A 66568-nucleotide genomic window follows, 5' to 3' on the forward strand; every position below is an offset into this window, starting at 1 on the left:
ATGGATAAACAAACGGATGGACAGATGGTTGGCTGGATGATGGATTACTGAGTTAATATTTCAGAATACTCTGCTTTTAATTCATTCATTTTTCCAACATGAAAAACAGCCCAGTGAGGACGTTACACTGAACCATTTAATGCCATCGAAACATGTCTCTGTATTATCTTTTAAAAATACCTTTTTAATCCATTTGCAATTTCATTGACCTCAAAAACAAACAGATTATAAAAATATCCGCCGCTGAGAAACAAACACATATTTGAACGACACAACTTCTCGCTCCGTCGTTGTCAATGTTTCCACGATGAAGTCGTGATGAAGCTGTTGAACGACAGGAAAGAAAAAAAAAAAAACCTCTGAGAGTGAGAAGCGATGATTCCACGAGACTCATCATAGGATGGTGTTCTCACGTCGAGCCTCATTGTCATTCCCTCGGCCTTCGATCTCCGCACACATCCGTCAGACAGTACGAGGATCACATGACCTTCATCCCCACCTGTGGTGAAGTTGCAAAGAGAAAAGTCTTTCTTCACCTCCGGACGACGGCGTCCGTATTAGCAATTCCATCGCCGGTGATCGAGCGGCTCGAGATTAAAGGCCCGTCCATGTCGCTCTCCCGCTTCATTTTTCTCAATCCAGGTGTCGTTCTGCTGCTCTTACGCCCTTCCTGCGCCGCGAGCCTCGCTCGCCACGTGACCAATCGGCCGTCAGATCTCTCTCCGGAGGAAGGAAGTCGTCTCCGCCCGGTCGTGTCCGCCATCATCAGGATCACGGCGACGCTCCGAGGACTTTGATGGAGGGAATTGAGACAGATGGAGGGACTTTTTTTTTTCCGAGGATTTGATCCAGCGGATGAGCAAATGTTGTTAAAAGTTTAATAGACGAGCCGAATTCTTGCACCGGCGGGATTTCGATTAAAAAAAACTCAAGGTCGTTTCTTTGTGAGAGGCTCGGGCGGTTTGTTTCATACCTGAGAAGTTGTGATATTCGTTTTCTTTCTCAGTCTAATTGAACATTTTTTTCGGTTGGTAAAAAGATTCTCTTTTTTCAAGTTCAAAGGAAGTGTGTGGGTGAATATCTGAGGGTTGACGCAAGATTTTCTTTCTCCATGACATTTTTTTATTAAACCATTTCTTCTGAACCAGTTTGTCTTAACAAGAAGGATCTGTCTCGCCTGCAGTTGATACAAAACTCTGCAGCGAGAATTCTGACCCGCTCTAGTAGAAGAACTCACATTTCTCCGATCCTTAAAACTCTTCACTGGCTTCCAGTTTCTTTCAGGATCCATTTTAAAATTCTGGTTCTTACTTTCAGATCTATTGATGGTCAGACTCCTCCTTACATCAGTGATCTGATCCAGCCTTACACCCCAGCTCGGGCTCTGAGGTCTGTGGATCAGAATCTACTGATGGTTCCTGAACACGCTTCAGGACCAGAGGAGAGAAATCCTTCCAGGCTGTTGCTCCTAAGCTTTGGAACGATCTTCCTCTCCCTCTGTGTTTGATGGATCAACTGACTCCTTCAAGAAACATCTGAAGACATTTTTATTCATGCAGACTTTTCCTGAATTTCTGGAACTCCTGTGTCTATGTTGTCTTGGCCTTTTAAAGTATATATTTTAACAGTGTATTGTTTTTTATTGTTAAAGCGCTTTGTGACCCTGGTCTAGAAAGGCGCTTTACAAATAACATTTACTTTACTTTACTTACTTCTTAGACACTGGCAGCATTTTTAAAAGAACACGCTACATGCTATATAGCATTCTAATTCTAACATGCTCTTTTATGTTAATAAATAATTGATTAATAAACTTTCTTTTTCAATTGTTAATAAATGCTAAGATAATACGTACAAATACTAAGGTGGCCGCGTTTATTTTAAACTTGTTTTTAATGTTTGTTTCTTCTATTTTGAAACATTTTTTTTACATCGTCAAACAAAAGTTTAAAAAAAAATGTATTTCGACAGATGTAGGCTTAGAATATTGCAGCTTGAATTGTCAATGATCATTGAAACATCGTTAAAATAAAATATTATTTGATAAAAAATGAAACTACTAAAGAAGGAAAACTACTTGGCAAGCCAATTAAAATTAAAAATAAAAAGTTTAAGAATCATATTTATTTGATATGTTGAATTTTGGGTGCTCATTTCTCTGTTGTTTATAAGTAAGTAACTCAGTAATATTTGTAGAGCGCTTTTTTAGACCAGGTTCACAAAGCACTTTAACAATTAAAACAATAAGCTCCAGATCGTGTTGTGAGAAACATTTTCCTAAATTTAGAGATTTTTCCCAGTTGAAAGAAACCGTTTCTGGTCAGCTTTTTGCAGTGTTGAACTAGAGACATGTCTTTATCAAATACAACAACAAGATTTCTAAGAGAAGAGATTTAAGGATCATGGAAATGTGAGTTCTTCTACTAGAGCAGGTCAGAATTCTTGCTGCAGAGTTTTGTATTAACTGCAGGCGAGACACATCCTTCTTGTTTAGACGCGAAAATAAACTGTTACAATAGTTTAAACAAGAAGACACAAACGCATGGATTACAAGTTTCTTATCAGTTTTATTTGGAGGTAATTAGCATTAACAATCTTTTATTCTAAAAAAAAAACTTAAAGGTACACTACTATAAAAGTTCATTTTAGAAAAAACTATAATATATATATATATATATATATATATATATATATATATTATATAGAGAATAAATCAACTGTCTTGTCCAATACATGTATTCATTTGTATTTTTAATGTTTGTTTTCAAGTAGAAAAAGAGAAAATTGGTTCATTCAATCGCTCACATTAGCATCTCTATGAAGTCATTGTCATAACATCTGATTTGTAAAGCGAATGAAAGAAAACTTCACCTGAGGAGCTTGTCGTCCCATCAGTCATCCTGATGGACTGTCACAGCTGATAACCTTGATTCTTCTTTATCTGTCAGAGGACGACGGAGCAACGGAGAAAAAAAGTTGCTCTTCAAGCAGCAACATCTGCTGAATCTATTTCATGGACCATAAGGCAACGGAGACATAAACGGGTTCACGACCAGAGGGACGTCCTCGAAGATTCTCCCGTCGATCTGCATCACCTTTAAGAACAAAAAAAATACATTCACTCATTGAATGAGCATTAAAATGATACTTTTTTAGGTTAGTTGTACACCAACTCAAACCGCCCGCAGATATTGAAGTACGATTGGATGTGGTCCAAGACAGGGATGTATGTTTCTTCATCAGTGTACCCTCGCTCTCTAAGGATGAAGCTGGTTTCATCCTCCGCTCTGGCTCTGGAACAACACAATACAAGAGTTGACAGTAGGTAGTTAGTCAGGGTGAAAAAAACATTTTTGCAGGATCATTAAAATCGTTTTATTTGTGTATTGAGTGTCGTAAAGGAATAATCTGGCCATCTTGAGGTCAAGATGAAACTCTGGTATTTTACAGGTTTTAAAGTTTCTTTTTTCACCCTTTGAATGCATTTATTTATATGTAAATACATTTAATCAATTATGTCTTTTATGACTATGTTCTTTTTCTAATTCTCATACTCAGTTAACAACTCTTAATGCTTAAGGGAGCACACTTTAAGATTAAATATCTTAATTAAAAATTAAGGATCACTTGATGAAAGCAAAAAAAAAAAAAAAACGTTTTCTCTCTTCATGGTTTCATGTCTGTAAGCATGTTTGAGAATTTTTAATTCACAGTAAATGTTTCTTGTCTTGTTTTTTTTTGTTCTTGCTATGGATTATATTTTTTAGCTATTTTTTTTATAGCAATATTGCTGTCATTTGTCTACAATTAAATTTATTTGAAATAACTTCTAGAATAAACCTTTTTTTTTTAATCCATTCTTTGTTTATTATCCCAGATATTTAATTACTAAATACTACTTACTAACAACTATTTTATTTTTTTACATTTTCTTCTTTTATTTGTTTTTGGGAGTTTTTGTTGGTGGTCTTTATTTTAAGACTAAAATGTATCCTTTCCTTCATATTTATATGCATTTCTATAGCCACAAAAAGCATTTTGCAATTACTCTTTACATGATTTATTTGAGTAATATTGTAAGTAAGTAAGTAAGTAATATTTATTTATATAGCGCTTTTCGAGACCAGGGTCACAAAGCGCTTAGACAGTCAAAACAATACTCAAAAAAGTACATACTTTAAAGATCAAGATAATACTGAGAACAACACAGGAGTTCGAGAAATTCAAGGAAAAGCCTGAACAAATAGAAACGTCTTAAGATGTTTCTTAAAGGAGTCAGTAGACTTCATCAAGCGCAAAGAGAGAGGAAGATCGTTCCAAAGCTTAGGAGCAACAGCCTGAAAAAATTTCTCTCCTCTGGTCCTGAGCCGTGTGCGTGGAACCATAAGTAGATTCTGATCCACAGACCTCAGAGCCCGAGCTGGGGTGTAAGGCTGGATCAGATCAGTGATGTAAGGAGGAGCCTGACCATGAATAGATTTGAAAGTAAGAACCAGAATTTTAAAGTTGATCCTGAAAGAAACTGGAAGCCAGTGAAGAGTTTTAAGGATCGGAGAAATGTGAGTTCTTCTACTAGAGTGGGTCAGAATTCTCGCTGTAGAGTTCTGAATCAACTGCAGGCGAGACAGCTCCTTCTTGTTAAGACATGAAAACAAACTGTTACAATAGTCCAGACGAGAAGAATATTGGTGTTTGTTTGTTTTTTCCAAAAAGGTTTCATTTTTTTTATTTTGTGCAACACATCATTTCTCAAAAACATTTTTCTTTGTCACAGATTTTAACCCTTGTGTTCTCTCAAGAACAACAACTTCCCTGTCTTCGATAAATACAAATACAGTGGTGGAGACAACACAAGGGATACCACAAACATATTTGTTTTCAGGCTTCGGGTCACCTTGACCCTGAGATTACACAAGGGTTAAGTACTTGGTGGTTACTATGGTTGTTTGTTGTTTTCTTCTGTGTTTTAATACAAGAATTTCTCTTATTTTCTGTAATTTTACAAGTATTTCTATACCAGCTAAATACATTTTGAAAATACACTTTTTTTCACCAGTTACTTTGTTTGACGGCCCCTTACAACAGTCACATAAATAACATGACTGTAGTAAATGTTGTAGCAACCAACCTACTTTTTAACATGTTTTTTAGCAATATTGGACTTTATATTTTCAAAATTAAATGAATGATAAAAATCCTACACCTATTTAAAAAAATATATATATTTTGTTTGGTCCCAGATATAAGGTTTTTAATAACTGCCACTAATGACAAAATGTTTAAGTCAGTGCTAGTTATTTATGTTTTTATGTGCAGGGGTTTGTTAGTTTTTCTTCTTCTGTGTTTGACGACATTTGTGTAATTTCCCATAGTTTTACAAGTATTTCTATGCCCACAAAATACAGTTTTGAGATAAAATTCTTTCTCAATTGTTACTTTGTTTTACGGCTCCTCACAACAGTTTACGGGTTTTTTTTCCAAATAAGATAAAGTATGGTTTCTAACCTTCTGTACATCTTCTTTAAAATACATTATTTTGTTTTTGTCCCAGTTATGAAGTATTTAAAGACTACTTCTAATGACAACATGTTTGAGTCAGTACAGTTTTTTTGTTGTCATTTGTTTTTAAATATATATATATATATATATATATATATATATATATATATATATATATATAAAATCTTTTTTTTTGGAAGGGGTGGGAAGTTTTTTGTTATATATTTAATTGAATATTGTTTTGATTGTTTAAGCGCTTTGTGACCCTGGTCTGGAAAAGCGCTATACAAATAAAAATTACTTACTTACTTACGTACTTACTTATTTTCTATTTCTATAGCCACAAAATACATGTTGAAATGATGCTCTTTTCCTTCGGTACTTTGTTTGCATGCTTCAGCCGTCACATAAATAACTGTTGAAGCATGCTCACACATAACTGACTTCCTTTCCTTTTTTTCTTTTTCTTTACACACACAGTGGTTTGACAGTCCATTACAACAGGCCTTGAACGGTAGGTTTCCATTTGTAACTCTACTGTTGAAATGTTGGGAAGTGAATGAAATGTCTCAGAGAAACACCAGCAGCACAATACATGAATAGATTTCCCAGCAACACGCATTCATCATGACTCACATACGTTCCCTCATATTATTCTGCCCTTACTCTCTGCTGTGACTTCCTGTTGATCATCGATTCATTATCGGGTTTAATGAGAGTGTTGAGTCATGGCGGCGAATTCACTCCGAGTCACCTTCAGTGAAGTTTAGATTAGCTTAATGATGCTCGAGCTCCCTGTGTATCTCAGGTACATTAAAGCCTTCTATCTCTGGTTTATACATATTTCTTATTTTCCACCTGTGGGCTGAAGGCTAGCTTCATTAATCCACCACGTGTCAAAACAAGAATGAGGGATGATTAAAAGAAAAAAAAAAAGATATTTTAAAAGGTCAACAGATCACTTAAGCGTGGGCGTTTTAATAAGAAATAGCTCACGCCTCTGATCTAAAGAGATCCCAGATACCATTATGAGCCTCCTTATTACTTCTTTCATCACTTCATCCAGCGTCCCATTATTTCTGCCAGTATTAAATCGGCCGTATTAGCTTTGCTAATGTCCGCCGCCTGATGCGCTGGAAGGGGGGAAAAAATTGAATTTACTCTGTTATTAATGGTCAGGGAAGAAGACAAAGGATTGTGAGTTGGAACTTGTGCAGTGAGGAAAGTAGGATGAGGGGGTTTTTTCGGGCAGCTCCTCGCAGCGTTAGATCAGCCTCAGGACAGCTTAGAAGAATCGCCAAACACTAGACATGCTTTAATAGTTGCTCCGTTTCTCGTCCTCTTTAATTCAAAATTCCCCGACTATGACTCGTAACAAACACCTGCTGATCCTGGTACATTTCCAGATTAAAGTGATCAAAGTAGTTGAAGAAGAGAGTGCAGACAGGGTGGAGTCAACTGAGAAACTTTATAGAAACAGACAGAAGAGTAAAAGATGAAGACGATGATTGCTACAGGTTTTAGCTGAAAAGAAAAGAAAGCAATATTTCTACATTATCTTTAGGACGATGGTCTGATGAAGCTTCATGAAACAGTGTTGTTTAGAGGTCAGTAGGTGGCGCCATCAGTTTGAAAATGATGTGATGTTTCATTAGAACAGTTGTTCAAAAGAAAAAAAAAAGTGCAGAGACTGCCACCTAGTGGACTCTGAAGATAATGACACTGTTTCATGAAGCTTCATCAGACCATCACTACTACTAAAGCAGTTTTTCTCTAAGATGATGCAAAACTACTCTGTCATATCAAGCCATCGTTTCAAGGACTGGTGATTCGTCAAAATGTTTCCAATTGCATTTTACAAAATTCCATTCAGGAAAATTATACCAAAAACCTGCAAAACCAAAGCATTACAGTCGACTTACTTATGTCAGAACTGGTGCCATATTGGTCCCAATATCAATACCTCACTCACTCACCAATACAGTTGTTGCTCTTAACCACCTATTCAAATGTTATAATTCAGTTGAGAAAGTTTTTTATCTATAATTTAATTCAGTTATTCAACTGGCTGGAAAGGTCACATATCTTTGTTCTCTTTGGTATTGTCTGGTACAATTATACTTCTTAGCTCAAATTTTATATTTAATTTAAAAGGCTGCGAATAAAAATATATTTGGTTTGGAAAATTAACTTTTGAATATTTGTAATTAGAACATTTAACTATATATGTAAAACAATAATCATTTATTCAAATGTATATGTTTATTTTACGGATGAAGCTTCATCAAGCAGTGTCATTATTTTCAGTGTCCACTAGATGGCAGTCTCTGCGCTATTTGCCTTTGTTTTGAACAACTGTTCTAATGAAACATTATTTTTTTAAACTGATGGCGCCACCTACTGACCTCTAAACAACATAAAACTGTTTCATGAAGCTCCATTAAACCATCATTTTTTTATTTATTTAATTATTGCATACGAAATGTTAAAGGCAATCTTCCAATATCGCAATCGCATTAATATACTATAATAATAATAATAATAATAATAATAATAATAATAATAGTAAAAAATGTTCTCAAATGAATCTATTTTTTCACTGATATCTTGAAAATGGTTTTACAATCATTGCTCAATGTTTCCTACATTCCTTGTTTTGACTATTGCAAAAAAAACAAGAAAATCTGATTATTTCTGTATCGTCACGTGTGTAGTTTCTACCTGGTTTTCCTTCCGCCGTCTTAAAACACAAGGAGGTTAATTGACGACTGTAAACTGTCTGCTCGGCCTACATCCTGTGATGGATTGGCGTCCTGACGAGTTAACAACGTCAAGCAGTGCCATTTTTAAGCACCGTCCTCCCGCGGCGTGCTCCATCATCTTCGTGTTTGTCCTCCCGATACCTCACATTTCCCGACCGAACCTCGACGTAGAAAAGGTTTGAGAAATGGATCGACGAGGTATTTTAAGACTAAACTAAAAACCCGCGGAATCCATCTTCACGTTCCGGTCGACACTTGCTCAACCTGCTGACGCTACATCAGGAATAAAAACGCTACTTCGACCGTCATAGTGGTGACCCTCCTGACCCTCGGAGAGTGTTACCCGCCATTAGTGACACGTAACATCCGTCCGCGGCGTATTTAAGTGATTCTTAATTAAACGGGATAAGTGCGGAGCGCGTCTTCATAAGTGTCTTGATAGTCCATAAGTGCTCTCCTGAGTAAAGCGCCAGCGAACATGCATGTGGAGGGGGATTACGATTAGCTTCTGGCGCCCTTGTTCCTCCTCAGCGGTCTGTCTTCGGCAGGATGAGACACTCCAGTGGGTCGAGGGATCATGAATTAATACCACCAATGTGGTCGGCGGAGGCTCTCCGGAGGTTCCGTCTCACCGGCGTTGCAGAAACTGACATTTTAAGCCGCTCTCCAATTAAGTGGCTCAACTTTGAATCCCTGTAAGAGGACGCTCGCGAGACTCACCGGAGGAGTGCTAGTGATTTACAAAAGGCATGAACTGTGCGTGTGTTTTATTACTGCCGTAGCAGATGGTTAATGACCTTCAGCGGTGATGAAATACTTCATAATGACCAGACTACAGAGATCTGGACGGAGAGGGAGGCGAATAATTCATCAGCCCCCGTCTGAACGCAGCCCAAAAACATTCTAAATATATCCGCTGGACAGAATGTGAATCTCGGGGGAAAAAAATGAAGGGAATATGAAGAATAATTAATGATCTGGACATTTTTATTTGAATTATTACAACACAAAGTTATGCAACAATTGTAATTATTTATTCTATATTTTTGTTTTATTAAATATTGTTTCTTTTTTTAACTTACATGTAGTAATACTGTTTTAAACACATGAATATCTTCTTCTTCTTTTTTTAAAGGAAAAGGAAGGAAATAATAGATTTTGAAATTATACATAAATGACACATAAATTATGCACAAATGTATGACTCAAAAATTAGAATTCATGTATTTAAGTTATATTTAACAATTGTTTATACAATGATTTAACATTTTCTAAATATATAAGAATAATTAATGATATGAACATTTTTATTTGAGTTATTACAACACAATAAGTTGTACAACAAAGTTATGCAACAATTGTATTTATTTATTCTCTGTTTTTGTTTTATTAAATATTGTTTCTTTATTTAACTTATATGTAGTAAAACTGTTTTAAAAACATGAATATCTTAAAAAAAAAGGAAGGAAATAATAGATTTTAAAACACATAACTTATGCACAAAAGTATGACTTAAAAATATATAATTCATGTATTTAAGTTATATTTAACACACTTTTATACAATAATTTAACATTTTCTAAACATATAAGAATAATTAATGATATGAACATTTTTATTTGAGTTATTACAACACAACAAGTTGTACAACAAAGTTATGCAACAATTGTAATTGTTTATTCTCTGCTTTGTCTTATTAAATATTGTTTCTTTTTTTAACTTATATGTAGTAAAACTATGTGTAAAAAAAAAGGAAAAGGAAGAAAACTATAGATTTTAAAATACATAAATTATGCACAAAAGTATGACTTAAAAATAAATAATTCATGTATTTAAGTTATATTTAACACATTTTTATACAATAATTTAACATTTTCTAAATATATAAGAATAATTAATGATATGAACATTTTTATTTGAGTTATTACAACACAATAAGTTGTACAACAAAGTTATGCAACAATTGTAATTATTTATTCTCTGTTTTGTTTGATTTAATATTGTTTCTTTTTTAACTCATATGTAGTAAAACTGTTTTAAAAACATGAATATCTTTTTAAAAAAAAAAAAAAAAAGGAAGAAAATTATAGATTTTACAACACATGAACTGTATGTAATTATGTACAAAAGTATGACTTAAAAACATATAATTCATGTATTCAAGTTATATTTTATAAAATGTGTATACAATAATTTAACATTTTCTAAATATATCTTTAAAATAAAATTGTTTTAAAAGATAAAAAGGTGAAAAGAGGAAGATAAGACATAATTTAAAAGTATTTTAAATAAATGAAAACATAAAAACATGAAAATAATAAGTTTAATTACAATGTATTATTAATATATATATATATGCATTGTAGGAAACATCATTAATAATATTGTTAAATAAATAAAGATAAAGAGAGAGATGATCATTAACCATTTATAAATATATATAGAGAACATTTAATTTAAAATAAATAAAAAGTGAAAACATAAAACAGGTCCTTATAATAGGATTAGAAGTTGGATTGAAATATATCTAAAATGTTTTAAATATCAACAAAAACATAATTTTAAATATAATAACAAAATGAAAACAATTCTAAATTGAATGCCATTAAAGGCCCCATTTGTAGAGAATAGTAAATGTGTTTCTGGCTCCCCCTAGTGTAGGAAATAGTGCAGTTACAATGTTGGGAATTCACAACCAATTTTCTGTGAGTTTGAGTTTTTAGTTTGTCAGTTTCTCATTTAATTTTCCCGGTAAGTTCTTAAAAATAATGGATGGTTTGATTTGGAACAAACCCAATGATTACATACAATTAAAAGAAAGAAATGATGGTAAAATGTAACAAGTCGCTGCTTTAACAGCAGGACTGATAAAATCTGACAAAAATAACTGTCGCTCAAACAGAAGTTTCTTTTCCATCAACTTGACTTTAGAAAAAAAGGCTTTTATCCCAATTATGGAAACTGCACTTTAATCATAAGTGTTCTTCTTTCATCCTCTTTTTTGACTTCTTTCCATTGAGTGCAGCTGATTCATCGTCGCTTTTTTTCTCTTGTTATTATTTAAAAAAAAATCAAAAACTTTAAAATATAAAATGTTTTGTAACCACTCTTATGCGTCTCTGTATTAAAATAATTACAATGTGCGAATTTTCTTCCTACCATACATTTAGAGGAAGCAAAAGCTTTCGTAAAAAATCTGGTTTACATCAGATTATTGTTGAGGACGAACCTTGAATTTGGAGGTGAGGATCCTCATCCCTGCTTCACATTCCACAGCAAACTAATGCAGTAGGAGCTGAATATGGTCGAGCAATCTAAGCATTTTCTTTCTCTTCCATCTCCGACTATCACTCTATTCACTCGCCGTCTTTTCATCTCCTTTCAAAGCTCCAACTTCCAATCCCAGCTTCATTTCCTTTTTTTTTTTTTACATTTTTTTTATTCACCGCCTGATCTTAAAGAAGGCTCAGTCAGTTGTGAGCTCGTGACAGGAGACGCGGCGTCGACTGGAATTCTTAAATATTGTTTAATATCGGCCGTGTCTCAAAGTCTTGTCCACGTCATATTCTCTGTGTCTCAGCGAAACTTTTCCTCTGAATAATTGCTTTTTTAAATATTCATGTGTTCCTGATAACAACACTTGATGGCGATGTTGACGCCACTTTAATATGACACATTAGCATGAAAACGGAATCGTTTTTAGTCGTTCGTCGGTGAAGGTCCGTCATACAAATGTGTTTTATTTCGATCTCTCTTGTGTAGGAATTGAATAATAAACTCAACCAACCTACATGCGTCAATGGAAGAATAATCTGATTAGATTGATTATTAATTCATAAAGATGTCTCTGTGTCCTTGAGTAGCATCCAGACTAGCAATGAAGTCCACGGAGGGATAACATCCTGAGGTCAACTCAGGTCTGCATTTCATCACGATCAGCCTCAGGTCACATGCTTGCCTGACGTTCCAGAAGCTACAATTGCTTTTTTTGTTGCTCCCTTAAGCCTTTCTAAGCCTAAAGCTCACTGTCTGAAGGTTAAAGTTTGCACTACTGCCTACTGGAAGCGCTCGAGGTATTTACCAGGAGTACTTCCTGTTTGTGAAGCATAATATTGTTTAAACTTCTGCTTCAAACAAGCTTAAAATGTAGATTTGTTAAACTTTTTCCAGAACAATTCATTTTGTTCAGTACAGACGTTACAGACGAGCAGTATGGGGGTCTTTTAATGTTTTTAAGTGTCTTTTGGGACGAAGATGAAGACAACTGAGCTCCAGTCGCTACATTAAAATGAACAAAACAATTTGACTATAACTCTAAAAAGGAACAGATTATTGTGAAAATATTCCCAACGCTAAATCGACATTAGGATCAGTAGAAAATGAGTGAAGTTTGAATCAATTTCAGCTTCTTCGTCGAAATGAGCATCAAATGTTTTTCTTAAAAAAAAAAAGTCAAAATGTTTTTAAACGTAAAACTAGTTAAACTCTTAAACTTTCATTTGAACTATGCTGTTGTCTATGCAACTTTGCCTGGACACGTGACCACCAAACTTTTGTAGCCAAAAGGAGGTTTGCACATGTAGTATTTGGCAGTGGCGCATTGAAGATTTTTCAATTGTCTGACACGGGGTCGCCAAAAAAAAACGAAATTTTAAATGTTACCTATAGTCCCTTTCATTTATTGAGTCATATCCTAAAATAAACTAACTTGAAAATAAAGCTGCAATATTGAATCAATTTTATTGACTGTCTGACATCCATCAGTCACTGGTAAAAGTTCTTGTCCTGAGAAACTTTCTGATACTCGAGCAAACTTAGTCACAGCAATAAGGTCGCAGGTTCAAATCCAGCTATCGGTTCCCTCTAGGCACCCCCGCAGTGAACACCAAGCTAAGGATAATAAATGATTCTATTCTATTTATTTTTGCGAAATGTCAGATTCTATGCATGCCCTGTGACGGACCCTGTACAGGGTGTGTCCGCAAGTCTCACCCTGAGTAGCTGGGATAGGCTCTAGGCGAAGAAACATGCATAATATAATCAATAAATTAACATTACTGGCACATATAGGGGAGAATACACACAATCAAACACGATCAGAAATACTTGAGATAAGAGTTATCTATCACGCTTAGATTTCAAAGTTTTTATGGTCATCTGGAGAGTAATGGGTACATTAGAAAAAAAAATGATGAATGTCCAGGATGTTAGTTTGTGCTCATTAGACGTTTAATTTAATGTGTTGATTCATCTTGAAAACGACGTTCGGTCCTTTTGTCACAAATAAGGTCGTACTGGTGGATATCATTGCCCGGAGCCACAAAATAAATGATCTTACAATCCTGCTGACTCTTCCTGTATAACCTTGTGTAGCGAAGCTTTTGTTTGCGCCATCTATATCCCGAAGTGCCATCCGGGTGTCAGACGTAACCGCGAAACAAGAGATACTGTTTGTTTGTTTATCTATTGAACAGCCTGCAAGAATCTCTAATTCGTCCTTGTGGTTGTTCGTGCCAGATACCTTTCCAGGAAGTCCCCTGCCTTTCGCGTTTGAGTAGCTTCGATAGCTTCCAGCCACAGAATGGCCCTAATAAAGGAAGTAGAACAGATAAATGAAGATGCTGCATTGCATTGTGGGAAGGGTTATTGAACTTGCTGGTGGTGCAGAAGTGTTAAAGGTCAGACTTTAAAGTTAAGTTGCTTCATTAGAGTGGAAAATGCTTTAAAAGGTTCTCGTGACACGCTGATATTTTCTTAAAGCCAGCAGGATCGGCCGCTCTGACCTGGTGGTGAACTCCGGCTCCGAAAACCTCGCTGAAAAACTGGGAAGATTCTCAAATGGCGTTGGTCTTCATTACACCTCTTCCCCCTGTGGCGAGCGCAACTCTCTCACACATCACTCAGCCTGTCATCCTTCATCGCCTCCATCCGTTTTATCACTTTCTCATGCACTCGTGTGTCTGCGTCGCACTGGATCGTACATGTTTGATGCGTCTCCCCGATGAGTCGCCTCGCATCCCACGTCATTTCAAGTGGGAGGAAGTCAATCGTCGCTTCCCGTCACCGAAGCCTTTGTGACGGCCACATCGAGAATCCTGAGCTGGGATAAGGTTCAACTTAGCATTGTGTTGACATGACAAAGAAACACAAAAGCATGATACAACGACTGAGATACTATACACTCATCCTACGGCCCAGCAGGGGGCACTAGATAAGACTTCAAATCCTTCTGTGTTATGTCTTAGAAAGGTCTTTTGTGATTCACATTGTACACTTTTGACTTGTGGATGTTTATTAATTCAATTTTAACGTTTATTTACTTCAGTAATATGGTGTATTACAAGACTCCCAGATCGCAACATGACTGACACAGAACATACCTCTGCCAAGGGCTAATTTCTCATGATTTTAAAAACAAAGCGGACAAATCGAACAAGCAACTTAATTCAAGAATAGATTTGAATAGTTTTGGCTAGAAAACAAGCTAACGAGGTTTGTAGCATTAAATAAATCTTATCAAAACAACAAACTGTATTGACATTTTGTTTGTTTTTCTTGGCTAGTTTTGAGTGTAGATTGAAGTAAATGAGGTTTTACTTCAAAACCTACCTGAGTCAAAAAGGAACTGGCGAAAACTAGTGATGGTTTGATGAAGCTTCATGAAACAAGTCATGTTGTTTAGAGGTCAGTAGGTGGCGCCATCACTTGAAAAATCAAATCAAAAATTATATCATGTGACATTAGAACAACAAAAAAAAGGGGGGAAAGCATGTACTGCCATCTAGTGGCCCTGAAAATATTAACACCGTTTCATGAAGCTTCATCAAACCATCACTAGTGAAAACCATAGAAAAGTATGTTACTTTTACCACCGTTTATTGAAATGTGAGCTTCTGTTGTTGAGTTATTTTGCAACACGGAGAAAAGTATTTGGGTATAAACTCAATCTCCTCCCAATTATTTCTTTCGATCACACTGTTTTTTTTGCTAAACCTTTTTGTCCGTGCAAAGTACTGGTCATGGTAGAAAGCTTCTCAAATACAGCAATTAAGAGACAATACTTTTAAGAAGAACAAACACAAAATGAATCATGTATTTTTTTTTTTTCGTCCAGCAGAGACTTACGGTAATTATAAGTTTTACTCTTTGGCAGGACTATGCGGCGTAGAGAACGAAGAAAAGAAAAGCATTTAACTCAACATGAGTTCCTGCACTACACATAAATCACCAAAGAAGAAGTGGAGTGTTTTTATTGTACAAAAAAAAAGCCATTGTGTTGTCATAACCTTTGTGAATATGTGGAGCTTTTTTCTTTTTTTTTTTTCCTCGACCGCCTCGGATTCCCAATCATCGGTAATGGCCGGGGCCAGGATAATGTGATTTGGAGAGATTTATATCAATCAAACAGTGGACCGACCGAGGGAAGATTGAGCCATTTCACAGGCCGGAGAAGCGACGTTAGCTATTGCCTTAACAGCGGCTCCATTTCCACTTCTGGTCGCGAGAGAGAATACTGATTTAAGCAATCGTCCTCAGACAGGTGCTCTTAGAGGCATCATCCATTCCCATTAGGCTTCAATCACACCCACTGATCCCAGAAGAGGGAACAGGTCCAGATAAATTCCGGATAAATTTCTCGGAAGGGGAAAAAAGGTGATGAAGCTAGCTCATTAAAACGTACTTACAAGATACTCGAATTAATAAACATAGCGACTGACCGTCTGTGATTAACAGTAGTCATCGGGAGATTCATTATAAAGGTTTTTTTTAAGGAATTCTCGCTGTATTTATTCACGCCACATATCTGCAGTGCCGCACACCAACATTAAGTATTCAGTGTCTTCCACACACTCTTATACAGATATCATCTGTCAGGAAGCGCTCGGGTTTTTCTTTGCGTACCTCTTAGAAGAAGAGGTGCCGTGGCGGGTGATGGAGTGGAATGGACGGTTTAGCTCGTACTCGCCCGTCCTTCCGTCTTGAGAGCTACAACCTCTCTTTTGGTGTGTTCCATGTAAATACCAAGGAAGGAGTGGCGGGTTAATGGAGGCTGAGGCACAGGGAGGGATGCCAACATGTGGGAAGTCACAGCTGAAGCAGGACTCTACTGTCATCTGCTGGCTGTGCACTGCATCCCTGTTTCCCAACTAAATCTGCCATAGAGGGACACAAGAAGTTACTGGAGGATGGAGCAGAAATGTTGTGGAGGAAAGTGACGGACAATAAAGACGGTATTGATTTTTCTTGTCGACTTAATAGCACTTTGTGTTGGAAGCTTTGGTCATAAATAAAAAAAAAAATGGAGCAGTCGCTTCTTTTGCCGTCCTCAGCTTTTATGTGTTTATTGTGTTTTGAGTACAGGCGGACCCCCCTGGATCTGCCAGACATGATGGAATCCAATAACACCATAATCTAGTCCTGGTATGGACCGAGATCAACTGGAGATGAAGAAGTCCCAGGATGACCTCTCTTGCGAAGTGAGAAGATAGAAATGCTGACGATGCATTTTCACTGACAGTTTTTACATTATTGAATATTCTGAAAGATCCGGTTGTCAATTAGAGAGATGATCCTGATGAAGGGAAGATGCCCTGTCATCATTTTTATCTAAAGAAAAAAATAGGTTCCAGTTACAATACAAGTGTTTTTAATTCATTGGGGTTAAAAAAAAAAAAATACTACTTTTGTCGTAGTATGGGTTTTTATTCTAATATTTTCTATGGGATTTTTCTCTTTTTTTTTCAAGATGGCAAAATGTTAAGAAAATTGAATTAACTTTTATTATTATATTTTTCATCTGCCTGTAAATTATTTGGCAGTTTGGATTTGTTCCTAAAAATATACCAAAAAGCTCTTAAATTTAGGGAAATAAAAAGAAAAAAAAAAAAAGTTTTTGCGTTCGAAAAGTAGGATCAAAAATGTTAATTAAAAGGTTGTGAACAACATGAATCATGAATCATGAAAGAATGAATCGTGAATCATGAATAAATATACTTTTTAAAATAATGCTTTTTAAAAATCTCATGTTAAAGTAATTTGGTTCAATAAACTCCCTGATCACTGTTCTTGGCATTTAGACGAAAAATAAGAAACAAAGCAGCAGAAAAAAGAAATCATTTTCGCGAGTGATCGATCGCATCATGCCAAAGATAAAGCTGTTGAAATTTGTTAAGTGTAATAAAGTATTTCATCATTTTTGAATTACTTTCCATCATTCATCATTTCTGAGTGAGCGATGCGAGCTTGCCCCTGCCTGTCCGTCTGGTTGGGTTCCGTTGGAGCGAGGTACATTTAATAAGCGATTTCTCATCATCATAAGAACTGCCAGGAGCTCGGAGATAGTCATCCTGACCTCAGCGTTCTTAAAAAACCACAATGATGCAAAAAGCATTAAGTTAGCAGCCGCTTCACTTACAGGGACTCCTGTGAGCATCCAACCCATTCTATTTGAAAAAATAATGCTTTTTTAAATTACTTTTTCATTAGAAAATGGCGCAAGATCATGATACAAGAATAGTATATGATGAAAAATGTTAGATATTTCCATTATAAGGCAAAGACATCATAAAAATGAAGATAAAATAGATCACATTAAAACACATGAATTCACTGATTATTGACATTTTATACTTTTAATTGCTGTGAAATCATAATATTAAATGTATAAGATTGATATAAAAATGTAAACATTTGAATTAAAATCATAATTCCAAAATGTTAAATAAGAAAAATGGTGTCGGGATGAAGAATATAATAAGAATTATTTAGTTATTGAAAAACATCATATGATCAAGTCAAAAAATGAAAGATGTTGGATTAATTAAAATAGGGGAAGAAATTGAGTTCAAATGATATTTAAAGTGTAAATAAATAAATAAAAATCAATTATTAATCAATTATTTAGCGCTTTTTTTGGGACACACAAAGACGCTTTACATTAAGAAGAATAAACATAAACATGCAATAATTTTGAAAACAGAAGGATATGGAACACTATTAAGAGAAGGCATTTTGAACATGTTTGTTTTGAAAATATATTTAATATACATTTTTTTTATCTTAGAAAAAATATAATAAAAAAATATATAATAAAATAATTCTGACCTCAAAATACTATTGAAACAAGCCACACAGTTAAATGAATAATTGTATATCAATATCATAATATTATATTATTTTAATATTATATAATATATAGTATAATATAAATGTTAAAATAACAATGGAATATTTCCACAGATGTTCCAGACGTTCCCTGGGGCACACTTTGCACAACACTGTCTTAAGTTTTATCTTCACAAATCTCTCATTGTTCATGACTCACGATCTCCCCGACAAGCATATGTGTAACATTCCCATCCTCGACGAGACACATTGTTCCCATCAGTCGTCCCAAATTCCCACACAGCTTGTCGTCACACTCAGGGGACCCCACAGAGTCAGGAAGATGCAAGACGTTTGTTGACAATTACTGTCACAGTGAATCAGCCGCTAAAAGTTTCAGACAATTCATGACTTCCAGCTTGTTTTATCCACCATCAGAACGCACACTAATCACAGTTGTGTACATGGATGTTGCACAAAGTGTATGTTCTTCCTGTAAGTGCTGCATTAATAAAAGTCTATTATTATCTGTAGATTCATAATATTGTCAAAGGTAGTTGATAGTTTTCTCAAGAAAATGATAATAATATTACAAAAAAATTAATCTCAAGTTTAATCGCACTTAAAAAGTAGTGATGGAGCTTCATGGAGCAGTGACATTTGTCATCAGTTTAAAAATGATGTTTCATTAGAACAGTTGTTTAAAGGTCACCTAATGTCAAAACGTAACTCTCCTGACTTGTTTTAAATGTTGAAGTCGTGCAGTAGGTCATTCATCATGACGTTGGTTTTCTTGGATAACTTTATATCCAAATCTATTGTCAAATCATTTGTTTGTTTTACGGTTTAAATTATACATTCTGACGTCACACTGGTGTAAAGTCCTCCCCTAGAAGCCCTAAATCAATTAAATACCTACATGTTAATCGTGAAACTAAATAAATATTTATGTAAACATGGTGGGAGTTACTTCTGCCTTTAGGTGTTTTTGTAATGAGTACATTAAGCAGCGAACCTTATTTTTATTATTCGTTTTTAATGTACAAAAACGGTAGTTTTAGGGGTGAGTTTGAAATTAACGTGAGTCCTTGAATGCAAATCGTGTTTTGTGACCAATCAGAGCAGAGTGGGCGTGGTTTCTTGGACGAGATTTAATCTCAGCCAAACAGCGCATTTTAAGTGGGCGGGGCTTAAGTGTATTTTCTAATGTAAATATCTTTATTGTAAATGAGAGTTTTGTGCAAAAAGAAACATACTGGTGAGTATAATGGAGGTCCTAGAACAATTTAAGAGACACTTAAATCGGCACATTAGGTGCCCTTTAAATAAAGTAAAATAGTGCAGAGACCGCCATCTAGTGGACTCTGAGACTAATGACACTGCTTCATGAAGCTTCATCAGAAACATCACAATGAGACAACAGAAAAGAAAAATTAACTTGAGTTGTTTTAACTTTCTAAAATGAAGAATGACACAATTCAAAATGTAAAGCACCAATCATGACTGTAATTAATTAATCGCAATTAATCGCATTATCATTCGACACCACAACCTCTGCACCCGCTCACCCTGTCCTTTAACAAAATTTATGATACTGAGTGTCCGGCCAACAAGGAGGAACGTCCTCTAATCCACGCCTCGCAGATTTTGGACAATGTTCTTAATCGCCGTGTTTCTGCCGACGTCCTGCTGCTTTACCGGACTGTGTTTGTTTCTGGTGCCACGGAGTACAAACGCATCAGCCTCCCGTGGAGGACTACTCAGAAAACCACATTTCCTCGTTCACGTATCGTTCGAGGAAGAGAACAAAAAAAAAAAAAAAAAAGAAAAGTTCTCGAAAATGCTCTTCTATTTGTCCTGATTATTTCAGCCGGAATACAACAGTGTCAGACCCGGTGGAACCGAAAGAGACCAGAGCAGCAGATAGAATTAAACATGGCGCGGTTATACCACCAGGCGGGCGAACATGGATCTTCAGATGTTAGAGTGACGGCCGTTTGACATTTGATAATGCATAGATAGGATCGGATGTCTTGTGGCTGGTCCGCCGGGCCGTCTTGGTTTGGTGTATTAGGTAAGCCTCCACCTGCTCTCTGCGAGCGCGCTGAATATGCAGGCGACAGATTCAGTGTCCACTAACAGATGGTGCCTCCTGAACTGTATATGAAGCCTGAATATTGAGTTGTGCTTGGATGGAGGCGGAGGAGATTTTTCAAAACAACCCTGGATGTTTGTTCGGGCCTCTCTCTCCAGAATGTTACAGCGGGAGGAGATGGATACGTTTGAATGTTCCCAAGGCTGTTGCGAAAGAGGTTTGGAAATCAGGGAATAAACTACTAATACAATGGTGTCAAGTTAGTCATACAAATGGACATTTTTTTTACATGTATTTTCTAAACAGGAAGTATGAGTCTGGTGTGAAGTCGTCATTTTGGTGGCTTAACCCTTGTCTCATCTCAGGGTCACTGTGACCCAAAGGCCCGAAGAAATGTGTTTGAGGTATCCCTTGTGTTGCCTCTGGGTCAAATGTATTGGGCCCTACAATAGGAAGCTACAATATTATGATTTAATTATCAATTTATCACCATTGTAATGAAGGATTATAATGCAGGCGGAGCGGAGCTGACGCGCTGCTTTTAATTTGAAAGCCAAAAGTTTATTTCCTACTTCTAAATGACGTTTATTTTACCGTGAAGTTAATACTTGAAGCGATGACACTTGAAGCAAAGTATTAAAATGTTGTGAGTCCGGTCTGTGAAAAAGACGCTTTAGATATAAAACTTAATTACTTAAGTCACGAGGGCACGATCACGCTGTTGTGCTATGTATAGTTAGAGACGCAAAGACCCGCCTTATGTTGCTTCTGATTGGTTAATATTGCGCGGTGCGTTCTGTGATTGGTCAAAGTTTATCACCATTCAAAATCAATTTAATTGGTAAATATAAGCGTGTGGCGTGCAAATGGCTCAAGCGTGACCTGACAACTCTGGTCCGTGCTGGACTTCAAATCAATTATTTATTATTATTATTATTGATTTTTAGAGGTTTAGAGGGAACATTGATCTTGACCTTAATATTACACAAGCGTTAATGTAACTCAATTATACCCATGTTCGATCTACTACACCAAAGAATCATATTCCTGCCCTTCAAAATATATTTGACCATTATCAGAAGTCTCTGTAATAATGGCCTTACATTGACAATTACTGTTCCTTATCTTATCTTAAAAACTCCTGTTGTTATATGTAAAGTTATCAATGTGTACGCTTATCTACTAGATTTTGAGGATACAAACATCAGGGCCAAAAAAAAATGTCTTGCCATAAGTTTGACAGAAGTGTACCAAAGGGAACATCCGTTTAGGGCAATATAAACAGAGATAAAAATAATAATTATTATTATTATTTTTTAAATGTTAATCCTTTTTTAATTGATTAAAACTGTTAGTTGAAATGGGGACAACATAATTCATGATTTAATTTTTAAGCAAATACAACTTTTTTGCACTTTTTTCACATGAATTGACATAACATAAGCTATAGTTTTATTATTTTATTTTATTTTATAAAAGTTGATTTCAATGTTCAAATAAGTCTCTTCTAACTATACTATTATGTGTTTTTCATTTAAAAAGAATAATTTTTGTAAATAAAATCATGATTTACGCATTTACTTCAGACACCCACATGTTCCGACTATTACAAAGACATTGTTTCTTCAAGTAACATCAGTCAAAATCATTGCAGGAGCCAAAGTCCTCACACATCCTATATAAACGCTTGATTCTGTTTTGGTGGTAAGATCGGGTGCGTTTCAACCAACAAGCTAGCCAAGCTTTTACCGTTGTTTATTTTGTAATGTAAAATTGCAAGTGAATTTTCCTCGAGCTCGGCGCGACGATCACGGCTGCATGTATAAACATGCAAATGTATGCATTAAGTGTCAAATGAAGTGCATCTTCGGTCGTCACGGATAAAAGAGAATTCATCTGCTCTATGAAAAATGACACCTGGGTCATAAAAAGAATATTAATGTGGGTTTTCACCAGAGGTGAGTAGAAGTACATACATTATGGCAGCTCATTTGTTTCTTACATAATGAGAATATTTTTAATTAGTTTCCTGAATTATTGAAGTAAAAGAGTTCAACTTTACAGTGCTAGAATCTTTTTTTTTTTAAAAGTACTATTTGCTTCATAGTGCAAAAGTGCTGAAGCTAATGGCTCAATAATGGAACCATTTCCTGTTCCTCCATTTATCTCTCTTTGAGCCGCCTAATAAAAAAAACCTCTATGACTTAAACTGACCTCATATAATTCAATTTTCTGTATGAGCTTTTGATGTATCTATCAGGAGTTTTAGTTTTGTTCTAAAGAATTGAAACCTTTGTGTAGTAGCTTAAAGAAATGATAAAAAATGTGGTCAGAAATAATTTAAAAGCAAATGGAAAGAAACTAACGTCATCTAATGGTGAAGGATACATTTTTGTGGCATATTTTCTTTAGCCTTTGACTGAATGATTTTCTATGAATCAGACGCTAAATTAGCCTAAATAAGTGAAAACTGAGAAGGTTTTTGAGCTCATATTCATCTTTTCAAGACTCTTCAATAACCGTCACCTTCAGAAAAGCCGAAGATACTCAAAGGAAAATGGCTTTAGCTTTTATTAAGAGCCAATAAATGTACCTTTTGGCCTCAATTTCGTCGCTTCAGCCCAGTTCAAGAAGGTGGAAATAGCTGTACTGGAGAAGGAAGTCACTTTTTTGGAGGCTTTCCAGCAAAAGGCCGTGGTCAGTACGGCTGGGAACACGGAGGGAATTCCCTAATGACTTCCACTTCCCGCATCTAAAACGCTTCTCTCAAAGCAGACCTTGACTCTTGATAGGAGAGTTTGTGTTTCGTCACGGGGAGACAGGAAGTGAGTAAAACATTTTCCAGTTTAAAATAATGTTTTTTTAATCCGTTTGATTTGATCTGATATTATTTACTTACTTATGCATTTTAAGATACATATGATTGTTTTCATCTGGACAGATAAGTTAAATCAGATTTTAGTTTTTACAAATACAGGAGAAAGAAATGAGTGGAATCTTCGGTCAGATCATTTTTATTCTATTAATTTGTAAATATAACTACTTCATCAAAACCTTACCACATATCCAACAGAAAATATGTGTTTAAAAGATTTGATTAAACTCCATTTTAATCTCAACCCAAAATGAGAAAGAATAATAATAAATAATAAGAACGGATAAGATATGTGTGTGTGTGTATATATATATACGTGTGTGTGTGTGTGTGTGTGTGTGTGTGTGTGTGTGTGTGTGTGTGTGTGTGTGTGTGTGTGTATATACATTGTTACGTCAGAACTTAACACTTAATTAACTATTAATAACTATTATTATTCTTTCTCTTTATTTATCTTTGTTCTTGTTCTTATTTTTATTTTAATGTTTATGAATAATTGCTGTATTGCTGTGTCTAATTTGAAAAAAACATTTTTTCAATAAAGTTCTACCTAACTTACCTAAGATATTTGTCGTTCTTCTACAATCTCTGTTTGCAAGAAACCATTCAGTTGAGCAAAGCCTCTTCTTCAACAGTCATCTGTTGTGGTCCTAATCAGAATCAGAATTATTTTCATTGCCATTAGTAGTGAAAGGTTCCATGAAAATCGACATCTTGAACAGAAGTAAAAAATACAGTTTTATATATTAATAAATAAATAAAAACATATATCAAATTATACCTATAGTATGACCTAATCAAGCAGAAAAATGTTTCCTTCAACTGAGAAAAATCTATAAACTTATGAAAATGTTGTCACAACACGATCTGGAGATTGTAATCCATGCATTTGTGTCTTCTCATTTAGACTATTGTAACAGTTTATTTTCGTGTATTAACAAGAAGGATCTGTCTCGCCTGCAGTTGATACGAAACTCTGCAGCGAGAATTCTGACCTGCTCTAGTAGAAGAACTCACATTATCCCGTTCGTTAAATGTCTTTACTGGCTTCCAGTTTCTTTCAGGATCAACTTTAAAATTCTGGTTCTTACTTTCAGATCTATTCATGGTCAGGCTCCTCCTTACATCACTGATCTGATCCAGCCTTACACCCCAGCTCGGGCTCTGAGGTCTGTGGATCAGAATCTATTATGAACCGTGTTCAGGACCAGAGGAGAGAAATCCTTCCAGGCTGTTGCTCCTAAGCTTTGGAACGATCTTCCTCTCCCTCTGTGTTTGATGATCTACTGACTCCTTTAAGAAACATCTTAAGACAATTTTATTTGTGCAGGCTTTTCCCTGATTTTTCTGAGTTTGTCTTATGTATCTTGGCCCTTTAAAAGTATGTATTTTAACTGTGTCTTTTTTTTTCAGTGTTCAAGTGCTTTGTGACCCTGGTCTAGAAAGGCACTTTACAAATAACTATTACTTACTTACTAATATAGAATAGAATAGATACATTTTATCAATCCCTCTGGAGATATCCTTCGAGAAATTGGTAAATAAAGTAAATATATAAAGCGAATACAAGTAAATAAAGTATATTAAACTATGTACATTCTGAAGAAGATTCTTGTTAGAGAACAAAACATTTTCCAGTATATTTTTTCCAATATATATTTTATTATTTACTGTCCTTCAGTTGTAAAAAGGTTTCTTTTATTCAAGCACTATAGTATTCCACCCCAGAATATTAGGCTTAATGCTGCAAAGTACAAATACATTTGTTCCGCTGAGAGGACAGTCATGCTCGTAGCATTATCTCCTCACACAAGCTTGAAGGTGTCGCGGTTATTGAGAAAAAATAATATGAATAATGACAAAGCAGAGAGACGGGGTCCTGCTGTTCTCTTAACCCAGTTTACACAATCCATGACCTCGATTCCTTCCTTGTTGAAGTGCTTTATCCCATTTACAGGCTTTTGTGCGACGACTGTGAGATGGTGCTGATGAACTGTGTCTCTAGGTGTGACGGGTTGGTTTCCAGTGCACTAACCTAGATCTGCTCTTCTATGGAAGGGACAGAATAATCGATGATTATCAACAATGATGTAAAAAAAACTGGAGCATTAACAAAGAGCTTCTTTTCCATTATATAATGCTGCAGGGTATTATACAACGAAGTATGTTGTAACGACGCATGAAGAAGTTGTACTGTCTGAAAAGATTTTCTTCAAAGTAATAAAACTATATAATATATACTATAAATAATAATGATTTACTCCTTTAATTATTATACATGCATATGTTAAATAGTAACATAGCCTGAAACATTAACTGCCAAACTTCTTATAATTTTACTTTTAAGATCTTTGTGATTTTTTCCTTGATCTATGCTCTTTATGTTTGCACTTTGTTATCTCTTTGCACTTTGCTCTTTTAATTTGCACTTCTTGTTCTTGATTTGATGAAACTGCTGTATCTTCTATCGTCTGATGTGAACTGGAAAATCTAATCTAATCTCCAGAGGGATTAATACAGTTTATTTAATAACAACAATTATATTTTGGATGTACGCACAAATTAATGAGTAAAAAATAACTGACTTTCATCCTAAGTTTGTGAGGATCAAAGGATTTTAAATACTGACATTTTTACAAAAGTTTGCGTTATATTTGTGTTTTTCTTTTGGAAAAAAATAAATATAATTAGAATCAAAATGTATCTACAAAACCGTTCAATCCCTTTAAATTTAATCAACTGTAACTAAAGTAATTCATAATTTACTAAAATGATCAATGTAACCCTTGTGTTATCTCGGGGTCAAGGTTAACGAATTGAGCTCACTATGTAAGTGTTGGTGAGAAAATCTCTAATTCACCCTGTGGCGCAGTGGTTATGACTCGCCAGCGAGGGTTCAGGTCACCGGTGGAGACACGTGATGAACATACATAAAGTCGTTATCACTAACTAAAGCATAACAATGAAAGATGGGAAAGAAAGCCTGTTAAATCCTTCAAGAGGGCCAGAATCTGGAAGACAGTTAAGGTCTTCAGTCTCACAAAAAATGTATTTTTACCAAACTTTCCTTAACAGGAAGTATGAGTCTGATATTGTATTTACACTTCTCTAAGTCACTGTGTAATCGTTGACATCAAAGAAATATTTTCCTTATCTTACCCTGGTCTAGAAAAGCTTTACAAATAACTATTACTCACTCACTCACTTACTTACTAACTTACTTACTTACCTACTTACCTACTCACTCACTTACTTCTCACTTACTTACTCACTCACTTACTTACTTACTTACTTATTTAATAACTAACTTACTCACTCACTTACTTACTTATTTAATAACTAACTTAGTCACTCACCCACTCACTCACTCACTTCTCACTTACTTACTTAGTAACTTACTTACTTACTCACTCACTCACTTATTTACTTACTAACTTCTCACTTACTTACTAACCTACTTACTAACCTACTTACTTTCTTAGTAACTTACTTAATTACTTACTTACTCACTCACTTACTTACTTCTCACTTACTTACTAACCTACTTTCCAACCTACTTACTTTCCAACCTACTTACTTACTAACTTACTTACTTACTAACCTGCTTACTTACCAACCAACTTACTAACTTACTTACTTACTAACCTGCTTACTTACTAACCAAGTAACTTACTTAGAAAATATTTTTGTGTTGATCAAGACATCAATATGAAAAAAAAAGTTGTCTTGTAGTTTCTTGACACTTGTTTTCCTGGTTGCCGGGGCTGCTTAAACTTATGACTCATATTTCCTCCCTTTCATTTCAACCAAGTGAGCTCCTTCCTCTGTGTGTGTGTGTAGGTGCGTGTGTGTGCGTGTGTGTGTGCGTGTGTGTGTTTGTTTGTACACACCCAGGCGTTCATTAATTTATAGTTTCCAAAGTTCTGACAGCTTATTGGTGAAAGTGTCTCTCTCAGGAAAAAATGTATTTTGGATTTACACAATTGATTTTCAGCCAAAGTGGAAAATTAAAACTCCCCCTGCAGCCTGTTGGTGGCTGTGTTCTCGCTCTCCGTGTGGCTCCAAATTAAGTTAACGTTGGAAAAACAGTCTGTGAACGCAGTTCCAATGTTGTTACCATTTCTTTCTTAAAGTACTTTTTCTACTTAGCAGAATGGTTGGAGTGAGCAGCAGGAAGCTCGTTCATCCGTGGTTCTGTTTCTTTTCATCTCTTAGTTCCTTTAATGTTCCTTTTTCTACATGATGTTTAAAGTCAGCGCCACAGGAAACACCCGTTAACAACTTATAGAAAGGTTTTGTGATTCACTGAACAATTATATCTGGAGGCTTTATTTAGAATCTATTACTCGGGGAATTTCTTCTGTTCCGCCACATGAGTATTAAATCATCGGCTTCCTCTTTTGATCTGAGGAACTTGTTGTTTTCACACAAAAAAAGAGGATATGTGAAAGTGTTGTCTGAAGTTTTCGGGTGAAGTTTAGATGAGAACTCGACAAAGTGTGGTTTTAAAATGAACAAAGTGTTGTTTTGAAATAAACTGTAAAAGTAATGTTTACTATGATGGATTTTATTCTCATTTTATCATATTTCTTCTACTAAATCTTAATTTTTCTATTAATGTTAGATAATTTCTTCATTGTTTAAATTATTAGCTAAATTAATCATCTAAAATCTAAAATTATAAATTTTAAAAAAAAATAGATTTAATGTTAATGTACAGTAGTAAAGATCCTATTTAATCCTTTAAACTTTGCAACTTTGTTAGTTTTTTTAAATGACCTAATGACCTACTTTTTATTTTTCTTATATATATTTTTAAAGCTTTGTTTTTTTTTCCCCTGAAATGGGTCTGATATACATTTTATTTTTAATATTTTTGCTTTTGATTCTAAGAATATCATTCAGAATCAAAGGACTTCTGGTTATTTTTGCTAAATAGTGACATTTTACGAGGAAAGTTAAGTTATATTTTTGATTTTCTTTTGGAAAAACGATATTTGGAATTCAAATATAGCTGTAAAAATGTTCATTTCACTCGCGAAGTAAGTAATAAATAATGAATTACTTAAATTGTCATTTTAGTACGTAATTTGTGATTTAGTATAAATGTAATATAATTTCAGTAATTTTAATATATAATAAGTTGCTTACTATAAGTGTCTAAATTATGAGTTGAAATTGAAACTCCGCTATGGAACATTTGCAAAAAAACACCAAGGAAACCCTTTGCATGACTGGAATGTATTGTTGCCACGGTAACAATGAAACATCACTAAATGGAAAACTCTTACCAGCAAAAAAAGCAGAAGTGTTTGACTTCAGTTTCGTTCATGAGACTTTGGGTCACGAAACTAAGAAATGAAACCATAGACCTTCACACTGCTGACTCTGGGATTTACCATCATGGTTATTTTGTTTATGACCACATGTTCCGCTCAAAACTGATCAAAAGTGTGAGATAAGACAAGATGAATAATCTTAAGTCTTATGTCTCGAAGAAAGTTCAACGAGTTTTCTCGTCCAAGGACGTCTGACGAAAAAGAAAAAAAAATCGTAGTGTGAAGAGCTGTCAAGTAGCTTCAGTGCCACACACACACACACACACACACACACACACACACACACACACACACACACACACAGACGTAAGTGGTTCCCCGCAGGAAGAGTCATCATGTGTGTCGCCTGATTGGCTGAGAGCCGCGATGACACGGTGGACCTCCCTTTATAAACAGCTGCTCCCACACAGGCCGCGGAACAGATGGGAGTTAACTCACAACAAGGACGTCGCTCACGACTCTTCCTCACAGATCACTGGATATCAGCTCATCATCATCATGTGCCGAGGACTGGACTCGCTTCCCAACACCTGCCTGGAGAGGTGAGCTGCTCTACAACTTTCTTTTTTTTTACTGAGCTAAGCAAAAGATAAAGATGATAAAGAAAAATGATAAAGATTTAAAAGATGAACCAGCGCTTATTACTTTTCTTTTTAATTCAGGGCGAAGGAGTTGAAGGCTCTGTTTGGCAGTTTGCTGCAGAAGTCGGACCACAACATCAACGGGCAGGCCAAAAAGTTTGAGAAATTAAGGTAAGGGATTTAAAACTCCCTTCTTTTTAAAAAAAAAAATTCAAGTTTTTTAATGCTGAGTTTGTTCTGCAGAGTGAACACGGATGAGCCGCTGAAATGGAAGGACTCCTTCGAGAAGCTCTTGTCAAGCCAAAGTGAGTCAAATCAACTTTTTTTTTTTTCTGGGGGGTTTTCACCAGAAAAATAACCTTTTTTATTTGTTGCTTCCAGATGGACTCTGTCTGTTCAGGGCATTCCTGATTTCCGAATTCAGCGAGGAGAACATCTCCTTCTACCTGGCGTGCGAAGACTACAGGAACTCTAAACCCTCCAAAATGGCCGCCAAGGCCAAGAAGATTTTCGACGAGTTCATCAGCCATGACTCGCAAAAAGAGGTATTTTCTTTTTTTTAAGTCATTCCCAAAAAGTCTCGGTTATTAACTTTATTTCAACGGCAGGTCAATCTGGACCACGTCACCAAAGCCATCACCAAGGACAACCTGGAGCATCCCGGTCCGTCCACGTTCGATCTGGCCCAGGCTAAGATCTACACCCTGATGGAGAAGGATTGCTACCCTCGCTTCCTCAGGTCCTTGTCCCTGCAGAAGGGCCCGGAGCGACTCACCGACCTGATCAAACGTAGCCCGGACATCACCAGAGAGATGTGAACGACGCTCCCAAGCTTAGCACTGACGGGCACGGACCCAAGCGGTCCCTGATTATTTACGCCTCAGGTGGTCCTGAGACCAAAAAGGGGAGCTTGAGCAGGGGTCCAATGAGGAAAAAAAGGCTCCGATGTACATCCGGGGCCCGACGATGAGGTCGACGCCTGAGTCGAAAACGAAGAATCACACAGTGGCTGAAAAAAAACACACGACGAAACTACTACCAGAAGTTCCGACTTCAAAGTGACCATTTATTTATTTGACGTAATATATATGTTTAAACCTGTTGCACAACCATGTATTTATAGTTTGTTATTTAAAGTATTAAATAAATAAATGTATTACTTTATAAATCACATGTCATATTTATAATTGTTTTTCATTGATGTGTTTTTTGGGGGGAAATGTATGTTCTCTATGCAATTAATTATAAAAGATATATATTGTATAATATATTTTTGAGTCTGGCCAAACCCAATTCTCTCACATGCCATCTTAAGTTATTATTCCTTTTTTTTCCATTTTAAAACGTTTTTTTGCCTCAAAATAAAAATGTTTTTTTAAATATTATCTGAAATAATATCTTGCATTTAAGTCGCACTTGATTTTAAAGTTGCGGATATTTCCGTCCTCTTGTCGAGTATTACACAACCAGTTGATCTTGTCGGATATTTCATATGTAAATGTAATCGGATGATCTAACCATCCCTCGGTTAGTGAGTGTGTGTGTGTGTGTGAGGAAAGAGGCGGATGTTAATTTAAGATCATCAGCTTGATTAAATATTTAACCAGAAAAGCTGGTTTTGATTTTGTCTCCCAAAAGATGTTCTGTACAGACATGTTTGGGAAGATGCGAGTTCAAAATCAAGATTGAAAGTGTAGTCAAATATTTGACATTATCGATTGATATTTAGTGCGGATGATGTTTTGTATATTTTCACACGCAAATTGTTTAACTTAAACACTAAAAAAAACATTAAATGTAAATTTATCAATAACAGCCTGTAACATAATTTAAAAGAGGTCATTTAATCTCTCAAAACATTCATAATTAACAGTTGATTCATCAAAACGTTCATTTAAATAAATAAAAAGTCCATTTTCAACCGAGAGTGAAACAGTGAGTCGTGTTTCTGTGTTGAGTCAGCAGTATTTCCACTCTTTAAGCAGTCTGCATGTTACCGTCCATTTAAACCCACAATCAATGCTTTGAACCATAAAAAAACAAATCATAAATATTTTATCGCCAAAGCAAAACGTTTTTGACGTCCATTACTCATTTATGAGAAGCACCAAGATTGCGCATACCTCTGCCAAAAGGCCTCATTTCAGATTACTTAATAAAAAATATAAAATATAATGACCGTACTTAAGGGGACATAAACGTGTCAAGTGATTGAAAAGGCACTTTGTTAGCACTAAATATATCAAAATATACAACAGGGTTTAGGGAGAAAAACTGATACATTTGGTTGCAGATATTTAAAAGAAAAGTTATTCATGGAGCTGAAGAAAAGTCATAAGAATGGATTTTAAGCAGGCAACGTTGGACATCTGCCAGCGTTTTATTTATATTTTTAATAGGTTTTGATCTAATGTTTTAGTAAATAATCAATGGGATCAAAATAAAATGGCAAAAATGCTACTAATTAAAAAAACAAATTCTTATCCACTTAAAAATAATCTTGTTTAAGCTCACATTTACTTGGTGAACTCAGATGCATTAAATAGTTGTTGACTAAGCGCTTAAAAATCAGCTTTTATTTTTGTGATTCGGCTCATTTATCTTCATGATTCTGCAGCCATGGTGTTGATGCTGTGATGAGGTGGATTCATTTAGGTCTGACCGATTATGACGTCATTCAGGGCTGAAATTCACGGCCCGCCACTCAAACTCAACTGGCAGCAGATGTTTTTCTGCATCTTTATTTTGTTGTTTATTGTTTTTGTGGATTCTCTGTTTGAATTTAGGGCGTTTTTGCTCAACTTTATAATCATAACTATCAATCAATTTCAATAACCATCTGAGAGTCAAATGCTGCATATTGCCCTCAAGTTTAACATTTAAAACCTCAAATGTGAAAACCCAAATATTTCCTTCTTCCATTCTTCCTCCTCCAAAATATATGAAAATAGTTTAAATTCATTCATTCTTTCTTTCTTCGTTACTTGATGTTACAAAGTTATTACTTTATGAAGTTCTCCTCCGTTGGAATTCTCAGCGAACGAGAGGTTACGAGAGCGGAGCCCATTGTGACGTAATAATGGCTTCACTCCTCCTCCAGCCAGCTGTTATCACACCCCACTTTGTTTATACAACGAGTCCCTTGGAGGTGGAGATTTCTGGGATTGATGATGCGTGGCGACAAACCTCCATGTTTGACCAATCACAGAGGGGTGGGTGTGGTTATGGTCAACAAGATTTCATCTTCAGAAAAAAAAAAGGAATGTTTCAGTGGGCGGGGCTTAAATACATTTTCTAATATAAATTATTTAAATAAAAAGCGAGTTTTGTACAAACAGACACATACTGATGATACAATAGAGGTCCAAGATATATTTACAACAATGAACATGTAATAAAAGACCCGACATTTTTCTATACGACTAAGAAACGTCCTTGGGATTCAAGACATTTTGAACCTGTTGTGTAAGGAAAACAAAACAGATGCGTAACTGAGATCAGTATATGTTAACGATTTGAAGCTGATTATTCGCATCCATGCTGTGCTCAGCGTGAAGATACAAAAGGTGATTAATTCTCCTCTCCCACAGACGCACTGCTGCACTTCATCATCTCTGCAACAAAGGAGGGGGGGGTGATGATGATGATGATGATGGACAGACACGAGCAAACATCTGTCTGTGAACCTGCCGCACCACGGTGTCTGGACCTCCTGCCAACAACTAACTCCACCTGATTTGTTTGCCTCCACATCCACGCCTTTCTGAGTCACTGATCCCTGACTCTTCCTGGTGTAAATCATCTCCTCTCCTGTTTCCCGCTCGTCCGCTCGACCCCGTGACCCCCTCGTCTCCACCGCCTCTTATTGGAAGAGCCTCTGATCAAACAGCCGGAGGGACGAGGGGGGAGTCATTAGCTCTGGTGGTAAATAAAAGGCCATTTCCTCGACATGCTCCTCAGCTCCTTCATTTCCACACACACACACACACACACACACACACACACACACACACACACACACACACACACACACACACACACACACACACACACACACACACACACACACACACACACACACACACACACTCCGGATATAGATTCACGGAGATAAAGTGAAGAAGCATGGACTTGTTGTTTTTGGCTGAGCAAACCCGAAGGTCTGTTTTTCGTGGCAGAGCAGATGGAGCGGACTTTTAAATGTCACTCACTCTCGCCCCACGTCGCCCTCGGATGCAGGGGGAAGTTAACCATTGACCCAGACCTGGTGAGGCTTCTGCACGACAGCCTCTTAAACGTTGAAGTTAATTTAGGAGAAGATATGCCTGTCGGGACCTGAGCAGGCGTGGCCTTGTGAGTCGTTTATTTATCTTTTCGTTGTGTAATGTGAGCTTTAAAGCTGTAACCCCTGGTGTGTTTGCAACATCGCATTCTTTATGTAATGACGGTTACGGCCGTGCCCTTTTCGTCTTTACGACTCCGCTGCGGGTTTGTTATGGATGCAAAAAATCAATCGTAACATGGTCATAAAGTTATGAGGTTTTGACCTTTTCACGAAAACAGCTCACCTGTCTTCTTCCTCCCGACTCAGCGCTCGTCCTTCTCTTCTTCTTTTACCGGACCGATCCCTGGAGAGTCGGCCCCGCCCGTGACACCCCGTCTGCACTCTCCTCTTCGCCTGGTTGGACAGAAACTTCAGTGTCCGTGGGGGAGATCATATTTGTAAAATGAAGTTTGGATGATATTAACCAAACTTTTTTATTATTCAATTGTAACGGTAATAAACGGTTTATATTAGATATATTGTATGAAAACACAATCAACATTTTAATTTCATCTTGTTCTTTATAGTTGCACCAAACCTCCAGTCCTGTACCGGTCTCTGAGTGTTTTGGTACGGGGCCCAAAAGAAAGGCAAAGCAATTTGTAATCTTTGAAGTTGGGGGTTTTTTTGACAGAAAATGGTTATTTCTCTAAAGTTAAATTAGCATGGCGCTCTTGGCACATCAATACAGTAGTTTAGGTCAAAATATGTGTTTAATTGAACCTGTAAACTAGTGAAAATAAGTAAAACACAAACTCTGAACATTTTATTTTTACTGTTTTTATCTGAATCTCAGTCTGTGAATATAATGCCGACATAATACGGGTCTGTGGAGCAACAACTTTATATTTCTTAAGTTTTCTCATAATTTTAAGTGTCCTTTTTAAAAATAAAAATCTATGGTTACTACAAAAAAAAACATTTTAATACTTACTAATAATTGATAAGTATTGTACCAAATGTTAGATTTATTTCATCAAAACCTTTTTAAGCATTTTAAAAATCAGTGATAGCTATACGTTAAATGGTGGCGCAATAGCAGCAAGAGCACCGCAGGCATGAGCTCCATTAACACCACAGAGAGTGACACATTTTTCAAAAGATTCCTGCGTCAATATTTTGGAAAAAAAAATAATAATTAAAAATGTATTTTGTGAAAATGTAATTGAAAGCCTACAGCTAAGTTAAGTAGTCGATTTTTCTGGAGATGAAATCTAGATTACCATAATCACACCCACTCTCCTATGATTGGTCACTGCGCCAGTCTCCACCTCCATGGGAATTGTTGTATAAACAAAGTGGGGCATGGCTAGTGGAGGAGTTAAGCCATTATTATGTCGTAACGGGCTTCGCTCTTGTAACCTCTTGTTCGCCAAGATTTCTGATGGGGGAGAACTTTGTAAAGTAATAACTTGGTAAAATCATGGTAACAAGTAAGAATTAATAACTTTGTTATTACCACTGTACAATATTTATAATATTTTTTAAGAACAAGTGGAAACTAACTTACCTCAGGTCATGTAGCTCATATGACACACACAGATTAACTAGAATTATTAAATAATCATTCATCCATGACCAAATTGAAAAACAAATCTTTCATAAACCAGGTCACATGCTTGCCTGTAGCTTAAGCACCGGCATAGATAATAGGATTTTAATTCACTTAAAATGAACAAAAAACTCCCTTGAGGGATGTCAACTGGCATGTTCATAACATGTTGGTGCCATGACAAAAAAACAAAAACAAAATGTTTTTTTGAAGATGACACCAGAGTGGTCGACGTAATGAATGAGCAGCAGCGACACCAAATGCTGTTTACTAGCTTAGACATCAGGCGTGATCCGCCGACTCATCTAAAATGCAGGTCATGCTCCGGCTCAACGTGTCCTCATGTTTTTAATGGTGTTGTCGATGAAGTTATATCAGTTGGTCTTCTTGATATTTAGGTCAATCGTCGTCAAGTTTTGTGTGACGAGAAAAGCTTTCAATAACCCGTGTTTAATACAAATCCCTTCTTTGATACATTTTAAACTATTGTTACATTTCTTTTCATCTCACACGGCGACACAAACACCTGCAGATTGTATTGTGTTGCAGCTTATACGCCCTCCTGACCTCCCTCCTGCCAACTTGTTTAGAAAGCCTCTGTAAAACACTTCTTTTCTCCTAACTCGATGCTATTACTGACCTGATTTCTAACTTCCTGCACCTTATTTGTGACTCGACCGACCCTGATTTGTTTCGCCGTAATTGAGGTTTAACTGTTATCGACCAGCGCCTGTCTGCCCGCTGCGAAGTTAGAGAGAATGAAAAGAGCAAAGCGCCGCTGATAAGGAGTTGATGGATGAGTGGCCAGGTTTGTTTTTGTGGCCTTAAACCAGACTAGGGAAAAGTGGGGCCCCGGGTCCCGCGCATGGAGGGAATTTCTACCGTGAAACTTGAGATGTTTATTATCTCAATGTGGCACTATGTTTAGCTAGCTAAACATTGCGAAAATACATTAAAAGTGTGTTTTTGCCATTGGAATATGGATATTTTTTTATAATGTCATGAAACCCACATGTGTGTAGAACAGATCTGAACATTTGCAGAGTGAACACAAAGTGGATCAACAACCAAAAACAATGTAGCGGTCAACATTAGCAACACAGCAAAAGAAAAACAATCAAGGAAAATGAAATCGAATTCACAGTAAAGATTGAAAAGGACACAGATATATATGGAAAGAAGAGAGAGAGAAAAAAAAACTGGCTGTTGACTTCACCTGCATAGATGCAAGGACCGTCTGACACCACGGGCTGGAACCAGGAAGCTTAAATAGCAGCTGCGAGAGTGCTGATTGCCGATTGGTTCCAGCTGGATGTCATTAACAAGCAAAGGAATATATGAGAGGTTGTGGCACGGAAACAAAATACGAGAAAATAAAATACAAAACAGGTCATTTTAAAAAGCGGTTGTCACGTTTTTTTGGTAGTTGAATTAGAAAGTGTGATTGAATAGAAGGTTGTTGTTTTTTTCTAATTCACCATTTCTTTATTTTATTGCCTTTTAAATTCAATATATCTACTATAATGCAACTTCTTACTAGACTTAACCAAAGACATGTAAGAAATTAATAATTTTGATTTATTTATTAACCATATTTTTGCTTTATTTAACAACATTGTATTATTACAATGTCTTCATTATTAATGTCTTTATCCTTATTTAAAACCTTTTTTTTTAAAGGTGTTTTTCTAATCTTTTGTTTTTATAATCAATGTTTTTTAGGGTATTTTCTATATTTTCTGACTATTTCTTGTGTTATAAATGCTTTGATTCCACGTCTGGATGCACTAGGAAGGAAGCTGGTGGTAACATGGTTTTGGTTTCAACTAGTAGTAGCAAATCAAAACAAAGCATGTACGGGTCTTGAGGATGTGGATAATCCAGGCAACAGGTCGGTTTGCAGACATGAGTCATAACCCGTGAGTGATGACTAATAGTGTTGCAAACCAGGAGAGTGGGATCAAAACAAGGAGAGGTAGTCATGGTTACCGGGTTACCAAGGTAACAAGGCCATCTTTAGGCTTCCTTTCACACACAGTTACAGCATCAGAGGCAAACCTTACTTCATTCCAAGTGATTTGAAATGTATTCCGGCCCTTTTGTTGTGTCTAACTAACAGGGTCAGAGGTCAGTCATTTATGAGGATTCAACTACCTGGAGTGAGTGGGTCGAGTATAAGAGAGAGAGAGAGAGAGAGAGAGAGAGAGAGAGAAGGTGTGGGTTGATAGACATTGATGACTCATGACACAGAATATACTATTGTTTGTTATAAGAATTAACTTTAAGATCACATATTATTAGTTTTAAGAGCATCTCTCCGCTGACAAAAAAATATAATTTCAACATAACAGAGGATCTTGTTAGTGGATCCTAGAGATTCATTTTTGCTTTTCAGTTTGTTTTTTTTGTGAATGAAGAATGAGGTAGAAAAGAGTTTCTGGAAAAAAAAAAATCAATGAAGGATCGATGACAATACTAAAGAAGAAGACCAGCAAAGATGACAGCGAGGAAAACTTGAAAATTGTTCTTTACTCCAAGGTCATTGTCGAGTATGTTTGAATGAAGAATGACAAAAAAATATAAAGAAATTAAATCAGTAAAACTCAATATTTTTTGGGTTAATTTTTGGAAGGAAAAAAACGTTTTCAAGGTCCTATGAAAAACCATCTTCTGAACATAATGACACTGAGATTTCTGGTCTCACACATTACTTTTATTAAACAAATATATTCATATAGAAAAAAAGTGTCAAACTCGATTTAAAGACCTATAGAGTTGCCACTTTCTTACTCAATAACATAGTTAGCAGAAAAAATGTGACAAAATAAAAGCAAACACAGAAGAAATCATAAAAAAAAAGTAATTATTTCGATTGATTTTGATATTGTAATTCTAATTTGTCGAAAAAAAAAATCGAATTAATCTTTTAGTTGTTTAAGTATAAACTTGTATTTTAAATATGTACATATATATATACACACTGTATATACGATACAAAATGATACCAGACAAAAAAATCCCTTCAAAGTTTAAATGAGACTTCTTGATGTACACAACTGTCCAAGCATCTTCGATACCCTTTAAAATACTTTCCCAAAACCCTTTCCTCCTCTTAAATAGCTGCTCTCTTGCTCTGCTGATGCATTATTTGGTAAAGAACTGTTTGTGAACCGACTATACTTAAGAGCCAAACCATTCCTTTTGACATTTTCATTGTTTTTGTTGTTTTAAAAAATATATACATATTTCCTTTTAACAGATTTTTTTAAAGGCGTCAAGTAAATGCGTGTTTGTTACATGGCCAAAACGTGACCATTAGTTCCTGGAACGACTTTGTCCGGACAGGAAATACCATCTATTTTCCCACTAATATTTCTGGCGGAAATATTCAATCTTGCAAACGAGTTAATTAAACAAACATTCCCTTTTTTATTTATCTCCGCAGCTTTCTTCTTTAATTTGTGAGCTGAGACTCGCAAGAAACGCGACCCCTTAAAAGCGCTGAGAGCCATAAAACATCCCCGCAGACAATTTAAAAGCTGACTGAAGATGCGTCTAAAAGCTCGGCGGTCAGAGTTCCTCGCTTTAACAACTGCAAACAGCATTAGATTGGTGAGAGAGATTCTCTCTCAAAAGCTCAACAAGACGATTCTGAATGCTAACAACCCATCACATCACCTCTACACCTGCGATTTCTTTTCTTACGAACCACGGTCACATCTGGGGGAATGAGAAAACTACTTTTACTTCTGAGGAGCATCAGGAAGAAGGATGCTGCAGGCAGGTGAAGCTAATAGAAGCAGATAGAAAGCCATTATACGACCCACTTTTTTAGAGCTTTATTTTGAATGTTTCTAGAGTCTGACCTTAATGTGAACCCTGATCATTGAAAAAGGAGTGATGAAAATGAAGGGAGGGGGGAATTTGCCGAAGGACGTTTCTGTTTTTCATTAGTGCACATTGTAAACAAATTTGTCACCACTTGTGTGTGAGAGTGTGTGTGTGTGAGGTTACCAGGATCAGGTTTAACTCTAGCTTGATAATTATCCCCTGACATATTATTATCACCAAAAGTCAATAATCCATAAAATGATACATGTTTTATCTGAGTCTCTGTTTGAGGATGGATTTTTTTTTTTGTTAAGGCATTATGCAGCAGCACACTGTGTCTTGGGCAGAGGTCATTCCTTCCCAGAAGGGCCCATTAGGAACAAAAGTGATGAGAGATTTGCAGTCCGGAGCCGAGAGTGTGGAACATTTGTTCAAGTATGGAAGGTCAGTGAAGTCGTGAGCGCCCTAGAAAGTGGTTAGACTGTGCCACTGTACACTTTGTTTTTTCGATGTTTATAACTTTACTATAATAATAATTTTGTTTTGGTTTCAATAGAGTCATTCACAAGGTGGCGTTTTTACACTTTTACTATTGAAGAATTTAGAATATTGCTGTTTTACTATTCCGACACTAGGGGGAGCCAGAAAAGCAATTTTAATAAACCACAAATGGGGTCTTTAAAGGGTTAGTTCACCAAAAATTCAAAATTGACTAGTTTTCATCCTCATGTCAACTGTAGGGATTATTTGCAGAGTAACAAGTTATTTTTTAGAATTGTAGACGAAAATGTTTGTTCATTTTAATATAGCGACTGGAGCTCAGTTGTCTTCAGCTTCATATTAGTCCAAAAATACACTTAAAAACATCCAAATACCTCCATACTGCTCGTCTGTAACAACCATCTTGTATTGAAGACATGAGGAATTATTCCCTGAAAAAAAAACAGCTTCTTTTTCCCGGGTGTCACTAGGAGCTACTTCCTGTCAGTGTAGCCTGATGGCCTAGCAACTAGCCTAGCAGCATCCACTAAAAACAATCTTAAAATATAGACTTGTTAAAGTTTTCCCAAACAATTTCTCATTTTAAGGCTTCAGTAAAAGGTGGATGTTACAGACGAGTCTTTTTGGACATAGATGAAGACAAAGACAATTGAACTCCAGACTCTACATTTAAATGAACAAACTTTTTTGTCTATATCTCTAAAAAGGAACAGATTACTCTGAACATAATCCCAACCTATAGTTGACATGAGGGTGAGTAGAAAATCAGTAAAATTTGAAATTTGGGTGAACTATCGCTTTAAGGATTTATGCCAGATAGATTGTAAATCTTCAATAATCAAATTGGCCTACACACATTTTTTGACCATTTTATTGTAAAGTCGCTTTTCTATTTTGCAAATATAAATATAAATATGATTGCTTTTATGTATAACAATAAAAAGAAAGATATTTATGCACATTTGCATCAATATTTAATTAGATTAACTAAGTTAAAGTACTCTTTTTGTTGATGTGAATTGATTTTCAATTGCAATAAGTGGGTCTAAAGTCAGTTGCCTTTTTTAATGTAATCAGTTGTAAAAGTGAAGGGCATAAACAATTTGTTTTGTCTACGTGATACAGACACACATTTCAATCACACCACAAAACCTAAACAGATTTATTTATGTACTTATGTAGGCCACTTTTGGTACTCTTTCTACTTTGTGGTCATATTCTAATGTAGTTTGAAAACATTCAATATGGTCTTCACTTTTATAACTTGTTTGTAGCAATATTTTCCAGTCAAAAGATAACAGGCGATCGTTTACAATGTGTGAATAAGCTAAAAGGACTTCTGTTTATAGTGGCTCATATATCGGAAGTGTAACAGAGAAGTATATTTTCATTAAATTCTAAATAGAGTTTAACTTGTTTTGTGATTAAATGCAATATAACTTACTTTAAGATCATTTCGTACTAAATATCTATGCATATTTCACATACCCTTATCATTAAGCCTATTGTAATAGTAATACTATAAGGATAAACACCATGAACTGTAACTTCTTTAAAGGCAAATACTTCATATTAAATTGTTTTCTTCTGTCTTTTTTCACAAATATTTATTTGAATATTTAAGATATAAACGTATTTTGGCTCCATATTGAAAGAAAATTACTTTGTATTATGTTTCCTCATTTTAAACCTTATACACGTCACTTTCATTGATATTGTTCGACACTGCTTCACAACAGCAGCTGCCTAAAGAATGGTGTCACTGGAATGATGAGAAATACTTGAGCATTGAAATTGAAAAAGGAATCTAAAGTGTCTCGACGGAAGGAAACACCCATGTTGTATAATCAGAGGAGCGTTTCTTTATAGACCCACAGACGAAAGGTTCAACAGTGGAAGAGGAAACAGAGATGAAGGTGTGCGACAGCATGTTAAGTGAATATTTGATTTTAATATTAAAGTTTGAGGAGCTAATCCTGGTGGTACTTTGCTGCCCCCTGCTGGATACTTCTAAAAGTGAGCTCACTAAGTTACTTGTAATAAATACGATCATTATTTTCTTGATACACTAATAAATAATTTTGCTATTAAAATTACATTTATTATTATTATTATTATTATGAAGTTGTGTTATTGTCTGAGATGAAAGTTTAAAAAGCTCTTAATATTGATCGCTCTTAATATCGATTATCATTTCTTACAAAACCGTTTAAATTATGTTTATGATTAAGTATTTAAAGTGATGTTTCGATACAAATTTAATAGAGGTGAAATATAAAAAATATATGATTGAGTTTAAGATTATATTTACCAAACATAATTTCAAACTTTGTTTAAATAAATCCGCTGGGTGGCACTGGTTTAAAGACGTGCGCTCCCCTGCGGCGCCACTAGATGTCTCTAGCTCCTGATGATGACGAGGAGGAGGATTTCTCTCCATCCTGGATCGCGACTGGAACTCACCGCCACCCACCGGGACCCCTGGGATAATCGATCACGTTTTTGATCGGAAGGAACCTGCGCCGTTTTTCCCCCCCCCCGAGTCACGTGTCCACATCTGTGCGTCATCGGCGTCGCGTCCACCGTCACGCACCGCCTCAGTTAGTAAACACCGGTGGGTGCTCTCAGCTCCATCCATCGATCAGTCTGGTCCAGACCTGCCGAGATCTTCCGCGCGGAAGGAGAGCCAGCGATGCCCGGAGTGACCAAGTACAACCTGGTGGATGACGTCCACGACCTGAGGATCCCCATGCACAACGAGGAGGTGTTCCAGCATGGGGTCTGCTTCGAGGCGAAGGTAGGACCCTCGTCTGAGGCATCTTGAAGCCAAGAGTTCACTGGACCTTTTCTGTAGAGTTGAATCTACATTTTAAGAGAAGGATGTTGACATGAATAAACGTTTTCGTCGACTATGTTTGAAAGATAAAGTTGACATAACTCTGGAAGTTAAATGAGAGCCTGTCAAAGTGGGGGTCACGGGCTTAACGTGGCCCTTCGAATTGAACTATCTGGTCTTTATTGTAAGAACAAATGTTTTTATGAACATATTTATTCCACTTGATTGTACTTTGCTTATGTTTTGTTAATGGTTACTTTGTACGAAGCCCTGAAGATATTTTTATTTTATTTCTTTCGTTTCTTTGTTGAGTCACTTGGTTAATGTTCATTACTGTAGTTCTTAAGTTGATCCACCAGGTGACGTTGTTCATTTATTGAGCGTGTTCGTTGCTATGAGATTAGTGAGGAAAAGTTCTGGATCCGGTGCGGTTTTGTTGCGGGATCTGAACAAAATAAGCGATTTGCGTAAGTTTTAATTAAATAAAAGCACAGAAGGAACAACTATTATCACTTCATCTGCTCATTGGCGGTTTATTATCATGTATTTGTTTATTATTATTTCATGGATTGGTGACCAGGTGATCTATTGAGAGACAAGAAGCCAAAGAAGAACTAAAAGAATTACTGAATAACTCACAGGATCAAGCTTTGAAACTAACATTTTCTCTAAACATCCACTTGTAAACGAGGCCTTTTAACTGCTCATCAATACAATGAATCACTTCCTGTATGTCCGAGTATCATCGACAGCAAAGTGTCTTTGCTTTAAGGATTCTTAATAGGTTTTTCTTGCACAACATAATACCATTCCTGGATAATCTTTAAAAAAAATCTCTTCATGAATCATTCCTAAATTAAAATAAATGAAGATAAGACACGTCTCGCCATGTGGCGGGTGGTACTTATAGAACGAGGAACATCAATAAGATATTCCGGGTCTTCGTAACTTTGATATTTTCCCTTTTGAAATGTTATTTCTGGTGACCTTTCTCTTTGGAGTTTGTATGTTCTACCCGTGTTGCGTTGGTTTCCTCCGAGCACTCCGGTTTCCTCCCACAGTCCAAAAACATATAGAAGTTAATAAGGAAATTGTCCACATTAGGCAATTACTAGCAGAAAATGAATGAATAACTTTATTTATCTGTTAATTTTACTTAGTTTCTTCACTATAAATTGGTTATTCAATTAGAAAATTGCATTAATCTTCGGAATGTCTTAGTCAGATCTGTTTATTGACAACGCTTGATCACTTTTTATTGCAGATGGGATTTTTTTCTATCCATTGATGTATTTATTTTGGCTCTTTGGAAGGGGGGGTGTTCTTGTTTCGGTCCGAGAGTGATTGGATGGTTTATGTGCCTTGATGCTTGTCTGGTGTCCATACAAATGTCATGTTTTTAACCTAAAGAATAGAAATCATATCTGGTTTAAAGTCACGTGTTTTACTTGTACAAGGGAGAAAGAACAAGACAGAGTTTACATGTCTATCCAAAATCTTTCGGAAGCACAGAGCTGTTAGTTCGCTCTTACATCTTCATGGCCCTTTGTCAAGCCGTTTATCATCCTACTCCAAAGGTTTCAACCAACACAAACTTGACTTATTATCGCTTATTAAGGTGTTAACCCCTTTAAATATTATTAAATATAATAATATAAGCACTTTGACATACAAAAAAAATGCTAAATCTTAATAAAAATTGTTGATTAAAAAGTTTAAATATGTTTTTTGTTTTTCCTTTATTATGTTTAACTTGTTTCTATTATTGTTATTATGTTTTTTTGTAACGTGTTTTTTGTTTTAAATGTGCACATTCGTTTATATCCAAGTCTACATTCATTGATGGAAAAAGGCTACAAGAAAGCAACCAGCAATCTGTTTTTGCTTTTGAAAAAAGAAGACACCGGATGATTTATGATGTTGTGCTTTTGTGTTTTTGGCAGTACATCGGCAGCCTGGAGGTGGGCCGACCCGGCAGCCGTATGGAGATCGTCGCAGCCATGAGAAGAATCAGAGTAAGACGTTGAACGATTGTTTTCAGAGAAGAATCATAGTCACTTTGAGCCGGCTGCATACATCGCAGAGGTCCTCTCTGTCCTCTGCAGCGCTTTTAAATCACAGACTTTTATGCAGCAGCTCTGAGTTTGCAGCAAGTGCAGCTGGCAGCTGATGGATGTGAGGCACTATTAAGTAAAACGGCATCTCTGGAGGTGCCTTCACTCTTGGCAGGGCCAGCGCTGATGTCCTGTCATTACCTCTCACTGCAGTGGCCCAGAAGCAAAGGATTTAGCAGCGTGTCATCGAATCTAACAACACAAGTTATCGTCGCCAGAAGGTCAACCACATCCTCACTGACAGACAGCTCTAAATCCTCGCTGTTAAACGGTCATGTATGTTGCTTCAGCAAGTGATCTTGGAATTGCTGACTCAAAAGTGTATCCAGGTTTTTTTCCTCACTCAATTTTGACATAGATTAGATTAAAAAATACTTAAACAACCTTGTGTGAGAGAAAAATGGTCTTATTTTTGTTGAAAATGAAAATGTTAACGTAAGTGTAATTGTGCACGGATGGCTGCAGTGATTATAGTCCATAGAAAAATTTGCAACACTGAAAGAAGAAACTTGAAATGCATTTATTTGGAAACGTAAAAAGATTTTTCGCTAATGAACTCTAGTCACATTCTTATCGTTGATAGCCTGCTTGGATAGACTGTCAGTGCAATTGGGCAATGCAGTCATTTTCCCTCAATGACACATTTGACAGTGAAGATACAACAAAAATTGTATTGACAGGTTGATGTAATTGGCTCCTGCTGTAGATGCATTGGAGCTTAATCAGTTTTGTTGCTCCAGATGGAAAGGTTGGCGTCAAGAAAATAAAAAAAAATAAATAAATAAAAGCGACAAAACCATTCCCTTTTTTTGGAAATTGTACGCACAAGCTTTGTAAATCAGTTCAAACACCTGCACAAAATGATGTACCACAAACATTAATAAGCACGAAAATATTGGGAAAAAAGTATTTTATATTAATCATTTATGCAAGATAAAAAACTTGGTTTTGGCAACTTCTTACATTTTTATTGTTGTTAAAATGTCTTTCTTTCACTGTAATCAGTGCAGCCATAAATGCACAATTACGCATATACACCTGCTTTCTGTAGTGAAAAAATACATCTCTTTGAATTTCCTTGTCAAATGTGCAAAACTTTATGCATTTTTTTTATTTTTAGAATATTAAATACACTTACAGAGGTGCATGTTGTTGTTGGTACATCTAAAAGCAAAAACGTTTATTTGAAACGATCAACTTTGATTTATGTATTTATTCAGTAATTATTTAAAGTAATTTATTTGCAATGCGTCTTCAATTTTTTCAATTCTTCAGTTTATAGAAATCTATTTTAATGTCTATTTTAAGACAAACTAAGATAAGATTTATTTGATTTAAAGGATCTTGTTGACAAATGTTGGTCTAACTTGGTTTGTTTTCCTAAAGAATGTCATTTTTCATGCCCGGTCAAATGAGTAACGTCTACCTCTGACAGCCGAGTGTGTGAAAAACGGATGTTCCGCCATCTGTGGCCGATATCTTCCTGCGTGGAATTTCTAATACGAAGGACAACAAGATGGAGGTTGTGTCCTTCGTCCGGAGCCTTTCACTCCCGAACGCTGGTGGAGAAAACACGCCCACGCCACGGGAAGATGGATGAGAGGATTAAGAGGACATGACAAGATGTAGGAGTCTTATAAACAAAGGTTACCCGGCGGATCACACATGCTAATAAGCTAAATTGTCTGCGTCCTGATGATTGTTGACTTTTAAATGAGACGCTTCATTAGCCTTCATAGCGGCGCTAGATAAGAGAGAGCGGCTGATGAAGTGAATGAAAAAAAAACCTGCAGTTTATAATGTCAAGGCTGCTTTGATCAATCATCAGACATATTTTCAGATGGAAACACTTTGAGAATGTTGTTTTATTTCTCCTTGTCGGTTTCTAATCTTGATAGCAGAAAAGTAAGGTATGTTGTTGTTTGTGCGATAGAGAGAGAAGAGGAAGAACAACAATAAGGTTCATGGACGTTGCTCAGGATGACATCAAGATGAAACATTGGATTAGAGAAGCTGCAGAAGAAACGAAAGATGGTTAAATGAAGGATGTTGATTAGAAAGATCAATATGTCAATGATGATGAGTTTTTAAAATATACTTGTAACATTGACGCTTAGATGTTCTATGTAAGAGATACAATTTTATGTAAAGATGGGTCGTAGTACATTTTTAAAAGTGATGTAATTTAGTAATTTACATTTGAAGGTTTCTTTTTTTGTTTAGATTCAGCTGGATTATTCATTATAGACTCTAAAATAAAAAAAACGTTTTTTTACTGAATTGCTGTTTCAATCTAAATAATTATTAAATATACGCATTTTCATACATTTAATATAAATGGATAGTTAAGCCTAGTACAGAAAATCCCACAAAGATATTTATTCAAATTACTTCATACTATATTGGGTCTTCTTTAAATGTGGTATAATTGTTGTTTTTTTTATGTACAAAGAACATAAACTAGTATTAAATTACATAGATTTTCTCATGGACAAAAAAATGTAAATCGTACGTTTTTGAAATAGTAAATTCCCTTAAATCTTAGGTTCCCACACAAAATTATGTATTATGAACATTATTTTGCATGAAAATATTGGGACCAAAAACATTCCATGACAGGGCAGCAATCGTCTTTCTTTATCTATACATTCCTGATTTAAACATTTATCCATGATTAAAAACTTGGTTTGGAAAAATTCTTTCATTATTTTGTCGTTACGATGTCTTCCTTTTACAATAATCAGTGCAGCCATGTATGCACAATTGTGCATATACACATGGTTTGTACCTGCAACTATTTTAGCTTGTAGTTTGAAGGAATTGCTTTCTGTAGTGAAAAATCTATCTTTTGGAAAAAAAAGATAAAGATTACAGATACCTGCATTTCATTGGTCCCATACAGAGTCTGTTTGTTTATCGTTATCACTAGTTTTATTTTGAATAACTGTGACTGAATGAAGCGTGTGGATGTAGCGAAAGTCAACGGCATGTCTGAGACTAATGTTACTTTAGAGACATTTTTATTTTGTTTTCAAAATAATACACCTTTCTGACAAAAAGAATCATCACATAATGGACATTAGATAAATTTTCCTTATGGTAATCCAGAGAAGAAATACATCAAGGACAGATACTGGTTGGAGACGACTGTCTTCTATAATTAAAATGTCATGAAAAGTGGAAATCCCACCACTTTCGTAGAGTGACCTCTTCTTGGATTCTGAGTCACCACCGGAGATGTGTAATTGATGAGCTGTGGTGTGTTAAAAAATCATGAAGTAATCTCAGGAAAAAGATGTGTGTGTCCCTCCGTCGGGATCTTTCCTGAATCACTTTCATGTTTGGTGCTCTCAATGAAATCAATTATTCATCTGATCCACTCCTGTTACACTTCCCTGCTCCTGGACCTCCAGCCGAGGGAGTAGGAGCAGGACTGAGGAGTACCTGTCTTGCTCCCTTGTGTTTTGGAAGTTGAAACACAGACGAAACTGTCGGAGCTTCTTTTCTTTACTCAATTGCGTATATGTCAATGTTCTTTTGTTTCCCCCCGCAGTACGAATTTAAACTGAAGAACATCAAGAAGAAGAAGGTCAACATCGTTGTATCCACCGACTCCGTCAAAGTAATCCTTCGCAAAAAGAAAAAGGTCAGCGCTGAAGCGCGCAATCGATATTTACTGTTGGACAAGTTTTTCCTCACTGTTTTCTTGTCGAGACAGAGGAAAGGATGGACGTGGGACGACAGCACGATCATGGTCTCGCAGGATCCTATTCAGAGGTACCCCTGGTACTGATATATTCACAGATTCAACTCAAGATTGACGTCCTTTTACGCCCATTATTTTAGGATCTTCTACGTATCCCATGATGCTCAAGACTTGAAGATCTTCAGCTACATCGCCAGAGACGGACTGAGCAACGTTTTCCGCTGCAACGTCTTCAAGTCAAAGAGGAAGGTGAGTCAGAATCCAACCAGAAATTATCATCTGGATCTGTCAGGGCTTCATGAATCGGTGGTAAAATCTGACAAACGTCATCTCAGCAGAGTGGTTAGAGGGGAGGTTTTAAATAGCAGTGACGCTGTGGCTGCTAGTATCGCCTTATTTAATTGGTGGCGTAGGTACGGAAAGTGTCTTCACGTGATGATTTAGGGATTGAGTTTGACACCCCTGCTTTAAACATTGACAGATAAGCCTCTGGATTTACACTCTTGGTGGGCCGGTTACTGACCCCCCTGCTGAGTTCACCATGAACAGGGGGTTTCACTTTTGATTGTAAAAACTGTATTATTTAATCTATTTAAAATCATGTTTAAATGCTGTTCAAGGAGTTTTTTGGTCACAACATGCTAGCTTGATGATGAAAAGATTGTTTTCATCTTTTAGTTTGGAGTCTAATTATAATTGAGGAATAATGAGGGGCGAAGCTTTGATCCCTTCACCATGCATCCCAGACAGGGTGGATCAAGAATTCTAATTCTGTTGGGAACGGATGGATTTCTTTCTTTTTTTAAAGTGCATTTAGAGCAAATTTTCGGTACCGCTGAGCAAACTCCCACCTAATTGTCGGGGACACGGTCAAAGGAGCCTCGCGACCTCCCGGGGGTCCCGCAGCTTTATCGCCCCGCTGCAGCCGAGCACGCGGCACAGTGGGACGAGATGGACCATCTGATAAAAGGAGATTTGATTTATTCTCATCCCTACAAGCTGCTTCCCAGCAGGACTCTTGGAAGTCAGCTCGGTTCATAAAGAGCTTTATGTTTGGCCTTGGGAGCCAACAAAGACGTTCTTCTCAATTTAACTCTGCGGGTACTTTGCTGTGACTTATTGGATTTGATTGCCCGCAGCAGCAGCAGCAGCGTTTTTGCACGACGTAAACAAAAATAAATTAATTTGATGTAGTTTCTGCCACATTTAGTGAGACTGCAAAAAGAGAGAAATTGCTGAGGGAGAGTGAAAGTAGGAAACCCATTAATAAAGACAAGCTGCTCGAGAAACACATTCGTCTTCTTGAAGATATGTCGCAATTAAATAAACTAGGCAACAATATATATAAAAAAATATATACAGTATATATCTTAATAAGCAGCAAGCATTTGGAATTTTCAAGAGTTTCCAAAGACACTTTCTCTCGAAGGATGCATTAGTGAGTTTCGTTCTGAGTGAGGAGAGTCTTATCAGACACATCACAACAGCCTGAGACAGATTAGAAGGTAGTTTTACGATCAAAACAAGAGACAAGAAGATCTCATTTGATAACTGAGCGAAGCAACAGCAGAGCTTCGAACACTTTAATCAACGTTAGTTGCCCTTTGAACAGAAGTTGGTACCAAAGTCAAAAAGAAAAATCCTAACAGAATTTGCAGTTTGAACCTAACATAAAAAAAACATTTTATTGGTTAAATGATGGACCACAAATCAGTTTTTGACATAAACTGAAAAAATTGGATTAGATTAGATTTATAAACTGTAGACTTCATTAATCCCTCTGGAGATCTCCTTCGGGAAATTATGTTCCAGTTCACAGCAAGTTTCATAAAAACAGAACAAGAACAAAGTGCAAACAAAAGCGCAAGTATGAAGAAAATCAAAATAAAGAGCATAGATCAAAAGAAAATAACTAAAAGAAAAAGGATACAAAGATTAACATAGAATAGAATGTCAAGATACTTTCACTCCACTCCTGCCCCCAAAACTCAGAATTATACATGCTTATAGCAGAGGAATACGGTACTTTGAAGAAAATAAACCGCTTTTTTAAAACATGGCATTGACTAAAGTCACTACAAGGACGTCGTGACAAACATCATCCTTTATCAATGTTAGTTGTATTTGTTTGTGTTATGTGTCTCGGCCTTTTAAAGTGTATATTTTAACTGTGTATTGTTTATGATTGTTGAAGCGCTTCGTGACCCTGGTCTAGAAAGGCGAAATCAAGCTCCCTCCTACTGAATAGTACTTTTGTTTTGACAGCTGAATAAATTCACTTGGCTTTAAACGATTCTGTGATGACTAATCACTTGAATTTGTTTGCTCTAAATAGACAAATTAATCTCCTGCTGGAACTGTTTCTATGAAGGTATATCAGTGCCAACAAATGTAAATCCTTAACTATTGTTCGTTTGAAATGTTGAAACTTTGTTGTTGTTTTTTTATTGAATTGTTTTTTAAGCAGTAAATTATGTTTTTTAATTTATTATTTCTATAGTAAAAGGTTTAATACGTTTTTATTGAATAATTAAAGGCACTATATCTTTCTATTGAAAGGTGGTTTTATTTATAAAGAAATTATTTGAATTATTTTATTTTCAAATGTATTAATTGTATCTTTAAAGAAGGAGCTTGATATCATGATTCCAATAATACAACAATATTTTCTCCAAATTCTTTTTTTTTTTTTTTTTTAATTCTAAGCCTTTTAAATTCAATATAAAAATGTTGATATAATAATGTCACCAGACAATACCAAAAGAATACCGAGCTACTTGATCAAACTTTCAGACAATAAAGCGACGAAGCAGCAACTGCAAAAAATATAGATATTTTCAACATTATAATGATGGTTTTACAGTTTGTTGTGAAATTAAATGTTGGGACGAGTGACTAAAAGCTTCATATAATAAAGTCTGGCAACATTTTATATTGAATTTAAAAGGCTACGAATGTGGAGGTTTTGACTAGAGGTCGCAAGAGAAGATGCAACAACAACAAAAAACAGGCAAAAACGGAAATATTCCAAAAATTGTTTGATGACAGTAGTCCAATAAAACAAACAAAATTCTTAAGCGCCTGATTCTTAACACAAGGAGACTGAAAAAACAAAGAGAGCGGTGATACGGGAAAAAAAAAAACGCTGGGTAAAACGACAAAAAGTAGGCTCAGACACAAGGATGACAAAAACACCAAAAAAAAACAAGAACTGTAATCCAAGAGGAGAGTGTAAAAACATACAAACGACGATTATAATCTGGCGCCTGTTGCTGCCGGGATGGTGATTGGATGACGAGCTGTAGCTGCTGTCAGAGCAACAGGCGCGGTGGAACTCAGGAAGGGCATACAAAAAAAGTTTCAAAATAAAATCAGATTCATTAAATTTAGATAAAAACAATTACATTATTGGAATAATAACATCAAACTCTTTGTGTAAAGGAAAATACATTCATTTGTTTTTTGTTTTTTGAGGGGGAGGGGGGTTTAGTTATTTTGTTTTTTTTAAATACAACCTCTCAATATGCAAATGATGTAATATATAATATATATATAATTATTAAAACAAATGTAAATGCTTTAAATAAAAAACGTTTCAACACTTTTCAGTTTCAACATTCAAGTTCAGCCATTTAATATTCTGATGGCACTGATATACTTCCCTATGTTTTCCCATCTGGCCCACATGACCTGTGACAAATACATTGACTTATCGTCTCCCACAACAATCCATCGTCTCTCAGTCGCAGGCCATGAGGATCGTGCGGACGGTGGGTCAAGCGTTTGACGTCTGTCACCAGCTGACCCTCGAGCACAGCCCGGAGAAACAGGGGGATGAGGAGAGGAAGACCGACGACGACACAGCGCCAGGTGACTTCATCAGAAAACACAACCCTACCTTCTCTCGTGCGCAAACCATCTGTCCTCCTTCTGTCACCTCTATCTCCTTCCAATGAGTTTCCAAAACCACACACAAGGAAAAGATGTCATTACGGCGCCTCGAATAGCTCCGGCTCATTGTGCCGCCTTCCATCAAAGCTCTTTTGTTTGCCGCGCTTCTTGAATAGCTCACGTCCTCTGTTTGTCGCTTCCAGCAGCCCAGAAGAAGCTCGCGCTGTCAGAAGAGACAGACCTTGAAGCCACGACAGAGGAGAGCATCGATTGTCCCTCGGCTGCCGACGCTCACCAGAAGGACAAGGCTCTGGTTGATGGAGAGGTAAAGTCCTTTGCAACTGTTGCAATTTATGGGCGGCACCAAAAGTAGCGGCTTGAAGTCGCACGATCCAAAAAAATTCAGTGTATATTTATCAAGGGAAGCTCCGATGGAAGTAGGAATGATGACTGGGCTTCTTACACTCTCCACAAATTGCGTTCAACGTCAGTTAGAAGGCGATATTTCTTGCAACAACATTGTCGTCATCCACCTCTACCAGAATTAGTTTGCTTTTTCACTCCCAGATTTTTTCCCTCTGACCCCAAGACATTCCCAGACTGAGAGACTTCTATCTCCTGGCCTATGGAATTGGCACCAGCGCCATGTTCAGTTGGCATTCCTAATCCATTACCCAAGATGCATCATCTGACTCCTCTCGACAGAGCAGCGGCTCTACTCTAAGCCTCTCCCAGATGGCCACGCTTCGCACCCTTATCTTTGTAAGGGATAGCCTAGCCACCTTAAGCTGTGTCTCAAATCGCATACTTGCGTACTTAAACTTAGTATTTTTAGTGCATCTCAATTCTTAGTATGTGAAATGCAGTGCGCCATGCACACTAAATTGTCTTACCAAAACGTCCACAAAACTGAGTATGGTTCGGTGGACACTATCTACCCTAAACGGACGCCATCCTAGTGACGTTGAGGTTTTAAACGGAATTAACGTCACTACCACTTAAATAGAGTGCATTTTCATGTGTATTTCCAGCAGGAGGAGGATGACAAGCCTTCGGTGCTGATACCGGCGTAAATATGTCACAAATATTTATTTTCTTATATTTCTTGATCCAAACTTGCAAAACGTGCTGCCAGCAGGTGTCGATAGTGTTCCTACAGCTGATTGAAATCATCTTTAATAGTAGTAGAAGAAGAAGCTGTCGCGTCATTTCCTGTTAGTGCGTACAACAGTGTTTGATTTGAGACATGTTGAGAATTTGCGTACTTGTTAGTACGTACACTATCCTGATGCATACTAACTTCTAGTATACTAAGAGAAGTATGTGATTTGAGACACAGCATTAGTCATTTCGGCCGCTTGCACCCACAATTTACACAGTAGATGAAGGTTGGGGACGTAGATGTTGAAATCTTCTGACTAAACACCAAAAACGCGTTTGAGTATCAGTGTCGCAGCTTCAAATCATTTCAGGGTATCATCTGTAATATCAGAAGCTCATCACAGAGCCGCAACTTGATTTAACAGATGTAGCATTGGAGGAATTCATCGACAAAAAGACACTGAAGTGAACCAAACAAGCTAATAGCGCCTCTGATGGAGCCTGAAATGAAGGAAAGTCAGCCGCATAGATCCACAATTTAGATTTCACTTTAGCTAAAGACCCTTTATCGGCGATTTACCTACTTAATGAAAGGAAGAATTGTTTTGGTGTCGTTGTTTTGGGCATTTAGGAACTTAGGTAAGTTGCCAAATCAGGAGATGTCCCTCTGAAATTAGCTCTTTCTTCACCACGTAAAGTTGTGAAAGAGTCATCATTATTTAAGTAGATACTTTGATTAATGTATAGACCAGGGAGGTCCAAACCTGATGGTCGAGAAAGGCCACATTTGATCAGAGAAAAACGAGCAGTGGCCAAAAATGAACTGTTCGTACCAAGAGTAAACACATTAAAAACTTCACAATGAAAGCTTCTGTATCTTTATCTGGAAATATGGTAACAAGTGTTAATTAACTTCGAAACATAGTAGGTTCACTTGTTTTCCTTTAAGGTTGTGTTTTTTACCTTCTCTGGTTGAATATTAAAGTATATAACGGAGACTGTGAGTTGCATTAAATCTGCTAAAGGGCTGCAAATGGTCCTTTGGACATGACTGGTACGTGGTTAGGGTTATGGATAGAATTATATTGAATAATTTATACAGTTAAAGGTTGAATTTATTTAAAAATAATTAAATTAGAAAAATTCAATATATTAAAAATGAATGTTTTTTTATTTAGTTGAATATTCTAATTCCAATAATTCTAAAATATTTAATCAAATCCAATGTTTTGGGAGAAAAAAAACAGAGCCGTACTTTAATTTACCCTTATATTAATCCAAGAAATAAGCCTGAATTGTGATAAACTAGACTATTAAACAGGAAGCATGAGTATAAAATATTGAATGTGCTAGTTGGGCTGTCTTTTCATGTATTTAACAGTGTTTTAATGACTATTACAAATGTTTGTTATCTTTAAGAGGATAATAGCATGTTAAAATGTTATATCAAAATTCAACTAGATAATCACTCGAAAGGGCTTACCTCCCCAAATGTGAGCTAATTTTACAAGATTTTATTGACACAAAAATATACAATAAAATCAATAAAAATTAGCATGAATTCCATACTAGGACTGGGAAGCACGTAATGCTTAAAAGCATTTGTAAATCCAGATAACAAAAACAAAATCACTTCTTAATAAGCCCAAGCAGTTTAATAAAAAAAAATACTTTTTATTAGTAATATTTTTCCCAAGCAACATTATGAAGTCGTCAAACGTGAACATTAAAAAATCCGGTGGACACGAGGCAGGAGAACAGTTGTTGATGGTGAATCTTTGACGAGGTTTTAAGCTCAGTAAAAGGCTAAGAGGCATCTCTTCTAATCCAAGGCTCAGGGAAGTATCTGGGCAGGGGTCAACAGGATAGAGACAGAATGGGGCGGGCGGGGGGGCAGCTTCTGGCGGACACTTCATTATAGAGATACTTGATCTGTATCTGCCTGGAGAAAATGAAATAGATTTTTTTTAATTCATTATGTTTTGTTCACAGAGAGATTGCATGTAGCTTTTGGTTTAACGTTCAATCATCCACCACTTGAATCGCTGGCAGCGTCTTATCGATCGTGTTTCTCAGAAATGATAATGAACCTTGCGGTTCCTCCGTTTTAATTGTCTTCTGTTCGACAAATTCTATTAGCAGAACGTACAGCGACTGCGTTTGAACTCTGCATGTCCAAGTGTGGGAGGAGGCCACCGGGCAGACCCGGAACATGCTCCAGAAATGATCTGGTTCTCCCAGATGAGCTTCTGGGGTTTTAATTTGAGAAAAAAAACTCCTAGAGCTTTTATAGATGGATCTTATTTTTCATACCACTGTCACAGGATTGATACATTAGGATCTTAGTAGAGAAAGAGGACACACTGGAAAGGTTTCCATATACATAAGTAAATGTATTACATTTATATTTGGACTTTTCTTATTTTTTTGTTACTAAAAATAAATGGAAAGAAAATTAAACAGAATTAAAGTGAACATATGTTATTCTTACATGTTTTCACAATATTTTTTTTTAATTATTTTATTAATTTATAGAAAATAATACTGCATTTTTTCTTTTATTGTTTAATTTTTTTTACCAATATCCTGCTTTTATATTTGATGTTATATTTCTTGTGTGTAGCCCTTCTCAATTGATATAAAAGGCAAAATAAATGTATATATTAATTGTTTGCCTTTATAACTTAAGTTTTTTATCAAAATCTCCCTATCATTTTAAGGTACATTTTAACAGGTTCTTCTTTCCTTTTTCTTGGTTTTGACTCGGCAGCACAGGATATAAATATGACCCCATTAGTTTAAAAGAAACTGTTCCAAAACCTTTAAACTAGATTCATGTGAATTCTCAAAAGATCCATTGAGAAGCTTTAATGACCGTTCGTTGAGCCAAGATGAAAACTGTCTCCACTAGAACTCTCCTCACAACTTGAGTCCAATAACTACTTCACTGTGACAGAGATAATCACCCCAAAAGTCAAACATTATTTATGGAAAAATCTATCATCCTACGATCTTTTCGAGTTCTGTTCCTGACGCTCCACTTTTAAGTTTGATACCTAAATTGATCACAGAAATTGAACACATTCTGAAACCCAGAAATATCAGTTAATCTAATAAAACACGCATGAATGTATAATTCACTGAATAATTAATAGAAATTGTTGCGAGTTAATTCAGTTATCCCGTAATATGATATGATTAAAAGCCAATAAACAAAATGAAACATGTAAATACACAACTTATTGCTGTGTATAATCTGACAATGATATTATGCATGTTATTCTGAGGATTTATTCATTTATAATTACACTGTTTTATCATGAAGTTACAGTTAATCAACTCTTCTGCGGCAGGTATGCGAGGACCCCCCTCTCCTGCTGAACTCCCCCATCCTCGCAGCATCTGTGCCCACTCAGTGTGTGGTAGATGGTCAGTGTTCCGTGGAACAGCAGGTCCAGTTGCTGCAGAAACAGCTGCAGCAGCAGGAGCAGCAGGCGCAGGAGGCGACATCACAAGTACGAATCGTACTCGTATGAACTGCTGCCATTTCCTTCTTTGCATGTCAAAAAGATAATCTATGACACGTGGCCCGGGGGCCAAATGCGGCCCACCGAGTCATTTTATGGGGCCCACGGTTAGTAGATGTCGAGATCTTGACCTACAAATAAAGATAATATATTTAAGTTAGGTTAAGAAACAGACTAATAAATATAAGACTTCATAAAAAGGAAAAAGATATGATCAAAATTTTACTTCCTGTTAAATATACATGTTATCCAGCCCACAACTTGGTCTGCTCAAAGATTTGGCCCCTTGTGGTTGAGTTTGAACCCCTTGATCTAAGACTAGCCATTTAAAAAAAACATTTATAGTTCACCTCAGGCATTAATTCCTATTAATTTTATCGTTATTATTGTTACCCCAAATTGTCGTTTTTGTATCATTACTTATTCTTACTTATTACTTATATTGCAAATTATAGGGTTGTCATTTGATTGGAGGTTTAAAGTTTCCAAAAAAGTACAGTATATATATATTTATATAGAATACAAATATTGATTAACCAAGCTAGCTAGTACTGCTAACGACTAGCTAAGCTAACTAGTGTATCATACAGTTAATAAGGTTTCCTTTATTTTCCAACAACAAAAAATAGACCTACTTATTATTTAAGAAATTTTTCTTTTGTGTAAAATTAAGGTCATTATTTTATTATTGAATCGAATGTTACAAAATGTGAATTTTGAATTAAAAACTTTGAGGCTATTTTATGAGGGAATTTTCGGGGATCAGAAATGTATGTGAATAGGTCTGAAAGTAAGAACCAGAATTTTAAAATGAATGAGTTTTAAGGATCGGGAAAATGTGAGTTCTTCTACTAGAGCGGGTCATAATTCTCGCTGTAGAGTTTTGTATTAACTGCAGGCGAGACAGCTCCTTCTTGTTTAGACACGAAAATAAACTGTTACAATAGTTTAAACGATAAGACACAAACGCATGGATTACAAGCTCCAGATCGTGTTGTGACTCCATTTTTCTAAGTCCTTGATTTTGATGAACACATTTCTTAATTTCTTTTAGATTTAAATGGAGTACAAGTTATCAATTAAGTTTATAACTTTCATCTTGGTTGTTTAAGGTCCACGTGCTACAGGAGCAACTCTCCGTGGAGGTTCTTGCGCGAACAGAAGCTCAGACCAGAGTCCAGCGTCTGCTGCAGCAGAACACGGACCTGCTGAGACACATCTCGCTGCTGGTGAAGCAGATCCAGGAGCTGGAGCTGAAGGCGAGCGGCCAGCTGACCTCCAGTGAGTGAAATCTTCCAATGTTGGTGTGAAACGCCATCTTAATGTCGGACACGCCTTCAAAACAGCAGCTCGTTCATCACCCCGATATTCTCTCGGCTTCCATTATTCATCCACGTCTGACACGTAGTTAATTAAAATCACAGCGGAACGTTCTGGTGATTCATGATCTTTCTTCGCGGTGGCCTTGCTTCACCTCAAACCCCCTTTTTTTCTATCGTCTTTTCCTCAGTGGGATCCCAGGACAGTCTTCTGGAGATCACGTTCCGAGCTCAGCCCTGCAGCGTGTCGTCTTCGGCGTCCTTCTCCCAGCACCAGATCCGCGAGAGCTCCTGGGTGTCATCCCTCGCCAGCCCGTGCTCTCCCGGCGCCGACACGAGCCCCCTCGGGCCGGGGTCCACCGGCGTCCGGCTGGAGTGCTTTCGGTTTTCGTCCGGCCAAGATAGGGTCCAGGAAAGCGGGGCGACGCCGGGCGACGGAGCATCCAATGACGACGTTCTTCTAGGGGAGCACGTGCTTGGATCCCTGGAGCTGCTCCGGTTTCGGGAGTCGGGGATCGGATCGGAGTACGAGTCGAACACGGACGAGAGCGATGACCGGGACAGTTGGGGTCACGGGGAGCCGGGGCCGGGAGACGGCCTGGCCCGATTGTTCAACGTTCTCAACGTGGACAGTCTATCGGACTGTTTGGGCGAGGAGGACGCCGTTTAGCCAAACTGGACTTTCAACAGATTCGCGGAGAACAACATTGCAACCAAACGGGTTGGGTTAGGTCGGGAGCCTGTGTGGAGGCAGGTCCTGGGAAAGTCTTGACCACCTTCAACAGCCAAAATAGACATCTGTGAGCTGGTACTATGGCTGGTTCAACAAGACAAAAGCATTCCGGATCGAAGAAGGAGGTCTACCCTTGTGTCGTCTCTGGGTCAAGGTGACCCGGAGGCTTGAAAACAAATGGTTTGGAGGTATCCCTTGTGTTTTTTTCTGGGTCAAATAAATACATATAAAGTGGTCGAAGTCATTCACCCAGAGACAACACAAGGGATACCACGCACATTTGTTTTTGGATGACACAAGGGTTAAAAAGAGGGGGGGGTAAACACAAACAAGTATGGATGCCTGTCTCCTTTTTTATGTCTAATTCAAGGGTTTCAAACCAGATCCTGTTGCCGAAAATGTCAAACTAAATAAGAATTAAGGTCCAAATACAACAATTTTATAATTCAAGTCTCAATTCAGAATTACAAAAACACGTAGAGGTTGGTAAGTATTTTCGAAAATGTGTTTCTTAGGCCACTTGTAATGTATCGTCCGACCAGATTTACAAATTACAAATAAATTGTGGTTGTGACCCCAAAACTTTAATTAAAATATATACATTTACAACATATGGGCGTGAGAAAAAATTAAAACTTTATTCAGTTTTTGAAGATATAGAATGTTCCCTTTCTGAAGTTGTCGATGATGGAAGGTAAAGTGTCTTAAGGTACCTTAAAATTAGATTAAATTAAATTGAATTAAAGGTTTCATGGGTCGATCAATGAGATGCATCATGTAGCACGAAAACACATATTAATGTTAAACAAAATATCCAACAGTACTTTTTAAAACCTCTCCATTTTTATTTTTTTTACAAAGAATGTTCATTTATGAATTGCGATAACCTGTGAAGTAATAACCAGTACGCCACTAACCCATGCACGTCTAGCCACAATACCAAGGCATGACTAATCGAGGTCTGATAAATTAATAGATTTTTAATGACGCAGCTCATCCTGTATATTGAAAGAAGAATTACAACCAGACTTACATTGTTTTAAGGATACAGGTATTTTATTTTAGTTTAAAACTAAGAATGAACTTTATTTCTAATATTATAGTTAAAATTGCGGATAGTAGCAAAAATCTCCTCCGACTCACATCCTCTTGAATGAAGTCTGTATACATTTTTTATCATGATTCTGCCTTCATTGAACTGTGGCGTACATTCAGGACTATTCGATACGTACTGTAGGAAGAATCCACTTCGACGTTTGATGAACCGGTGCTGTATCTTCACGATTGTAAAGCTTCGACGTGCTGCTTCGTCTGCTCTTCTTTTAGCGTTTTTAGAACGTGAAGCATGTTTTAAATGTATGTACAGAAGTGTGTTTTCCCCCGTTTTTTGTTTTCAGTTTCACCTTTGAAACGAGCGTCCGATGCGACCTCTTGGGCAGACGTTTAAGTAGACGGAACAACATTAGCGTCGCGGTGCTTTAAAAGCTTCTTCCCAAAAAATCAATAAATCTCCTCCTTTCATCACCTTCTTTCTCCTGAACCCTCCTAACTTTCACTCTCTTTCCCATCAGTGTCTAAATGATCGAACGCGATCGCTCGCCTCAAAATCAAACAAAAACGCCCTTTTTCTGGGCGTCTGTCGAGTTCAAACAAATCCACGGCAACATCTGATTTTAAATTGAAACGTCTGCTAACGAGAGCCGCTCGCTGACATTTTGAAAAAAGGCTATAATGACCGTCTTTGAAGCGCAGATTTCACGGCGAAACACACAATGCTGATGAATAACGCCCACCCACGCCTCGCGGTGCAGCTGCTGACGTCGCCCGTGGGTTGAATCCAGCAGTTGAAAATCCACTTTCATTTGAATAATCGTATTTCGTCTGCGCTCGACCGAACAATTAAAAAAAAGGGCGCCTGGTATCGTCATCTATTGAGTGTCACGAGATGTTTCCGTGTGACCGTCGCTATTTGATGACAAATGAATGAATTAAATTAAATGGAAATTCATTTTCATGATGTTCTGCATTTTTTTCAAAGGTTACTGCTGCTGCTTTATCATGGACCGCAATAAGAAGAACTTGATAGATGGTTGAATTTTTTTTTTATTAACATATGTACCGGAGAAGTTGTCCACTTCTGGCCCAATTTAATTTTAGCGTATATTCACGGGTCGACCTTGAGATAATAACAACAAATATAAGCCATGTAGAGTTTGTGTTCGACTCATTTTTACTGGTTGACAGGTTTATTTTTTGAGTAAACTTGACTGACATGAGCATCTTGACGTGGAAAGAGTCACAGGCTAATGTAACTTTAGTCAAAATATCATATTTTTAAAAGACAAAACAAATTTCAGACAGTAATAATAAATAGAGTTGAATATTATTTATGAATTTATTTTTCCAGATACAAGCAATATTTAAAGTTTGATGGAAAAAAAATGTGTTCATAAAATGATCGTTTAAAAAAAAGTGTTGATGATCGTACAATGAGTTTGGATCGGTTTATATAGTGTTGCTATGATTTTGATGACTCAGCAATATTGCTGAGGTATCGTCCGGTGGTCTAATGGTTGAAGCAGCCAGATTGTTGTGTTGCTTTGTGTGTGTGTGTCTCAGTTTGTTTGAAAGTTTGTCTGTGTGTACATTTGTGTGTGTTTTGGAAGTATGCGTGTCCTTGTGATTTTTTGGAAGTATGTGTGTGCATATGTGTCAAGTGTGTGGTGGAAGTAGGTTTTTGAAGTGTGCTTGTTTGTGTGTGTGTTTAAAAAGTGTGTGTGTTTGTGAGAATGCACTTGTGTTTAGTGTTCGTGTGTGGGCTATTGTGTATGCATGTGTGTGACCATGTATACGTGTTTTGTAAATGTGTGTGTGTTCACATACGAGTGTGTGCGACAGTCCTTGTTTGTGTGTATATTTGTGTGTGTGTGTGTGCATATGTGTCAGGTGTGTCGTGTACGTAGGTTTTTGAAGTGTGCTTGTTTGTGTGTATGTTTAAAAAGTTTGTGAGCATGCACTTGTGTTTAGTGTTTGAGTGTGGGATGTTGTGTATGCATGTGTGTGACCATGTATACATGTTTTGTAAATGTGTGTGTGTTCAAATATGAGTGTGTGCGCCAGTCTATGTGTGTGTGTGTATATATGTGTATATGTGGGTATGTGTGTGTGGGGGGGATATGTGTATATGTGGGTATGTGTGTAGGTATGTGTATATGTTTGTGGGTATGTGTGTGAATTTGTGTATGGATATACATCTGTGTGTAGGTATGTGTGTATGTGTTTGTGGGTATGTGTGCGCTTGTGTATCTGTGTCTGTCGAGTACAATGACTTCCTTGCTTTTTTTTGCATTTTTTAGTCGACATAATGTGATACTTTTTTATCATTTGAAAAAGAAAGCAGCAACATCCATCCTATCTTTCCATCTAATTGCCTGAAATAAACTTGTATCCACAGAAAAAAGTTTTACTTTAATCCATGTAGCAAAATACTACAAAAATAATACTAAGTTACAAGCATGTCTTGGGTCTGCCCCGGGTCCTCCTCCCAGGATCTCCAAAAAAAAGTTGAACTGCATTCTGGGTGTTTTAGGCAACTAGTCTGGATTATTTGTGAAGGAGTGTTTATAAAAAGACAAGAGCAGGTGGAAGAAGCGAGGATGAGAGAGTCTCATAATGACACCAATCATATCTCTCCACGAGTCGTGGCTTGAATTATCACTTTGGTTATTGACCTCGACACGCCGACAACAAATCAACGGAGGAAGACGATAGAGCGGAAGATTAAGTGGACAGAACTGAGAACGACGTGCAGCCATCAAGAAGAATAATTGCTCCGAAGAACACGTCCATCGCTTTATTTATAAGAGACGAGACGGAATTGTCGTGCGATGACGAGCGTGAAGAGACACACTCTGAACACACACACACACACACACACACACACACACACACACACACACCTCTCTTCCTATTGTGTTAGTCAGAGTATCAATAAAGCACCTCTGGGTCCTCGTGAGTCAACACTGAGGTAGACGTCTCCATGAGAACTGAGACTCAATGACTCAGTGAAGGAGGGATGAAGGAGGGATGAAGAGTTCTGCGTCATTTAACAGTTGTTTTTGGCAAGAAACGAATCAAATAAAGGAAAGATGAAGACGGATTATTCCGTCCTGCTGCCGTCTCTGTGGGTCGTGATGGAAAACATTTGAGGATCAGGTGGAATTGTGGGATATGGAATTCCAGTTAAAAACTCAAGTGTTATTTTCTCTCCTTATTTCCACCAGTCAGGACAACTCTTACATCAGCCTTCTCTCTCTCCGTCTCTCTCTCTCTCCGTCTCTCTCTCTCTCCGTCTCCCTCGCTCTTCCATTCCTGGCTGGCATTTCCAGGGAAGAGTTTTGAGCTGGAATATTCCCGCAGACACATGGTTTCATAAAAAGAGGGACACAGACTTGTAAAAGTAAGTCTCGCTTCTTCATTTTTATTAGGTTGTATGAAGATAGAAACACGTTATGTTTCAGTATTAACCAAGTTTTACTTTGATGCACTGACTCTAATATTCTACTATACGATACACAAAGTAGTACTCTGGTCAAGTGAGTATGGTATATAATAGTATTGTTTACATACTGTATATACATAGAGTAGCCTAATATAAATACTATACAACATAGGAGCATACTTCACTACACTCCTCTATAGTATACTACACTCAACAATACTATACTATTCTTTAATATACTAAACTATTACTACAATACAGTAAGCTATACTATAATATCATTATACTTAACTATTCTATACTTCGCTACACTTTACTACAGTTCACTTCGTTATACTTACCTACACTAATACACTAAACTATTACTTCACCATTCTGTAATACACTATAATACGATAAACTATACTTTTACTTCACAATAATATACTATACTACACTTCAATGTACTTCACAATACTTCACTAAACTATACTCCACTCCACTTTAGCATACTTTACTATATATCCAATTACATTATACAGAGAAAAGATACACTTCACTTTACTCTAATACACTATACTTCATTATACTATAAAAACTATAATATTAAACATCACTGTACTATACTATACTTCACTATACTATACATCACTACATTTTCCTATAGTACATTTCGTATACTTACCTACACTATAAGTCACTACACTATACTTCACTTTAAAAAACTATACTATGATAAACTGCACTTTAATTAACTACACTAACTTCACTTTACTGTACTCCACTACACTTAAGTACAGTACACTTCATTTTACTTACCTACAGTATACTATACTATACCATACTATACTTCACCACATTTTATATACTATACCATTTACTAGACATCATTTTACTATACTTCAATATACTAAACTTTTCTGTGCTATACGACCTGATAACTACAATATACCCTAATATTCTACTACACTATGCTAAAGCTATACTATACTCCATATAAGGGGTCAGAAGTTTAACAAAACAACCTTTAGATAAAAACATTAGAAACACACCATATAGAGTTCCACCTACTTCCACTAGTTTACAGGTTAATTTTTTTTTGTTAACTCGATTGAAACAAACTTCTTGACACGTCGAGACTCACAGACTAATGTTACTGCAGAGAAAATACTGTCTTTAGAAATATGAAACCTTGAAGACGATCAATTTTTGTTTTATGGATGATGAATGATTTTTAACTTACCAAGGTATCGGACCCCAGACTCAAGGGTTCAGGGCCACTTTTCTATGTGATACTCTACCACACTATACTATATTTCACAACACTACACTACACTATACCATACACTACAATATATACTAAAAGTATGAATTTTACTTTATGAATCAATTAATAAAAAAACAAGTTAAGCTATATTTAATATTAATAATGGCACTTTTCTTAACTATTTTTTATGAATCAAGCAGTTTCTGGTTGTTATGAATGAAATATTTTGTTTAAATTGTCATATTTTATCTACTAACAACTGTTAGAACTGGACATGATAATAGGTTGAAGTGTTTTGTTCAGCCTTAACTTCCTAATAAAGCTTCAAGCCCATCAACTGTATGGTTTCATGAACCAGGAGGCGTGGAGGGTCATGGAGGTCGACCAGATCACCACACATCTGATCCTTATTCTTCTGGCTGCTGCAGTGAGAGGCCAAGTCAACCCAGGTACTGACTTAACTTCTGTCTTTCTGACTTGTACGTTAACAAGCGTGAACGAAGTCAAATCAGAGTTTAAATTCCTCGCAATAACACATGGATGGACAATTATGCTGAGTGACAAGATGGAGAAGAGGTTCAGTATTAGGTGGGTGGGCCTAGTGTGTTGGTGTGTGTAGATGTGTGTGTGTGTGTGTGTGTAGGTGTGGTTTACCTCACGGTCAAACAGCAAATATCCTCCGAACAGACAGACCTTTCAGAAGGAGAAAAAAAAAAAGCTAGAAATGTAAAACATTCGCAGGTAACGCACACATTCCCTCTATTTTCTCGGTAAAAGGCGTATTTGTTCGGCCGCGCTCTCAAGTATGTGTCAGTGGGAAGGTGAATAAAACATAGACGACCACTAATTACCGAGCGGGGGAGACTGGACGCCTTAGAATCGTCTCCTTGATTTTAGCAAATGTAGATTCGAACTGGCCTGTCGGGCAGATGTTTCCAAACAGAAAAAAAGCGCGTCACGTGGGCCACCGATAAACGGAACGAAGAGTGAAAATCTGGCAGCTTCCGAAGCGGCTCGTGTCTCACTCGGCTTGGAAGCTGGCACCTCAGACACTGACGCCTCTGTTGAGCTCCAGAGGCCTCGCGGGACGGCAGGAAGGGGGCCTGTGGGGGGGGAAGGGAGGCGCCCTGACCACTTAACACTCCGCTGCACATGTGTCAACACACAACACACGCAGCTTTAAGAGCGAGTCGCTGCTCTCACATGTGCAAACAAACACCATCTTTCACCAACAGAGATGTGCGCCAATCTATGACTCAAGTTGCTCTTGTATCGCCGAAGAACAAAACAATAATTAAGCTTATTTTTCTTAGGTTTAAGTGGACTGGGAAAGAATTTGAAGTCATCATGGATTGGGGAAAATTTGCAATGCCGGACCAAAAGTAAAACTTTAAAACAGTATTAAACAATAAAATATTTATAGATTATAGAACAGATAAGTCATGAAAATATAACAGGTGCTAAATAAAGACAAAGTCCAGGAAGAATATATGAAAAATCCCTTTGCAACTTTGCCTCAATAATAACCCTTAGAAGTAGCTGTAATATATACATTGTAATGTATATATTGCATGCATTTAAGATATTTTGAAAACAGACGAACAAACACAAGAAATATAAAAATAATAACAACACAAAAAAACAAAGCATTAAAAGTTGCTGTTGTATCTCAAGAGAATAATCCTCAGTAATAATCTAATAGTATATTTCTTTATATTCGACCCAGAGATGGACTGAGAGTTGAAAATAAATAAATCAGACCAAAAATATCCACTTGTTAAAAAGTATCATTTAAATAATTAAATAATCAATTATTTTAGATATGTGAAAACAGCTATGAAAAATTAAAACATAAATATATTTTTAAAGCTCAGATAATTACCCATAGTAGTAATGGTTTCAAATACATATTTAAATATGTATTTTACATGCATTTAATATCAAATTAATTACTTTTCTTAATTAAATTGAATTTGTTTTTAATAACAGAAATAAACACAAAAAACAATAACTAAAAAAACTAAGAAAATAAACACAAAAAACAATAACTAAAAAAACTAAGAAAAGAATAACAAAAAAACAATAACAGTTACTGACATATCTAAAGAGATTCATTTAAATATCGTACCCA

General features: G+C 36.5%; 2 protein-coding genes across 2 annotated transcripts; both read left to right on the forward strand.

Moving 5' to 3' along the window:
* Positions 1-29102: 29102 nt before the first annotated feature.
* Positions 29103-30640, forward strand: LOC148063432 (regulator of G protein signaling 5-like). Its single transcript, XM_087811687.1, has 5 exons — positions 29103-29216; positions 29337-29426; positions 29499-29560; positions 29637-29800; positions 29864-30640. Exons 1-5 carry the CDS (start codon positions 29173-29175, stop codon positions 30071-30073), a joined length of 570 nt encoding a protein of 189 aa, XP_087667813.1. The 5' UTR covers positions 29103-29172; the 3' UTR covers positions 30074-30640.
* An 11287-nt stretch (positions 30641-41927) lies between these two features.
* LOC148063433 (carboxyl-terminal PDZ ligand of neuronal nitric oxide synthase protein-like) lies at positions 41928-60589 on the forward strand. The gene is made up of 10 exons (XM_087811674.1): positions 41928-42260; positions 44243-44314; positions 47967-48059; positions 48132-48190; positions 48260-48368; positions 51863-51989; positions 52214-52335; positions 56465-56626; positions 57751-57919; positions 58149-60589. The coding sequence occupies exons 1-10, from the start codon at positions 42156-42158 to the stop codon at positions 58625-58627; spliced, it is 1497 nt and encodes a 498-aa protein (XP_087667800.1). The 5' UTR covers positions 41928-42155; the 3' UTR covers positions 58628-60589.
* Positions 60590-66568: the final 5979 nt, after the last annotated feature.

The sequence above is a fragment of the Callionymus lyra genome, chromosome 16 (assembly GCF_982586985.1).
Source record: "Callionymus lyra chromosome 16, fCalLyr1.hap1.1, whole genome shotgun sequence".
In the NCBI taxonomy this organism is placed as follows: Eukaryota; Metazoa; Chordata; class Actinopteri; order Syngnathiformes; family Callionymidae; genus Callionymus; species Callionymus lyra.

Excerpts from the sequence above, each read along its gene's own strand:
- LOC148063433 (XM_087811674.1), top strand. The coding sequence starts at position 42,156 with ATGCCCGGAGTGACCAAGTACAACCTGGTGGATGACGTCCACGACCTG. Across the intron at positions 48,191-48,259 it reads TCGCAGGATCCTATTCAGAG|GATCTTCTACGTATCCCATG; the intron begins GTACCCCTGGTA and ends CCATTATTTTAG. Across the intron at positions 52,336-56,464 it reads AGGCTCTGGTTGATGGAGAG|GTATGCGAGGACCCCCCTCT; the intron begins GTAAAGTCCTTT and ends CTTCTGCGGCAG.
- LOC148063432 (XM_087811687.1), top strand. The coding sequence starts at position 29,173 with ATGTGCCGAGGACTGGACTCGCTTCCCAACACCTGCCTGGAGAG. Across the intron at positions 29,217-29,336 it reads CCCAACACCTGCCTGGAGAG|GGCGAAGGAGTTGAAGGCTC; the intron begins GTGAGCTGCTCT and ends TTTTTAATTCAG. Across the intron at positions 29,801-29,863 it reads GCCATGACTCGCAAAAAGAG|GTCAATCTGGACCACGTCAC; the intron begins GTATTTTCTTTT and ends TTTCAACGGCAG.